We start from the raw sequence: 72,089 nt of genomic DNA, 5'->3' as shown, positions 1-72,089 counted from the left end.
GAAGGTTACGTATATAACCACGGTTATGTGAGCCATATGGATCACTCTATATATTGGTATCACTGTGGCGGAGGGATACATCCGAGGTGAGGATTTACAGATTTACTCCCGTGTACACGTGTGTCACGGCTGGGGTCCGTCCCTATATATAGACCCCATGGCCGCGACACACATTCTCAAACATCATCTTTGAGGCGCCTCTAGCGCCATATAGCTCACATAACCATGGTTACCTTCGTTACGTTTCACTATATTGGTGCCACATTTACCCGATAGTACCTAGCAAAGGTGCAAGAGGTGCAAGAGGAAGCCCAGCTGGCTGCAGCACAGATATCAGCGAGGGGCACTCCTCTCAGTAGAGCCCAGGACGCAGCCACACCTCGTGTTGAATGTGCCACCACAGATCCCAGCACTGGCCTGCCAGCCAGGCGGTATGCTGTCGTAATCATGTCCACGATCCAGTGAGAGAGCCTCTGCTTTGATAGCCCAACCCCCAGGACTCTCTCACCATAGCAGACAAAGAGCTGGTCTGTTGTTCTCACTGACCGTGTCCGCTCCACATAGGCAGCCAGTGTCCACACAGGGCACAGCATGCCGGAGGGAGACCCACAGGGCACAGCATGCTGGAGGGAGGCCCAGAGGGCACAGCATGCCGGAGGGAGGCCCAGAGGGCACAGCATGCCGGAGGGAGGCCCAGAGGGCACAGCATGCCGGAGGGAGGCCCAGAGGGCACAGCATGCCGGAGGGAGACCCACAGGGCACAGCATGCCGGAGGGAGACCCACAGGGCACAGCATGCCGGAGGGAGGCCCACAGGGCACAGCACGCCGGAGGGAGGCCCAGAGGGCACAGCACGCCGGAGGGAGACCCACAGGGCACAGCATGCCGGAGGGAGGCCCAGAGGGCACAGCATGCCGGAGGGAGGCCCAGAGGGCACAGCATGCCGGAGGGAGGCCCAGAGGGCACAGCATGCCGGAGGGAGGCCCAGAGGGCACAGCATGCCGGAGGGAGGCCCAGAGGGCACAGCATGCCGGAGGGAGGCCCAGAGGGCACAGCATGCCGGAGGGAGGCCCAGAGGGCACAGCATGCCGGAGGGAGGCCCAGAGGGCACAGCATGCCGGAGGGAGACCCACAGGGCACAGCATGCCGGAGGGAGACCCACAGGGCACAGCATGCCGGAGGGAGGCCCACAGGGCACAGCATGCCGGAGGGAGGCCCAGAGGGCACAGCATGCCGGAGGGAGACCCAGACTCCCCCGCCACTGCCGGGGGGTCGTAAGCAGACAGGATAAAAGGGACGTTCACATGCCTGTCTGACAGAACCTTCGGGAGGAACGAAGGGTTGGGGTAGAGATATACTCCTCCCACCGGGGTCCATCCGGTACCACACAGAACTTACCGAAAAAAAATGGAGCTCACCCACCCTCTTCATGGAAGTAATCACTACCAAGAAAACCACCTTCATAGAGAGGTGTTTCAGGGAGGCAGACTCCAACGGTTCAAAAGGCAGCTTTGCCAAAGCTGCCAAGACCACATCCAGATCCCAGCTCGCCATTGACCGGGTCCTAGCTGGACGCAAGCAACGAACCCCCTTCATAAACCTGGAGACCAAGGGATGGCGCCCCATTGGCCTGTCCATCCACCCCACATGGCGGCAGGTCCAGAATAGGTCGAAACCGTCTCTTTTTGGGACCACAAAATAAGCCTCAGGGTTTTCTTCTTCAGGGGGTCGGCCACCGTGGTGACACGAAGGCCCCTGAAGGACTGGGGCCGGCAATGGATTTGGAGTCGGTACCCCTCGAGCATTGTGGACAACACCCAGGGGGACTCCGCAGAGAAAATGAAAGAGAACGTGTGTCTCGGCCATGGGGTCTATATATAGGGGCGGACCCCAGCCGTGACACAGGTGTCCGCGGGAGCAAATCTGTAAATCCTCACCTCGGATGTATCCCTCCGCCGCGGAGTGATAACAATACATTGGAGTGATCCAATATAGTGAAACATAACACACCTGTATCAGCCTAATTAAGGTGTAGATTACAACACACGTTCCACTGTTCCAATTTGTAACAACGCTACATGGGATTATTACTAACGCCACTCAGTGCATCTAATGGTAATATCCACGAAAGGTATAACGACGGGAGCCGTTTGCTGACTTGACAGCTCTAACGCATTTACACCTCCGACATCACCTAAATAAAAACAATGAAACTGCTATGCAGATACTAATGCGGATCTGATTGAATCAAGCCCTTTTTCCTGTTATTCAGTGGATGTTGAACTATTAACCATCACTACCTTAGGTGTCACCTGATGATACCCATCAGTGGAGAGGCTGTAAGTCTGATCAGGGGTCAGTTCACAGTCAGAGGTTGTTTCAATGAAGGTTTCTCTCAAGCCATTCCTCCTCGCCCTCTCCTCTTGCACCTAGAGTAGAGGAGTAGATGATCTTGTTGAGAGAAAAATATCTTCACAATAACAAAAGCTAGGATTCAGAATGGTCATTTAAAATGACTGATAGGACACTAAGTAAAATGTCAGTTATGGCATTACAGTAGTCACCTTCATTAGGACAACGTTCCGAGGCAGCAGCAACACATACAGTACAGACTCCAGTTCAGGGTCATCTGATGGTCGGTGGAACAACAACACAAGTGCTTTGATAGGGAAGACAGGAGCTTCCTTATCCTTGGTGAGGCCATAAGCAGAGAATCCAGTGATGTTTATGATGATGTGTGTTTCTGTTATCTCATGAGGATCGAGAAATTCAATTATGTCATCAGTCACATGGGCTACAGACAGGAAGTCACATCCATCGCCTGGGAAAGAAAGATAAAATAGCATTGTTGGTTAGAAAGTAACAAGAGATAGATAACGCTACTCTCACTTGTCTTTTTAATTGTGTAGTTACCAGGGTAGATCTCACAGTGTGGAAGGCATAGTTGACAGATAGACCCATTAAGGCATGTAAACTTGAACAGGGGTCCTGCAGGTCTCTTGCCACTCTGGGCTAGAAGCCTCCTGTTCCAGGGGACTGTCCTATAGAGCACCTCTCCCTCTCCCTCCATCCTAAACACCAGGCCTGTTATACTGCACTGGAACAGACCTGCACTGGGGCACTGGAACCTGTAGTGTGTGACAAATGTATGACATACAGTGCATTTAAAATAGGAAAAACACATCTGAGTTTGCTTGTTGTTGGTGTGTGGGAATAATTCAATGATATCTTAAAAGCAAAATAAATACCTGCACACTGCCAGTATCACGTTGTTTATGGAAGTTGTTTCATTAGATCTTTAATAAGTGATACTGCCAAGATCAGTGTGTGGGTCTTTCTTTTAAAATGACAAATGGCATAAACTGTTCTATAAGACTTCAAATTCTTGAAGTTAAATAAGTTCCATTTAAATGTATCTACTATCCTTTCAGAAATGGAAAACTATGAATGTAAAAACAAGTAAGAGAATACCAAGTTACCGGTATGTTCCAATGTCCTCCTGATCATAGATTACTGGTGCAAAGTCCTCAGGAAACCTCTAAAATGTAAAAACAATATATACTGAACAAATATTTTGAATTATAAACTGGGTGGTTTGAGCCCTGAATGCTGATTGGCTGACAGCCATGGTATATCAGACCGTATACCACGGGTATGATAAAACATGTATTTTTACTGTTCTAATTACGTTGGTAACCAGTTTATAATAGCAACAAGGCACCTCTGGGGTTTGTGGTATATGGCCAATATACCACGGCTAAGGGTTGTATGCAGGCTGTTCACAGCCCTTAGCCATGGTATCTATTTATGGTAAATTGGCCATATACCACACCCCCTCGGGCCTTATTGCTTCAATATTCAACTGGTCTGTCGGTCTGTCTGTCTGTCTTTCCAGTGAAGGTCTTACCAGAGGAGGGTCAGTAGTACACAGGCCCTGGTCCACTATTCTACATTCTGTGATGTTTAACTTCTCCATGGCATTAGGTGCTTTATAAACTCTGTGATGTTTAACTTCCCCATGGCATTAGGTGCTTTATAAACTATGTGATGTTTAACTTCCCCATGGCATTAGGTGCTTTATAAACTCTGTGATGTTTAACTTCCCCATGGCATTAGGTGCTTTATAAACTCTGTGATGTTTAACTTCCCCCATGGCATTAGGTGCTTTATAAACTCTGTGATGTTTAACTTCCCCCATGGCATTAGGTGCTTTATAAACTCTGTGATGTTTAACTTCCCCCATGGCATTAGGTGCTTTATAAACTCTGTGATGTTTAACTTCCCCCATGGCATTAGGTGCTTTATAAACTCTGTGATGTTTATATTCTCCATGGCATTAGGTGCTTTATAAACTCTGTGATGTTTAACATCCCCATGGCATTAGGTGCTTTATAAACTCTGTGATGTTTAACTTCCCCCATGGCATTAGGTGCTTTATAAACTCTGTGATGTTTAACTTCTCCATGGCATTAGGTGCTTTATAAACTCTGTGATGTTTAACTTCCCCATGGCATTAGGTGCCTTATAAACTATGTGATGTTTAACTTCACCATGGCATTAGGTGCCTTATAAACTCTGTGATGTTTAACTTCCCCATGGCATTAGGTGCCTTATAAACTCTGTGATGTTTAACTTCCCCATGGCATTAGGTGCTTTATAAACTCTGTGATGTTTAACTTCCCCATGGCATTAGGTGCCTTATAAACTCTGTGATGTTTAACTTCCCCATGGCATTAGGTGCCTTATAAACTCTGTGATGTTTAACTTCCCCATGGCATTAGGTGCTTTATAAACTCTGTGATGTTTAACTTCTCCATGGCATTAGGTAAGCCTAATATACTCTGTGATGCTTAACTTCTCCATAGCATAAGGCAAGCTGTCAGTCAGTATTCTGACTTGTTCCTCACTCCAATTGAACCCTTGCTAGATGAAAGCCAACTAGCAGAGAATTTTACTTGGTGACAGTCTCTTTCTGTTGGTCAATGTTCGTCTGCCTGTCTCCATGTCTTTTACCAGGTATTGTTGTTGTGAACCCAAACATCCCCTCTCCTCCTCACCTCTCTCTCTAACTTCTTCGACAGATCCCAGGTCATCTTCTTCAGGATCTCCGGTGAGATCTGCACAGCTTTCTCAGGGCCGGAGGGTTCTCATTGCATGAAGGAAAGATACTCACTCAATGTAGCTATAAGCAACAAATTTAACGTTTAAAGAACAGATGAATTGGTATTGCTGTTTTACCTGTGTGATCTCTCTGTAACTTCTCTGTGAGATCATGTTCATTCATCCAACTCAGGATCCTCAGTGTGACCTTCACAGCTCTCTCAGGGCCGTATCTCTTCTCCATCTGACCCACTGTGACCTGTCTGTCAGCGTTCTCCAGCTGGCTCTCTGGGATGGGAGGAAAGCCAAGCAGCTGGCCACTAGTCAGGTAGTTTTTAAATGTCTTCAGCTCGTTTGTGTTCAGCTGCTCCAGAGTGGTCAGCAGCCAAGCTGGAACAGAGAGGATAGGAGAGAGATGTCCTACATGTCAGATATAGTTCATGTATTGTTCAGCCTCGCCTCCAGGCTTCTTTTTCTTATATCAGTTTTTCCTGTATTTCCAATAAGCTTCTAGTCCCCTACAAACGTTACACTTACTCACTCTTCAGTTGATTGGCTAGAATTTAGGAAACTCAAGAAGAGATGTACAGCCATGATTAGACAGTGAAATCTGCTTTTATCTTGCAATATCTTAGCTATGTCTACTGAGCCACTGTACTGTTGATTTTATACATAATGTGTAATGAATTATTGATTTCTGTTTAATCACAATGATATCACCTGGATACATACAATAAATAAGAGAGGGGCCTGCTGAATGTTATTATGAAGTCAGTTGAATGTTCTTTCTGGTTAGACCTACACTGAACTGTGATTGTGATTTATAGATTGATGTATATTCTTGTTATGTTACCTCTAGTGTGATCTCTCTTTAACTTCTCTATGAGATAATCTAGATTCATCCTCCTCAGGATCTCCACTGTGATCTCAACTGCTCTCTCAGGGCGAAAACTCTCCACCATCTCATCCACTGTGACCTGTCTGTCAGCGTTCTGCAGCTGTCTCTCTGGGATGGGAGGACAGTCAGGCAGCAGGCCACTAGTCAGGAACCACATAAATGTCTTCAGCTGTTCTTCAGTGAGCTCCTCCAGAGTGGTCAGCAGCAGAGCTGAAACATCCAAAATGGAGGGTCTCTAAAATAACAAGGATGACAAGATATAAATAAAAGGATAGAAATATTGGCTACTGATATAACGAACATGAACATAGCCACACACACATACAAACACACAACATGGTACAGGAATATATTCATCGCTTTTTTGGTGTGTGTGTGTGTGTACAGGTGTATTAACATACGAGGGTAGAACTGTAGAACTGACTATGACAGTGAGTACAGGTGTTTTAACATATGAGGGTAGAACTGACTATGACAGTGAGTACAGGTGTTTTAACATAGGAGGGTAGAACTGTAGAACTGACTATGACAGTGAGTACAGGTGTATTAACATACGAGGGTAGAACTGACTATGACAGTGAGTACAGGTGTTTTAACATAGGAGGGTAGAACTGTAGAACTGACTATGACAGTGAGTACAGGTGTATTAACATACGAGGGTAGAACTGTAGAACTGACTATGACAGTGTGTCACGAATTCAGCCGAGGCTGCCCCTCCTCCTTGCTCGGGCAGGTTTCGGCGTTCGTCGTCACCGGCTTACTAGCCACTACCGCTCCATTTATCATCACTCCATTTGTCTTGTCTTGTCTTGTCTTGTCAATCACACACACCTGGTACTCATTCCCTCATTAGTCTGTGTATAAGTGTTCCCTCTGCCCCCTTGTCCTTTGTGAGTGATTGTTCGTTGTGAGAGTGAGTAGCTCGGTTTACTTGTATGCAGCCAAGGTTGATTTTCCCTTGTGCTAGTTTTGTTCTGTCGCTATATGCGCTACATGATTGTACACTGAATAAACTCTGGATATCTGTGTTTTACCTTCTGCGCCTGCACCTCATCACAGAATCACTCACCAGCTATGGAGTCAGCGGGAGAAGAGCGCACACCTGGAATCGTGGCAAGGGTCCAGGAGCATTCCACGATGCTGGCCAGCTTAGGGGAAGCGATGGATCGGGTTCTTCAGATCGTCCAACGCCTGGAGAGAAGAGGAACCGATCTGTCGAGACCAGCTGGACAACCGGATCCAGCCACCTACATCACAGCACCCAGAGGGATCCAGATATCCCGACCTCGGGCGTTCGATGGGACGCCGGCTCTATGTCAGGGATTCCTTCTCCAACTGGAGCTGTACTGCTCAAGTGTCAGGCCGGCGCCATCAGATCGTGAGTAGGTGTCCGTCCTCATTTCCTGCCTCTCGGGGAAAGCCCTGGAGTGGGCCAACGCGGTTTGGAGAAAAGGAGGAGCCGCGTTGGAGGACTACAGGGAGTTCGCCCGCCTATTTCGGGTCGAGAGGCGGGTGTTCGCCCGAGGGTCGAGAGGCGGGTGAGCAGCTGGTCCACTTGAGGCAGGGGACGAGGACAGTACAGGAGTTCGTGCTGGAGTTCCGGATCCTGGCAGCAGGGTCCGGGTGGAACGAGCGGGCCCTGATCAACCAGTTCCGGTGCCATCTACAGGAGGACGTCCGACGGGAGCTAGCCTGCCATGACACCAGTTTGTCTTTTACCGAACTGGTAGACATGGCCATTCGTCTGGATAACCTGCTGGCAACCAGAGGACGTCCTGGAGGAGGTCTGCCCGTTCCCGCCCCAACCGACGCGGATCCAGAGCTCATGGAGCTGGGTGGTACTGCGCACGAGAGAGCGGAGGACGACAGTGCCAGTGCCACTCGGACGGCACAAAGGGACATTCCACCACACGTTGTCGTCAGCGCTATTTTGGGTCAGGAGGCGGCCGGCAGGGCACTCTTGCATCACCCCAGGTATTGAGCATCCACTCTGGTTCAGAGCCCTCTGCTAAGCACTGTACTATACCCATATACTTCCCTGATCACATGAGAGTTCCCCAGTGTAAGGCGCTAGTCGATTCAGGATAAGCTGGGAACTTTATGGACAAAACTTTCGCATGCCGCCAGGGCATTTCATTAGTTCCCCTAGCCATTCCACGCCCCATCAGAGCACTTGATAGTCGACCATTAGGGTCTGGGTTGATAAAGGAAGTCACGGTACCAGTCACCATGATCACACAGGAGACGCATTGTGAGCAGGTCACTTTTTCCATTATTGAGTCTCCTGCTTTCCCTGTGGTGTTAGGTATTCCATGGCTAGCACTCCATAACCCCACTTTCTCATGGCCGCAGAGGGTTCTCACGGGGTGGTCGCGAAAGTGTCAGGGTAGGTGTATGGGTGTTTCCGTTGGTGCAACCATGGTGGAAAGTCCAGACGGTGCCTCCACCGTGCACGTTCCCCCCGAATACCATGATCTGGCACAAGTCTTCTCTGAAAATAAAGCGACTAAATTACCACCTCATCGGGCGGGGGATTGCACAATAAACCTTCGGGTAGACGCTGTACCTCCCAGGAGTCATGTGTATCCCCTGTCGCAGGCGGAGACGGAGGCTATGGAGACATACGTCACCTAGTCCCTGCGCCAGGGGTACATACGTCCCTCCACTTCACCCGCCTCCTCAAGTTTATTTTTTGTGAAGAAGAAAGACGGCGGTCTGCGCCATGCATTGACTATCGACCACTGAACAAGGAGACGATTAGATTTAGTTATCCTCTCCCCCTCATTCCGTCAGTGGTTGAGTCATTGCATGGAGCACGCTTCTTCACTAAATTAGATCTCAGGAGTGCGTACAACCTGGTGCATATCAAAGAGGGAGATGAGTGGAAGACATCATTTAGCAAAACCACGGGGCATTGTGAATACCTGGTGATGCCCTATGGTTTGATGAATGCTTCCTCAGTCTTCCAGTCCTTTGTGAACGAGGTGTTTCGGGACATGCTTGGTCGCGGTGTAGTGGTCAACATCGACGACATCTTGGTGTATTCCGCTACGTGCGCCGAGCATGTGTCCCTGGTTCGCAAAGTACTGGCCCAACTGTTGGAAAATGACATTTATGCTAAGGCAGAAAAGTGTATGTTTTTCCAGCAGTCCGTCTCCTTCCTCGGATACTGCATTTCTACCACAGGTGTGGAGATGGAGGGCGACCGCATTGTAGCCGTGCGTAATTGGCCGACTCCAACCACAGTAAAGGAGGTGCAGCGCTTCCTTGGCTTCGCTAATTATTATCAAAGGTTTATCCGGGGCTTTGGCAAGGTCGCAGCTCCCATTACATCTCTGTTGAAGGGTGGGCCGTCCCGGCTCCGCTGGTCTGCTGAGGCTGACAGGGCCTTCAGTAACCTGAGGGAACTGTTCACCTCGGCCCCGGTACTGGCCAACCCCGATCCATCACTACCGTTCGTAGTGGAGGTGGATGCGTCCAAGGTTGGGATGGGAGCAGTCCTGTCTCAATGCTCGGGCACGCCACCCAAGCTCCGCCCCTGTGCATTCTTCTTAAAGAAGCTCAGCCCGGCGGAGCAGAACTACGGTATTGGTGATCGGGAGCTGTTGGCTGTTGTCCGAGCCCTGACAGTGTGGAGACATTGGCTCGAGGGGGCGAAACACCCATTCCTCGTCTGGACGGACCACCGTAACCTGGAGTACATCCGGGCAGCGAGGAGGCTGAATCCTCGCCAGGCCAGGTGGGCCCTATTCTTCACCCGGTTTGATTTCACACTGTCATACATCCCTGGTACGAAGAACGTGAAGGCAGACGCACTGTCCCGGCTATATGATACAGAGGAGAGGCCCAGAGACAATACCCCCATACTGCCAGACTCCTGCATTGTGGCGCCGGTAGTATGGGCAATGGACGCGGATATAGGGGGACGTGAGGGTGTATGTTTCCTCCTGCTCAGTGTGCGCCCAGAGTAAGGCACCCAGGCACCTCCCAGCGGGTAAGTTAAAACCTTTACCAGTTCCACAACGACCATGGTCTCATTTGAGTGTTGATTTTTTAACTGATCTGCCTCTCTCTCAAGGGAACACCACCATCCTGGTCGTTGTGGACCGCTTTTCGAAGGCCTGCCGCCTCCTTCCTCTGCCCGGGTCTCCCCACGGCTCAGCAAACTGCGGAGGCCCTGTTTACACACGAGGTCCCCAGTTCACGTCAAAAGTCTGAAAGGCGTTCATGGAACGTCTGGGAGTCTCGGTCAGCCTGACCTCTGGGTTCCACCCTGAGAGTAATCAGGTTAATCAGGATGTGGGTAGGTTCCTGAGGTCCTATTGCCAGGTCCGGCCGGGGGAGTGGTCGGTGTTCCTGCCATGGGCAGAATATGCCCAGAACTCTCTCCGCCACTCCTCTACGAACCTAATGCCATTTCAGTGTGTTTTAGGTTATCAACCGGTTCTGGCACCGTGGCACCAGGACCAGACCGAAGCTCCTGCGGTGGATGACTGGTTTCAACGCGCGGAGGAGACGTGGAACGCTGCCCATGTTCACCTCCAACGCGCCGTGTGTCGTCAGAAGGCCAACGCTGACCGTCACCGCAGTGAGGCCCCCGTCTTTGTACCGGGGGATCGGGTCTGTCTCTCGACACGGAATCTGCCCCTCCGCCTGCCCTGTCGGAAGCTGAGCCCGCGGTTTGTAGGGCCGTTCAAAGTCCTGAGGAGAGTCAACGAGGTCACATATAGGTTATTACTCCCCACTGATTACCGTATTAACCCCTCGTTTCATGTGTCTCTCCTGCGGGAGGTCCCGCCACCTCCTTTGGACATCGAGGGGGCGCCGGCGTACTCTGTCCGGTCCATCGGGTGGGGGGCCTTCAGTACCTCGTGGAGTGGGAAGGGTACGGTCCGGAGTAATGGTGCTGGGTCCCGGTGAGAGATATCCTCGATCCCTCTCTGCTGAGGGCCTTCCATCGTCGCCATCCGACTCGCCCTGCTCCGCGTCCTCCTGGCCATCCCCGAGGCCGGTGTCGGCGCGCTGCTGGAGCTGCACGTCAAGGGGGGGTACTGTCACGAATTCAGCCGAGGCTGCCCCTCCTCCTTGCTCGGGCAGGTTTCGGCGTTCGTCGTCAACGGCTTACTAGCCACTACCGCTCCATTTATCATCACTCCATTTGTCTTGTCTTGTCTTGTCTTGTCAATCACAGTGTTCCCTCTGCCCCCTTGTCCTTTGTGAGTGATTGTTCGTTGTGAGAGTGAGTAGTTCGGTTGAGCTACTCTTTACTTGTATGCAGCCAAGGTTGATTTTCCCTTGTGCTAGTTTTGTTCTGTCGCTATATGCGCTACATGATTGTACACTGAATAAACTCTGGATTTCTGTGTTTTCCCTCCTGCGCCTGACTCCGTCATTCATACCTCATCACACAGTGAGTACAGGTGTGTTAACATAATGTTATGAGGGTAGAACTGACTATGACAGTGAGTACAGGTGTTTTAACATATGAGGGTAGAACTGACTATGACAGTGAGTACAGGTGTTTTACACATGAGGGTAGAACTGTAGAACTGACTATGACAGTGAGTACAGGTGTTTTAACATATGAGGGTAGAAGTGATCCTACATTTCTCTAACCGTCCTCTTACCTGTGAGCTGAGCTGTCCTGAGCTACCAGCAGAAGTTAACGCCAACAACTCCTTGGACGAGCCAGTGAAGTAGTGGGAGTGAAGGTGGTGTATATTGGGCGTTGGCCTTCGTATTCGAAGGGTGGCTTGGTGAATGGAGGGGAAGGATGACGACAGGTGAGAGGTTGAGGCAGTACCCGAGAAAGAGGGGGAAACAGGGGAAATAGAGGGGAAGATAGGAAGGGGGATAGAGAGACAGTTAGGGTCCTTGTCTGCAATCCTACTTCTCTGATCTCTCTCCTTCTCTGCCAGATCATTCTGGTTCATCTTCCAGATTAGGCAGCTCAGGAAAAGATATACAGCCATGATTAGAAAGTCTAATCCGTTTGTGATATCTTCCCTACTGTATTGGTGATTGTATGGAATATAATGAATGTTGGATTGCTGTTTAAACATAATGGGGTCACCTGGATACATCATCAATAAAAATAACAAAAGAGAGGCCTGCTGAATGTTATTATGAAGTCAGTTGAATGTTCTTTCTGGTTAGACCTACACTGAACTGTGATTGTTATGTATAGATTGATGTACATTCTTGTTCTGTTACCTCCTCTGTGATCTCTCTCTAACTTCTCTGCCAGATCTTCCCGGTTCATCCGGCTCAGGATCCTCAGTGTGATCTCCACAGCTCTCTCAGGGCCGTATGTCTTCACCATCTGATCCACTGTGACCTGTCTGTTAGCGTTCTCCAGCTGACTCTCTGGGATGGGAGGACAGTCAGGCAGCAGGCCACTAGTCAGGGAACACTGAAATGTCTTCAGCTCTTGTGGGTTCATCTCCTCCAGAGTTGTCAGCAGCAGAGCTGGAACAGCCAACATTCTCTAAAACAACAAAGATAACAACAGTGAGGAAGGAATAGAAAAACTGACTACTGATATAAAATAAAGAACATGAATATATTAATATTGTTAAGACGTATTAGAATATTTCTACAGGTCCCTCAATATCATCATAAAATAGATTACAGTTGGAACTTTAACACACACACACACACACACACACATACACTCACACACAGTATGTGTCTGTGATCTATATGTGGTTTGTTCACAATGACATTTGACCTCTCAGACATGACCACTAGTGTTACCTTCATGAACCTCAGCTTCTCCTCCAGCCTAGAGATCTCAGCCTCCAGACGACGCTTCTTTCCAGACCGGGTCAACCTGGACACAGGAAACAGTCACACACTGCTCTGTTCCCCTACACCACCACCACATGCTGTGGTCACTTCACTGTTATACATTCATTTCACAGGTCATGAGGATGATTCAATAGAGTTATAGAAGAGATGTTAGAGGGTCAATTCACCACTTTTAAAGTTGATTTCTCTCCAGCACCATACCAGTAGACTCATATATTCAATCTTACCAGTGCCTATAGCAAATCAATCAAATTGATTTTATAAAGCCCTTTTTATATCAGCAGTTGTGACAAAGTGCTTATACAGAAACCCAGCCTAAAACACCAAACACCAAGCAATGCAGATGTAGAAGCACAGTGACTAGGAAGAAACCAGTGGAGGCTGCTGATGGGAGGACGGCTCATAGTAAAGGGTGGAATGGAATCAATGGAATGGTATCAAACATATGGAAACAACATGTTTGATACCATTCCATTGACTCCATTCCAGCCATTACTATGAGCTGTCCTCCCCTCAGCAGCCTCCACTGGAAGAAACCTAGAGAGGAACCAGGATCTGAGGGTTGGCCAGTCCCCTTCTTTACCAGTAGAGAACAGACTAGTACAGAGTATGAATTACACCCGGGGGGTCTCTATTATTATTAATGATAAAAATATGTAATTTAACGTAAAAATAAAGAACTTTTAATGTGGCATGAACACAACCAGTCATGATGCTTTCATCTGCTTGTCAAACTAATCACTTCAAAAAGTAGGCTACCTGTGCATGTTCATCCACTCCAAAATAATTCCAGCTTCCAAACAGTGCACTGCATGTATACTCACACCATTTGTTGAATGGAAATAGACATCTGTTTACAAAGCACCATAAAGAGTACATAATCACATTCAGCGATTGCCATTGATTAGACCTTCATGAATTGATGCTTCTTGCTGACAAATTGACCTTTTTTGGGACACATTTGAAATGGAGCTGAAACTGTCCCAGGAAAAACTGGATGGTCACCCTAACACACACGGTCAATTTACTAGACTAGGCTACAATGTGTATTACCATGAACTTCTAATAGGCCTACCGGTAGCCAGTGATGTAGTGGTCAAAATATTGGGGGGTAAACTCTGTTTACCGGTCACGGTGAAAAAAGTAACGCTCCCTATACTTTCAATGCATTTTTCTGAAAAAGGTGGGTCAACTTCCTTTCCTTACGTTTACCCTGCACTAGGCCTAAACCACTACCGGTAGCCTACACTCTCAGACAAGACCATTTTACACACATGAACACACTCGGAACAGGTAGTCTACATTCATTATAATACATGAGTTGAATCAAAACATGTTTACACCCTAGTTCATGAGTTGTCCATAATTCATGAAGGCTCGGAGTCTTCATAGATCATGTGACATAAAACACTACCTTTCTTTCCTTACATTAATTACATTTATTATAGTTTTATTTGTAATTACTAAGCATTTTAAAATTGAAATAGAACATTGAACTTAAACCCTGTACGAATCCTGGATCTTGGAGATCTCAGAAAATGTACTGTAAGTGTAACTATGCCTAAGTAATATTGAATTATGTTTCGCTGTGAAAATGTTCTCATGGGCACACAAATCCAAAATAATGTAGACATGCCATTGCAAAACCGAATACTTCTAACAGAAAGAGTCAATTATAGGCCTTCTGTCATTAACCTATACTTGTTGGATGGATTGGATGCTCATTGGTGTCTAGCTGTACTTATTTAGGGTGGGGATCAGCTTTAATATTGCAGATAGATTGTAGGTTCCATCAATTCAATTGTTTGAATCATTTTCCAATCTCCCTTATTCTTTTAGTTTCTCTATACTTTCCCCCCCACCCTACCATCCCTTCCCTAATTGGAGTAAACTAACAGACAACAATATCCATACTAACGCTAAGTAGAAGTCCAGTTGTCCTCCAATAACCCCACAAAACCAAGCTGTAGACTAGTTGTCTAGTGATATTGTTGACCATCATCAGCTGATCCAGGAAAGAAAACAAATATTGATAGAAAATACTAAAGCTAAATAAATTGTCTAGTACTTCTGGCCACGGATGGCACAGAGAACACCAGTAGCCTACCTTCACACCTGAAAAACAAAGCAATGAGCCTCTGAACAGCTGACTGACAAAAGCAAACAATGATAAATCAATGGATAAATCTAATGCACTGGCATAAAGGCTATTTCTATCAAGGGCGAATGGCAAACAAATGGTGAAAATGAGGAAGTATGAAGGAAAATCTATGAGTTTAAATGAGCTCAGCTGATGTCGACATTCAGCACTACTGAGTGGACAGCACCACTATAATTCTACAGTTTACCATTCGTAGACCCCCCCAAAGATTGTCTTTTGTTGCATTTAGGTAGATAATTAAGCAATAAGGCACGAAGGGGTGTGGTATATGGCCAATATACCACGGCTAAGGACTGTTCTTAGGCACAACGCATCAAACCCCCGAGGTGCCTTATTGCAGTAAAAATAACTGTTTTGTCATACCCGTGGTATACGGTCTGATATACCACGGCTGTCAGCCAATCAGCATTCAGGGCTCGAACCACCCAGTTTATAATAGATAATATACTCTATGTCCACTCATATCCACTCTGAGGGGTGGCCCTGGCTGTACCAGGTAGATAATAGATAATATACTCTATGTCCACTCATATCCACTCTGAGGGGTGGCCCTGGCTGTACCAGGTAGATAATAGATAATATACTCTATGTCCACTCATATCCACTCTGAGGGGTGGCCCTGGCTGTACCAGGTAGATAATAGATAATATACTCTATGTCCTCTCATATCCACTCTGAGGGGTGGCCCTGGCTGTACCAGGTAGATAATAGATAATATACTCTATGTCCACTCATATCCACTCTGAGGGGTGGCCCTGGCTGTACCAGGTAGATAATAGATAATATACTCTATGTTCACTCACATTCCAGAATAGGTGCTGGGGAGTTCTCCACTCTCCTCCCCTGCTGGCTTCCTTTCCATCTCAGAGGCAGCTTCCTCCTACACACACACACACACACACACACACACACACACACACACACACACACACACACACACACACACACACACACACACACACACACACACACACACACACACACACACACACACACACACACACACACACACACACACACACACACACACAGTAGATTGCAGTGTCTTCAGAGAATACTGTGATCTACTGTATGTGGTTTGCTCACATTGACTTTAGACATGGCCACTAGTCTTACCTTCAGCACCTCCAGCTTCTCCTTCAGACTAGAGATCTCAGTCTTCAGACGACGACACTCCACCTCAGACGGGGTCAACCTGGACACAGGAAACAGTCACACACTGCTCTGTTCCCCTACACCACCACCACATGCTGTGGTCACTTCTCTGTTCTACATTCATTTCACAGGTCATGAGGATGATGCAATAGAGGTATAGAAGAGATGTTAGAGGGACAATTCACCACTTTTAAAGTGTATTATCTGAAGGCAGGAACCTAGGAAGACACCTAGAGAGGAACCAGGCTCTGAGGGTTGGCCAGTCCTCTTCTTTACCAGTAGAGAATAGACTAGTACAGAGTATGAATTACACCTGGGGGATCTCTATTATTATTAATGACAAAAATATGTAATTTAATGTAAACATTTACCTTTTAATGTGGCATGAACACAAACAGTCATGATGCTTTCATCTGATTGTCAAACTAATCACTTTAAAAAAGTAGGCTACCTGTGCATGTTCATCCACTCCAAAATAATCCCAGCTTCCAAACAGTGCACTGCATGTATACTCACACCATTTGTTGAATGGAAATAGACATCTGTTTACAAAGCACCATAAAGAGTACATAATGACATTCAGAGATTGCCATTGATTAGACCTTCATTAATTGATGCTTCTTGCTGACAAATTGACCTTTTTTGGGAAATCTAAAATGGGGCTGAAACTGTCCCGGGAAAAAAATGACAAGGCCACAATGTGTATTACCATGGACTTCTAATAGGCTTAACAGTAGCCAGTGATGTAGTGGTCAAAAAATAGGTGGGTCAACTCTGAACGCTCCCTATACTTTCAATGCATTTTTCAGAAAAAGGTGAAAAAACTGCCTTTACCTTCCACTAGGCCTTCAACCACTTCAACACACACAGAACTGGTAGTCTACATTCAATATAATACATGTGTTGAATCAAAACATGTTTACACACTAGTTCATGAGTTGTCCATAATTCACGAGTTGAATGCTTGGAGTCTTCACGTTACCTTTCTTTCCTTACATTAATTACATATATGAACATTTTATTTGTCATTATTAAGCATTTAACAGTTTAATCAGAATATTGAATTTAAACCCTGTACGAATCCTGGATCTTGGAGATCTCGGGAAAATGCATTATAAGTTTAACTATGCCTAAAGGGTGGCCCTGGCTGAACCAGGTAGATAATAGATCATATACTCTATGTCCACTCATATCCACTCTGAGGGGTGGCCCTGGCTGTACCAGGTAGATAATAGATAATATACTCTATGTCCACTCATATCCACTCTGAGGGGTGGCCCTGGCTGTACCAGGTAGATAATAGATAATATACTCTATGTCCACTCATATCCACTCTGAGGGGTGGCCCTGGCTGTACCAGGTAGATAATAGATAATATACTCTATGTCCACTCATATCCACTCTGAGGGGTGGCCCTGGCTGTACCAGGTAGATAATATACTCTATGTTCACTCATATCCACTCTGAGGGGTGGCCCTGGCTGTACCAGGTAGATAATAGATAATATACTCTATGTTCACTCATATCCACTCTGAGGGGTGGCCCTGGCTGTACCAGGTAGATAATAGATAATATACTCTATGTTCACTCATATCCACTCTGAGGGGTGGCCCTGGCTGTACCAGGTAGATAATAGATAATATACTCTATGTTCACTCATATCCACTCTGAGGGGTGGCCCTGGCTGTACCAGGTAGATAATAGATAATATACTCTATGTTCACTCACATTCCAGAAGAGGTGCTGGACGCCTCTTCACTCTCCTCCCCTGCTGGCTTCCTTTCCTTCTCAGATGCAGATACCTCCTACACATTTTACATTACACACACACACACACACACACACACACACACACACACACACACACACACACACACACACCACACCACACCACACCACACCACACCACACCACACACATACACAGTCTGTGTCTTGTCTGCAGTCTATTCTATTCAGGACCACATTGGAAAGCCTACATTTTCTACCCTCCGCATATATGTGCACATCCACACACGGCACTGTAACTGATGATATCAAACTAGCTTAGGGTCTAGGCGTGTAATACAACTTTCTCTTGCCAACATCTCTTGATTGAGATGGTATGTGATTGAAATCGCAAAAGTTTACCAGCTAAAATGTAGATTATTTCAGCCTTTACTCCTTCGAATGACATGCAAAGTGGTAGATATGAAATCATTGGATATTAACATTACTGCGTTATTAATTCATAGCTAGATTATTACCTAGACATTTTAAAGTAGGCCTATGAACTATTACATCAGACGTTGTTGCATTTCATCATGTAAAGTTATTTTCCCCGTTATTCCCATTACTTTGATCGAGTCAATCTCGCACTTCCGTGTTGCTATAAATCAAATATGAAATGAATACAATGTAGCCTACTTTACTGTTTATTAACAACAAACTTTTCAGTTACTTTTCATATTTCCAGATTCCATTAAATAACAGCATACTCAGTTTTTTTTCAAACTATTTTCTTACCCTGAACCGGTCCATTTTTAGACACTACAGGTGCAGACAGCCGACAGGAAAGTAATGAAGCCTGATAGTAGAGCGCTCCAGTTTCCTGCTTTTCAGCAGCCCATCTCATCCTGTGGCACATCCTCCCTATTGGTCTCTAGTAGTGCGTCGCCCTCTAGTGGACAAACTGACACCAAACCAAAACAGGTGGGCGAGAGAAGCCATTCTTATCCAGCGATAAAGTTGAAACAACATCTCTGATATTGTCTTGTTCTTTATGTTTCCAGTTGAATCACAGGTTGTATTTGTAATGAAATAATATTCGGACTCTTTATTGCCTTTGTGGGATTTATTTAAGATATGAAGAAAACATGAAAATATACTGTATGTTAATAGTCTGCCTGCCTGTCTGTCTGTCCGGTACGGGATGTAGGAGTAGGGTTGCAACATTCCTGGAACTTTCAATAAATTCCCTTGTTTTCCAGAGGATTACGGATTTCCTGCTTATTTGTATTTATTATGGATCCCCATTAGTTCCTGTCAAGGCTGCAGCTACTCTTCCTGGGGTCCAGGAAAATTAAGACAGTTCATACAATTAAAATTTTTTTACAATACATTCACAGATTTCACAACACACTGTGTGCCCTCAGGCCCCTACTCCACCACTACCACAGATCTACAGTACAGAATCCATGTGTACGTGTGTGTATAGTGCGTATGTTATCGTGTGTGTGTGTATGCATGTGTCTGCGCCTATGTTGTGTTGCTTCACTGTCCCCGCTGTTCCATAAGGTGTTTAATCTGTTTTTTTAAAATATAATTTTACTACTTGCATCAGTTACTTGATGTGGAATAGAGATCCATGTGGTCATGGCTCTATGTAGTACTGTGCGCCTCCCATAGTCTGTTCTGGACTTGGGGACTGTGAAGAGACCTCTGGTGGCATGTCTTGTGGGGTATGCATGGGTGGCCGAGCTGTGCGCCAGCAGCTCAAACAGACAGCTCGATGCATTCAACATGTCAATACCTCTCATAAACACAAGCAGTGATGAAGTCAATCTCTCCTCCACTTTCTCTCTCTCTCTCTTTCTCACTCCTCCCTTACAGCATCACATGCTCATGGCTCCACTTCTTCCTCCTCCTCCTCCTCCTCCTCCTCCTCCTCCTCCTCCTCCTCCTCCCCCTCCTCCTCCTCCTCCTCCTCCCCCTCCTCCTCCTCCTCCTCCTCCTCCTCCTCTTCCTCCTGCGTAAACCCTCCTGATTCCTGGAAGACTCCAACAGAGATTTCCGGAAAACCAGGGAATTCATTGAAAGTTCCAGGAATGTTGCAACCCTAGGTGGGACAATTATCCTGGTCTCTAGCGCATCCTGCTGGTTCAGCAGGAAATTACACTGTAATGTGTGATGATGTGGAAGAGGTGGAGGAGGAGGAGGAGGAGGAGGAGGAGGAGGAGGAGGAGCCGGGGCCATGTGATGCTGTAAGGGAGGAATGAGAAAGAGTGAGAAAGAGAGAGAGAGAGTCAGCCTAAAACTTGTAATAAATGTTAGATGGAAATTAATACAGTAGAGTCATTAATACAGTAGAGTAAACGCATGATGCAATTCATACATGTTGTCATGTTATCATCAGACAGGTCAATTCATACATGTTGTCATATTATCATCAGACAGGTCAATTCATACATGTTGTCATGTTATCATCAGACAGGTCAATTCATACATGTTGTCATGTTATCATCAGACAGGTCAATTCATACATGTCATAAATAGTATTATCATCCGACAGATCAATTGTAGAAATGAATGATAGCCTAAATATAAATTAATCAATTACTTTTTATTTGTATAATGTGTCTTATAAATATGAAGTGAGTTGATGACTTCATGTTTGTGGGGTGGATATTAATAATTATATAAAATGTAAATATACTGAACTAAAATATAAATGTGTTGGTCCCATTATTCATGAGCTGAAATAAAAGATCCCAGAAATGTTCCATACACACAAAACATTTATATCTCTAAAATGTTGTGCACAAATTTGTTTACGTCCCTGTTAGTGAGCATTTCACATTTGCCTATATAATCCATCCACCTGAGAGGTGTGGCATATCAAGAAGCTGATTAAACAGCATGATCATTACACAGTGCATCTTGTGCTGGGGACAATAAAAGGCCACTCTTAAATGTGCCGTTTTGTCACACAACACAAGGCTACAGATGTCTGAAGTTTAGAGGGAGCGTGCAATTGGCATGCTGACTGCAGGTATGTCCACCAGAGCTGTTGCCAGAGAATTGAATGCTCATTTCTGAATGCTCAATTCTCCAACGTCGTTTAGAGAATTTGGTAGTACGTTCAACCAGCGTCACAACCACAGACCACGTGTAACCAGGCCAGCCCAGGACCTCCACACCCGGTTTCTTCACCTGCGGGATCGTCTGAGACCAGCCACCTGTACAGGTGACGAAACGGAGTATTTCTGTCTGTAATAAACCCTTTTGTGGGGAAAAACTCATTCTGATTGGCTGGGCCTGGCTCCCCAGTGGGTGGGCCTGGCTCCCAAGTGGGTGGGCCTATGCCCTCCCAAGCCTGGCTGCGCCCCTGCCCAGTCGTGAAATTCATAGATTAGGGCCTAATGAATTTATTTCAATTGACTGATTTCCTAATATGAACTGTAACTCAGTAAATTTGATTAAATTGTTGCATGTTGCGTTGATATTTTTGTTCAGTATAGATTAATGCAATTGAAAAACACTATCAGCTATTTTATACACCAGGTTTTGCTCAATTCAGAATTTTGGAATAGACTCCCATTCAACTTCAATTTGCCACACCCCACAGGATGTAGAATTTGAATTTGTGTGACAGGAAGTATAATTTAATTCAGTGTAATTCAAAGAAATTTCACTCAGTCATAGAACATAAGAGTTTCATTGAATCTGACAGGTCACACTAGAGAGAATATAGTAGATGGCATGTGTCAAAAAGTGATATTTATATATAGTTATTTCTGTGTCTTATGTTTATGTCCTTTTAAGGACATCCTGTCCGGATGTCCTCATGCTATTTGGGGTGTTCTTATGTGACTTGATAGTGCAGCTGTTTCTTTGACGTAAAGCACATGTTCGCAATAAAAAGTAATGGCCTGATGATTGATGTGTCGTGTCGTGACCTTGTTGAACTTAAAGAAAATGTGTTTGAAAAATGTGAAACAGTTGGGAATTTTTGTAGTGAACTTATGTAGCTGCTGGGTAGTGAGCTTGTGAAACCCTTGTAGAATGAAAAAGTAATTTCCGGGGGTAGGTCTGCCTGAGTATAAATAAGTGTTAGACTTGTCCTGTGAACACTACGAGCGACAGGAAACGTCAAGAGAGACAAACCACAGACAACCACAGTAAACATGTCTCCTGCACCGATTCTAGATGGATTGTGTCCTTCATGTCTGGGCCACAATGACAAAACCATCGATGCCATTCTGTTTTGAAGTCGCAGGCTTTGCTACCTCGTCACCAGAATGTGAGCCGGCTACATAAGGGTCAGACTGGGGTCACACAGGGGGGTGACAGGGGTCACTGTCTGAGGTCAGGGTAGGATGTATTACTACTGTTGTATTATTACTATTGTTAATATTATTACTACTGTTGTTATTATTGCTCATGTTTACTTTGATAATATAAATTACTAATTTTCCATGTCAATTAAGTAAATTAAATGAAATTACATCTCAGACCACCAAAGTGCACTACTTTTGACCATAGCCATGTTAGGCGTACTGTATCAGGAATAGGTTGTTATCTGAGTTTCCCCATAGGGTGAGAAGAATAGAATGTGATACATTTCTCATTTAGAAAGGTTCCTGTCCAGAAACATGCCCTAGCACCTGCATGCATTTGTTAGACTAGCTATCACTTGATTCAGATTAGTAGATTATTTTCATTTTTCCTCGTACTGAGCAACATACTGAGTTCTCTCTCTCTCTCTCTCTCTCTCTCTCTCTCTCTCTCTCTCTCTCTCTCTCTCTCTCTCTCTCTCTCTCTCTCTCTCTCTCTCTCTCTCTCTCTCTCTCTCTCTCTCTCTCTCTCTCTCTCTCTCTCTCTCTCTCTCTCTCTCTCTCTCTCTCTCTCTCTCTCTCTCTCTCTCTCTCTCTCTCTCTCTCTCAGGTGTCTAACTGGTTTGGTAACAAGAGGATCAGGTACAAGAAGAACATAGGGAAGTTCCAGGAGGAAGCTAACCTGTACGCTGTGAAAACAGCTGTAGACGCAGCCAGCGTCTCCTCACAGGCCAGCCAGGCCAACTCCCCCGCCACGCCTAACTCAGGTACACACACTGGACATCACACACACACACAAACTCGGTCATCACACACGTTTGGACATCTCAGACACTCACACATCAAACACAGTCGTAGATCACGAGCACACACACACACACACACACACACACACAAACTCGGTCATCACACACGTTTGGACATCTCAGACACTCACACATCACACACACACAGTCGTAGATCACGTGCACGCTCGCATACACACACACACAGAGACACACACACACACACACCAGCACCTCCAGCTTAGAGCAGGGCTCTCCAACCCTGTTCCTGGAGATTTACCCTCCTGTAGGTTTTAACTCCAACCCTGTTCCTGGAGATTTACCCTCCTGTAGGTTTTAACTCCAACCCTGTTCCTGGAGATTTACCCTCCTGTAGGTTTTAACTCCAACCCTGTTCCTGGAGAGAAACCCTCCTGTAGGTTTTAACTCCAACCCTGTTCCTGGAGAGAAACCCTCCTGTAGGTTTTAACTCCAACCCTGTTCCTGGAGAGATACCCTCCTGTAGGTTTTAACTCCAACCCTGTTCCTGGAGAGAAACCCTCCTGTAGGTTTTCACTCCAACCCTGTTCCTGGAGATTTACCCTCCTGTAGGTTTTAACTCCAACCCTGTTCCTGGAGAGATACCCTCCTGTAGGTTTTAACTCCAACCCTGTTCCTGGAGAGAAACCCTCCTGTAGGTTTTCACTCCAACCCTGTTCCTGGAGAAACCCTCCTGTAGGTTTTAACTCCAACCCTGTTCCTGGAGAGCTACCCTCCTGTAGGTTTTCACTCCAACCCTGTTCCTGGAGAGCGACCCTCCTGTAGGTTTTCACTCCAACCCCAGTTGTAACTAAACTGATTGATCTTATCAACCAGCTAATTATTAGAATCCGGTGTGCTAGATTAGGGTTGGAGTGAAACCCCTATAGGACAGAAGCTCTCCAGGAACATGGGTTGGAGTTAACCTACAGGAGGGTAGTTCTGTGTGTATATGCAGAGTGTGTGTATGCAGAATTAGTGTGTGTGTGTGCAGTGTTAGTGTGTGTAACAGTGTGTGTTAGTGTATTAGTGTTAGTTTGGGTATGCAGTGTCAGTGTGTTAGTTAGTGTGCTTGTAACAGTGTGCAACTGTGTGTGTACCAGTGTGTATAAATGTAGTATTAGTGTGTGTACCAGTGTGTGTATAAATGTAGTATTAGTTTGTGTACCAGTGTGTGTATAAATGTAGTATTAGTGTGTGTACCAGTGTGTGTATAAATGTAGTATTAGTTTGTGTACCAGTGTGTGTATAAATGTAGTATTAGCGTGTGTACCAGTGTGTATAAATGTAGTATTAGTGTATGTATAAATGTAGTATTAGCGTGTGTACCAGTGTGTATAAATGTAGTATTAGTGTATGTATAAATGTAGTATTAGTGTGTGTACCAGTGTGTGTATAAATGTAGTATTAGCGTGTGTACCAGTGTGTATAAATGTAGTATTAGTTTGTATAAATGTAGTATTCGTGTGTGTATAAATGTAGTATTAGTGTGTGTACCAGTGTGTGTATAAATGTAGTATTAGTGTTAGTACCAGTGTGTAAAAGCGCCCCCTGCTGGTCTGTTCCTCCAGGTGGATATCCAGCACCGTGCTACACTCCTGACAGGATGTTATGAGGAGCTGCCTGGAGGAACTCTGTTTCCCTCCACTGTCTCCATGTGAGTATCTATGGTACCAGTCTGTTTCCTCCCCACTGTCTCCATGTGAGTATCTATGGTACCAGTCTGTTTCCCTCCACTGTCTCCATGTGAGTATCTATGGTACCAGTCTGTTTCCCTCCACTGTCTCCATGTGAGTATCTATGGTACCAGTCTGTTTCCCTCCACTGTCTCCATGTGAGTATCTATGGTACCAGTCTGTTTCCCTCCACTGTCTCCATGTGAGTATCTATGGTACCAGTCTGTTTCCCTCCACTGTCTCCATGTGAGTATCTATGGTAACAGTCTGTTTCCCTCCACTGTCTCCATGTGAGTATCTATGGTACCAGTCTGTTTCCCTCCACTGTCTCCATGTGAGTATCTATGGTAACAGTCTGTTTCCCTCCACTGTCTCCATGTGAGTATCTATGGTACCAGTCTGTTTCCCTCCACTGTCTCCATGTGAGTATCTATGGTAACAGTATGTTTCCCTCCACTGTCTCCATGTGAGTATCTATGGTACCAGTCTGTTTCCCTCCACTGTCTCCATGTGAGTATCTATGGTAACAGTCTGTTTCCCTCCACTGTCTCCATGTGAGTATCTATGGTAACAGTCTGTTTTCTCCCTACTGTCTCCATGTGAGTATCTATGGTACCAGTCTGTTTCCCTCCACTGTCTCCATGTGAGTATCTATGGTAACAGTCTGTTTCCCTCCATGTCAGTTTTTTAAACTGAGATCTTGTAGGTGGGAGACCAACTCATGTGAAAACCTTCAATTGATGTCTGTCTTTTATCACATCTATTTCCCTCCTTTCTCTCTCCTCTCTCCTCTCCTCTCTCCTCCCTCCCTCCTCTCTTCCCTTTCTCTCCTCCCTCCTCTCCCTCCTCTCTCCTCCCTCTCTTCTCTCCTCCCTCCCTCCTCTCTTCCCTTTATCTCTCTCCAGGTTGATAGTGGATGGCAGGACAGCACTGACCACCCCTCTCTCACCCCCCCTCACGGGACACCGGGCAGCGTGCACTCGGACACCTCAAACTGAGACACCAACTCACCCCAAACACCCCCCCCCCCCCCTTCCAAACACCCCTCTACCCTTCAAATTCCCCTTCCTCCACCCTCACACAGCCTCCCCTCTACCCACTCAATCCCTCAACTGTGTCTCAAACTAACCCAAGTCCCCCCCCTCACACACACGTTCAGTCGTACCTCAAGCTGAGACAACTCCCCCTCCCTTACCTGTAGCTGAGCATCACTCTCACCCTCCACTCCCTCCACACCATAACCCCCTAGCCCTTGCCACCCTCCTCCTCTCCTCCCTCCCTCCCTCCCTCCCTCCCTCCCTCCCTCCCTCCCTCCCTCCCTCCCTCCCTCCCTCCCTCCCTCCACTCCTGATGCTCCATAACTCCCTAGCCCTTACCACCACCCTCCTCCTCTCCCTCCCTCCCTCCCTCCACCCCTCCCTCCCTCCACACCATAACCCCCTAGCCCTTACCACCCTCCTCCTCTCCCTCCCTCCCTCCTTCCCTCCCACCCTCCTCCTCCTCTCCCTCCCTCCCCCTCCCCCTCCCTCCCTCCCGATGCACCATAACCCCCTAGCCCTTACCACCCTCCTCCACTCCCTCCCTCCCTCCCTCCACTCCCGATGCACCATAACCCCCTAGCCCTTACCACCCTCCCCTCCCTCCCTCCCTCCCTCTCCCTCCCTCCACACCATAACCCCCTAGCCCTTACCACCCTCCCCTCCCTCCCTCCCTCCCTCCCTCTCCCTCCCTCCCTCCCTCTCCCTCCCTCCACACCATAACCCCCTAGCCCTTACCACCCTCCCCTCCCTCCCTCCCTCCCTCTCCCTCCCTCCCTCCACACCATAACCCCCTAGCCCTTACCACCCTCCTCCTCTCCCTCCCTCCCTCCCTCCCTCCCCCTCCCTCCCGATGCACCATAACCCCCTAGCCCTTACCACCCTCCTCCTCTCCCTCCCTCCCTCCCTCCCTCCCTCCACTCCCTCCCTCCCTCCCTCCCTCCCTCCCGATGCACCATAACCCCCTAGCCCTTACCACCCTCCTCCTCTCCCTCCCTCCCTCCCTCCACTCCCTCCCTCCCTCCCTCCACTCCCGATGCACCATAACCCCCTAGCCCTTACCACCCTCCCCTCCCTCCCTCCCTCCCTCCCTCTCCCTCCCTCCCTCCACACCATAACCCCCTAGCCCTTACCACCCTCCTCCTCCTCTCCCTCCCTCCACACGTTGTCTGACATCACTCTTTTATTCTTTCTTTTTATAACCACTTTATTTTTCTCTCGTTTAAAAAAAGAAGATAATTTAGTCACATAGTTTTTTTCTAATACTGTTTCACAAAGAGGCACCAGCCGCGTGTGTTGGAGCCCGACGTGGACGCATCATGTTACTCAAAACGACTACGGAAAAAATAACAATAAGAAAAAAAAAATCATAATGTTACTCGTCTTCCATGCATGTAGTCCTTTTTAGGTGTTTAGCAATGATTGTATTTTTTCTTTTAGTTTTTTGACTTTTTAAAAAAACAGTTGCTACAGAGAAAAATGTACACAACGAAAAGTTCTAAATGGCAGAAAATAACCAAAAATGAATAAATACATTGTATGTCAATTATTAAGCTCTGTCTCCTGTCTCATTTTATTATGGAGTGTTGGACGATCAATAAACATTAAATACAAAAGTATGTGGACACCCCTTCAAATGAGTGGATTCGGCTATTTCAGCCACAGCCGTTGCTGACAGGTGTATAAAATCGAACACACAGCCATGCATTCTCCATAGACAAACATTTGCAGTAGAATGGCCTTACTGAAGAGCTCAATTACTTTCAACGTGGCACCGTCATAGGATGCCACCTTTTCAACAAATCAGTTAGTCAAATTTCTGCCCTGCTAGAGCTGCCCCTGTCAACTGTAAGTGCTGTTATTGTCAAGTGGAAACGTCTAGGAGCAACAACGACTCACCCACAAAGTGGTAGGCCACACAATCTCACAGAACGGGACTGCCGAGTGTTGAAGCGCGTAAAAATCGTCTGTCCTCGGTTGCAACATTCACTACCGAGTTCCAAACTGCCTCTGGAAGCAACATCAGCACAAAAACTGTTTGTCGGGAGCTTTGTGAAATGGGTTTCCATGGCTGAGCAGCCACACACAAGCCTAAGATCACCATGCGCAATGCGTCAGCTGGAGTGGTGTAAAGCTTGCCGTCATTGGACTCTGGAGCAGTGGAAACGCGTTCTCTGGAGTGATTTATCACGCTTCCCCATCTGGCAGTCCAGATGCCAGGAGAACGCTACCTGCCCCAATGCATAGTGCCAACTGTAAAGTTTGGAGGAGGAATAATGGTCTGGGGCTGTTTTTCATGGTTCGGGCTAGGCCTCTTAGTTCCAGTGAAGGGAAAACGCTACAGCATACAATTACATTCTAGACGATTCTGTGCTTCCAACTTTGTGGCAACAGTTTGGGGAAGGCCCGTTCCTATTTCAGCATGACAATACCCCCGTTCTCAAAGCGAGGCCAATACAGAAATGGTTTGTCCAGATCGGTGTGGAAGAACTTGACTGGCCTGCACAGAGCCCTGACCTCAACCCCATCGAACACCTTTGGGATGAATTGGAACGCCGACTGCAAGCCAGGCCTAATGGCCCAACATCAGTGCCCAGCCGATCTCACTAATGCTCTTGTGGCTGAATGGAAGCAAGTCCCTGCAGCAATGTTCCAACATCTAGTGGAAAGCCTTCCCAGAAGAGTGGAGGCTGTTATAGCAGCAAAGGGGGACCAACTCCATATTAATGCCCATGATTTTGGAATGAGATGTTCGACAAGCATGGGTCCACATATTTTTGGTCTTGTAGTGTAATTAATTACTAACTACCAATATATTAACAATACAAACGCTATCCTATGCTGTATGTCACAGTAGAAGACCATTCAAATATCAGTCGTTGATCTTGTAATCTGCAGACATAAATTCATGGGTATCATTGACAAATAGATCAACAGTATGATACATCAGATCAATGTTTTTATGTAAGAAAATAATAACATTTACATTTAAAAAAGCATAGAAATACCATTATATAAACTTCTGCACTATGTACAGATATAAAAATGTTTGTGTCACAACATTAAAACAGTCCCTGATCTTGTAGTCAGCTGCCAGTGCACCAGAGTAGCACAGTCAAGTTGTTGATAGATTATATTCTCAGTGATGTCACCTTGCCTGAGACCTGACCAAGATGATTAAACACAATGTTCCTGATAATTCTTCCATGTACAGATATATAAAAATATTCCTCCTTTATATTGGGAGACTATAAAGAATATAGTCCCTGATCTTGTAGTCTGCAGCCAGTGCACCAGAGTAACACAGGTAGGTTGTCTGGTAGACATTAGCCTCACAGTGATGTCACCTTGCCTGAGACCTGGGGCTCATTCAAGACCGTTAAACTTTCACAATGTTGCAGATAGCCTTTCTTGTTAGATAAGACATCCTTAACTTTTCATGTGGTGTGAAAATGTTTGATGTCCTTTGTAAACATTACATGATCTGCATTTGAAAAACTCGTAATGTTTCACACTATGGCACAGAACCCCCGAAGTTAACTGTGACCCCCTTCCTCTCCCCTCCTTGGGAATGTAATACATTGTTCACTCATGTTGTGTTGAGGCTGCACATTCAGACATTAATTTGTCAACTTCTCCTTTAACTCAATAGCCAGTTTGTTCTGGCCCATCTTCCTCAGGATCTCCAGTGTGATCTTCACAGTGCCGTCGTCAAGGTATCGCTGCACCATCATATCCACTGTGGCCTGTCTGGTAGCGTTCTCCAACTGGCTCTTTGGGATTGAAGGAAAATCCTCCACTCCCTGACTCAGGTGCCACTGGAATGTCTCCAGCTGTTCTGAAACCAGCTCTGCCAGAGTGCCCAGCAGCAGATAAGAAACATTTGTTGTTGTCCCTAGATACAGAAACATAAAACAATGAGAACTATAACATGTGACATCATAATAACTAAAATAAACAGTCCTGACGGATCTGAATTCTCCTTGTATGTTTAAGTAGGTAAACAAGTTCCCTGTTGTGTGTGATGATGCCATCTTGCTGAGTCTACCTTTAATAATTGCAATTGAAGACATTCAACATGTTTATGGTTTTGAAGATTGTGAGATATTTACCTGCTGTAGCGCCACCATGTGGTGTAACTGTAGATACAAAATATCTCTATAATAACTTGTTAAAGGTCGCGAACAGTCATTCTGAGTCAGTAAAATAGCCTTTTGAGTAACCATTTCATGCGGATGAATTACCTGACGCATGAAAAAAGTCACGATAAACAGGAAATGCTGGTACACTTTTATAAATGCCGACAGACAATTAGTTCATTTGACATGGTGGGATCTTTTTGTATCGGTAAAATGTATTATGCTAGAAATGGGAGTGGAAAACGCCTTTATACGCAAATATTTATATAATAAACAACATATCGAAGTAAATTTGGAGTCACGCGATATGTTGTGTGGTCCTCCCATTAAGACTTGGGAAAGCATGCAGTTCAGGCTTCAGATGAAATAAGTTATGATAAACTTCACAGGGTGGTGAATATGCAAGGTGATGAGCTTTATGCTCCTTTCCAATTAATATCGAGGGTCTTATTCTGGTGACATTTTGAACTATGCTTTGCTGCCGTTTGACTAATACAAATAATATCGCTCTTATCCATAATAATCTCATAATGTAGGTAGCCGACCTGCACTGTATCTAGCTGTTGGCTAGAGCGCACGTGCCAAGACCAGAGTGGGCACATTTGTTATAACGTAACAGTTTTTGTGACAAAACCATCAGTAGAGTTGAAAATGCGTTGGAAACCCATTTAACTTCTATTTTTCATTCAGTACATGGGAATTTATTTTTATGTGCACAACGCCAAGTTATTTATATGTGCAGTACGTCACCACGCACAGCATTTTATCCGCAATAGAGCTCGCTAGCTTGTAGTCCTAAAACCCGGAAATGAGTTACCTCTGGTTCGTTCAGCCATCCCTATGGAAAGAATACAGTATAAATGTCCAAAATAAGTCCGAGGTTAACACAGCCTTAGGAGATCTTATACGTTTTGTTTTATGAGATAATATCAGTCAGTCAACAGGACCTTTATGAATTATTAAGCCTTTATGCTTTGTTTTTTATTACTACATAAACGTTAAAAGAATTCACAAAAAGTTTAGCTGATAAAGATTATCTCATAGAACAAAACGTATAAGCTCTCCTAAGCCTGTGTTTACCACAGACCTTACTTTCGGCAATTATCGAAAAACCTTACAAAAACGCCATTCATTTTCCCATAGGCCTTTCCCAAGGAACCATGGCGGAGTTAGTGCCTACAAAAAGACGCCATCACTATTGCTCTCTATAAATCAGTTTGATGGAAACACATCTCTGGTGGGAAAATGTGCATACTGTTTTGTGCAGATTTTAGAATATTCACATGAAAATCTGTCGCAAACTGGATGGTAACCTAGCTACAGACTAAAACATCACCAACAATATTTTTCCCCGATAAAAAGTTTATCTCATGTGAAACTACCAGGAAGTCTGAAAAGACAGACTGAGTGGGCGGGGAGCTAATAGGCTGGGGAGCTCACCTTGACTGACAGTTCTTTGAAACCGCCTATGTCAAGCAACATGGACGCAGTGATGCAATGAGATTATCTGAAGATAATTTGCTGATACACAAAGCAACTCATATCATGGTTTCACAAATTATTTGTTTATCCTGTTTGGTTACAGCGTCAATATAGAAATAATGGTTGCTATATAATTTAGCTAGCTAGACCAAATTGAATTTTCAGCACCGTTTATCAAGCTAGCTAGCTAGATCATCTTGGAAAATGTTTGTTGAAACTTTACTGGTTGTGGTCTGGGTATGGACTACAAGGTGTCGAAAAGCGTTCCACAGGGATGCTGGCCCATGTTGACTCCAATGCTTCCCACAGTTGTGTCAAGTTGGCTGGATGTCCTTTGGGTGGTGGACCATTCTTGATACACACAGGAAACTGTTGAGCGTGAAAAACCCAGCAGCGTTGCAGTTCTTGACACAAACCGGTGCGCCTGGCACCTACTAATATATCTCGTTCAAAGGCATTTAAATCTCTTGTCTTGCCCATTCACCCTCTGAATGGCACACATACATAATCCATGTCTCAATTGTCTCAAGCCTTAAAAATCCTTCTTTAATCTGTCTCCTCCCCTTCATCTACACTGACTGAAGTGGATTTAACAAGTGACATCAATAAGGGATCATAGCTTTCACCTGGATTCACCTGGTCAGTCTATGTCAGGGAAGAGCAGGTGTTCATAATGTTTTGTACACTCAGTCAGACAATGTTCATATATCATGACTATCAATGATGTCAAGAAGTTTGTATGAATCTCATGTTTGGCATGTCTCTTGATGTAATGACATGACAATTGTGTCTGAGTTTTGGGCTAACCTTCCCCCACTTTTGTTCCATGCTGATGAAAGACCTAGCTAGCCAGTAACTAGCTAACACCAAACACAGATGAAAGCGGAAAGTATATTTGCCTTAGAAAATATAATTACAGGTTTCCCCTATTCATCGAACACGCTGCTATGTAAACCACACCCCTCTGCGAATACGCCTTCTGCGATGTTGGTTACAAGGCGGTACTTATTTTAATTAGGTAAGAAAATAATGTCACAATAATCCTTTAATATTCCCAGCTCCTGAATCCAAGTGGTTGACATGGGGGAGAGGATGAGTAACTTTATGATAACTTTATCAATGCAGAAGCAACAGTCATTTTTCATACTTTGGTCATCCTACTTTGATCTGATTTAATCCGAATATCATCACATTTCATGAAAAACATGATTTTGACTGTGCAGGACCTTTAACAAAATAAGTGACAGACCATAAAGAATATAGTCGTTTAAGTTTATGGTGCAGTTTATGAGGTTAAACCGCAGGTCACATCAAATGGCGCACACACAATCTATTTTACAACACAAAACCATTAGGAGAATATTAGTTGTTCACAATTGAATTGTGAATTGATGAGACTAAGACAAGTATAAGGTTTGATGAGACCAGTTACCTGTAGACTTCACTTCTGTTGGTGAGGCTGTGGATTAAAAGAGAAGGTGATGTACTACATTTATATGGTGAAATACTCAATTGTATCATAATTAGATTAAATCAACAACAGCACTACTACCATACTATTATGATGATTGCTACTAATGTAAAATGTAAATGTAAAATGCTACTATTACTACTAGTTCGATAGTAACTCCTACTCTCTCTGAATTTCAGTTACCTGGTAGTGAAACAAGGCGGTTCCATACACGTTCATTTTCAGGACCGTCATGTTCTTTCAGAAGAAGATTCACTTCTTCAACAACAGTTTTTAAACGCAACTGAAATGTTGGCGTGTAGTTTGTATAGGAATCATAATCCACAAACTCTGCTTCCTGAAAAAAAAGCATAAGTATCAAGTCAAACAGAATTGTACGTGATTTCTATTTCTTATCAAGGTAGCATCACAAAAGTAATTTACATGTGTTAACAGATTTCCCCTCTCTCTCTAGCTCATGTCATATATATATTAGCCTACCTTTGGATCTATGTGATGTTCATCTGTAAGATCGGTGGAGAGGGTGTATTCTTGGTCCGGGGTTAGTCTACAGTTAGGATTTATTTCAATGTAGATTTCTCTGTCTCCATTCCTTCTCCTCCTTGTCTCACACACCTTGACAGGATTGAAAATGGATTGGAACACACTGTCATGGTGAGGTAGCTGTGGCGTGTGATTTGGACGGAGTCAGGCGCAGGAGGGTAAATCACAGAATAAAGGTTTATTCTGTATATATGTCGATACAAGGTACAAGGCGCTCCACCGAGCTCATATAACCTCCACAATAAACAATCACACACAAAGACAAGGGGGCAGAGGAAACACTTATACAGGTACTGATGAGGGGAATTGAAACCAGGTGTGTGTAATAAACAAGACAAAACAAATGGAATGATGAGATGAGGAGTGGCAGTGGCTAGAAGGCCGGTGACGACGAACGCCGAAGCCTGCCCGAACAAGGAGAGGAGGCAGCTTCGGAGGAAGTCGTGACAGTAGCCCTGCCTGAAACATGGAAGCCCAAATGTCGCCCTCGGACCTTGAGGGTATCGTCTTGATGTAATGGTTAAGATGTTGGGTTGACGAGCGAGAGACCCCCCTGGTTTGGATTCACCATTTAGTGTTACATTATACACCCAAAAATAACGTGCTGTGGCAAAAGGTGAGTTCAACAGTACGAGTCAACCTTCTTCTACGCCATCAAAAGGAGCAGAACATTTGACATCCTAATTAGGATCTGGCAAAAAAAACTTGAATCAGTTATAAAACCCAGTGCCAATTACGGTTGTGAGGTCTGGGGTCCATTCACCAACCAAGAATTCACAAAATGGGACAAACACCAAATTGAGACTGAATGCAGAATTCTGCAAAAATATCCTCTGTGTACAACGTAAAACACTAAATAATTCATGCAGAGCAGAATTAGGACGATAACCGCTAATTATCAAAAACCAGAAAAGAGACGTTAAATTCTACAACCACCCATAGGAAGCGATTCCCAAACCTTCCATAACAAAGCCATCACCTACAGGGAGATGAACCTGGAGAAGAGTCCCCTAAGCAAGCTGTTCACAAACAGATGCCACAGAGGTCCAGGAAAGCAACACAATTAGACCCAACCAAATCATGAAAAAAAAAAAAAAAGATAATTACTTGACACATTGGAAAGAACTAAACAACAAAGCAAACTTGAATGCTATTTGGCCCCAAACAGAGAGTACACAGTGGCAGAATACCTAAACACTGTGACTGACCCAAAATTAAGGAAAGCTTTGACTATGTACAGACTCAGTGAGCATAGCCTTGATATTGAGAAAGGCCGCCATAGGCAGACCTGGCTCTCAAGAGAAGACAGGCTATGTGCACACTGCCCACAAAATGAGGTGGAAACTGAGCTGCACTTCCTAACCTCCTGCCAAATGTATGACCATATTAGAGACACATATTTCCCTCAGATTACACAGACCCACAAAGAAAACAAATCCAATTTTGATCAACTCCCTTATCTACTGGGTGAAATACCACAGTGTGCCATCACAGCAGCAATATTTGTGTCCTGTTGCCACAAGAAAAGGGCAACCAGTGAAGAACAAACACCATTGTAAATACAACCTATATTTATGTTGATTCATTTTCCCTTTTATACTTTAACTATTTGCACATCATTACAACACTGTATATAGACATAATATGACATTTGAAATGTAATTTTTATTTTGGAACATTTGTGAGTGTAATGTTTACTGTTAATTTCTGATTGTTTATTTCACTTTTGTTAATCTATTTCACTTGTTTTGGCAATGTAAACATGTTTCCCATGCCAATAAAGCCCATTAAATTTAAATTGAATTAAGAGAGAGAGAATTAAAGAGAGAAAATGACAGAGAAAGAAAGGGGGGGGGCAAGCCCCAACCTTTTGGCTGGGACAGAGAATGAGAGAGAAAGAGACAGACAGAGACTGTGAGAGAGAGTGAAAGAGATATTTGCTAAAAATAGAGGTCCCTTTCGTACTTCAACTGTTTGCATATCGTTACAACACTGTACATAGCCAGTAACATGACATTTGAAGTATCTCTATTATTTTGAAACTTTTGTGAGCGTAATGTTTACTGTTAATTTCTGATTGCTAAAGCAAGCTAAATAAACAATGTAAACATGTTTCCATGCCAATAAAGCCCTTTAAGAGAGAGACCACAAATATAAATGTAATCTAGACACTGTGAATGTAGTAGAGTAAACTCACAATGCAATTCATACATGTTGTCATGTTATAATCAGACAGGTCAATTCATACATGTTGTCATGTTATAATCAGACAGGTCAATTCATACATGTTGTCATGTTATAATCAGACAGGTCAATTCATACATGTTGTCATGTTATAATCAGACAGGTCAATTCATACATGGTGTCATGTTATAATCAGACAGGTCAATTCATACATGTTGTCATGTTATAATCAGACAGGTCAATTCATACATGTTGTCATATTATCATCAGACAGGTCAATTCATACATGTTGTCATGTTATAATCAGACAGGTCAATTCATACATGGTGTCATGTTATAATCAGACAGGTCAATTCATACATGGTGTCATGTTATAATCAGACAGGTCAATTCATACATGTTGTCATATAAATTTTCAAACAGGTCAATTGTAGAATTGAATGGTGACATTTTTACTCCTAAACTTATTTAGGTATGCCATAACAAATGGGGTGAACACTTACACTGAGTGTACAAAATATTTAGAACATGTGGTGTCCAAGTCAACGTTGCTAATTATGCCGTGATGATAAGAAGTCCGCTTACACTGTTCTTTGATTATAAAGATTTATTGTATCAAAGTTCACAGTATTAATTTACAGATATCTGCAGTTATATCTGGAGAGAAACGGCCAATCTGTTGATCCCATATGTTGTCTCTCTCTCAGTCCTTTGTTTAAGACAGGGTATTTATATCCTATGTGACATAGTATGGCGTGATTTTAATACACCAATCCCTGGCTTTTCACATATCTTCCCATTTCCTCTTTTCCAGGAATTTAGTAATGCTTTCCAGATGTTTCCGAAAGCAGAGCCAAGTTTCCTCTAACACACTTTTGCAAACGTCAGCACAATCATAGACCCTAAGACACTACATATTTCCCCCCTTCGAGACTAATTAAGTCTCGAAAACAAAAATAATAGGATTATGACAAATAACAATTTTTGTTCTTGAGTAACTTTAGCAATAAATCAAAATTTATGGAGAGTAAACACATGTTTATATGGACACATTTTTGTATGTAGTGTAAATACATTGTTATGGAGTGTAAATAAATTGTTATGGAGTGTAAGAGCGAAAAACCTGTCTGGCAGCTTTCATTCCAAATATCCATCAGTCAATCAAGGCAGGAAAATTCTCTCACGGCCCCTCTGCCCTAGGCGACCACCTAAGTACTCCAGATCAATGTATAAATCTTTATCAATGCATTTTAAGCTATGATGCAATTGAATACACATGAAAACCCCAGCAAACAAAATACAATCAAAAATGTCCACATTCAGGCTGGTCGACACATCGGACCCTCCTGTGGATTCTCTCTGTCCCTGCCTAGACCCAATATCCCTAAACTTCAACGAAATAAACAAAAACATCTGAGGTCCCCACATGTACCCAACAACAGAAAACATAATTCTTCAAAAAATTTATACAGAAAGAATATAACACTGGAATGTAGTCCACTACACTTCATCTCCTCCACAGTGTCGACTTTCAATGCATCGTTGATGATGGAATCGGAACATTTCTGTCACGGTTCAGACAGACGACCAGAGGACCACAATTGCGTCACACCAGAAAGTTTATTAAACTTAAGGGAAGAGGGAAGTAGGGAGTGAATGAAGGCTCCAGGGGTAACAGGGGTCCCGTCCAATGCGCTGGGTCTGTGCCCCCCCCAGTGGCAGCGATGCGTCCTATGAAGCCGGTGGTGGGTGGTCCAGAAGTCCTGGGGGGGGGAGACACAGACACAACAGGGCGGAATGAAACCAGGCAGCAGTACAGTTCAAGGGAAATCCAAAATACGTAGTAGCAAGGCAGAAGGCTGGTCAGAGTTACCGGGATTGAAGAGTAGTCAGGAGTCGTAATGGCAGAAGCAGGTCTGGATCTCCTGAGGCAGAAGAGTATCCAAAAAAACAGGCAGGTCCGGGGTCACAAAACCAGGGTGAGCCAGAAGCGCGAGCAAACAGGTTCCGGGTGTGAGCTTTGCAGACGATCTGACACCGGAGAGCTGAAAGACAGGGCCTTAAATACTGGGAGAGGTAGTGGGTAATGCAGCGCAGCTGGCAGAGTAATTAGAGCAGAGCAGAGCAGGGACAGGTGGAGCTAGTTAGGCTGAGTAGAGAGAGTGGTGAGCAGAGTGGAAGAAAATTAAGGTGGTAACCCGGTGGAGTGAGAGGCCCATGACAGAACCCCCCCCCCAAGGGACGGCCCCAGAAGTCCCAAGAGCAACACCACGCCGGGCGGGAGGAGGGGAGCCGGAGGAGGGCTAGAACTCCTCCGAACGGTCCGAGTGAACGTCCTCATCCTCGGAGGAAGCCGGAGGGCCGTGGTCGGGAGATGGGACAGGTCCCGAGACAGGATCAGGCACAGGACAGGAAGCCGAGCGGGCCGGACGGTTAGGGACCCCTCTGGGGCGGCCCCTACGGATTGCAGGTTGATCAGGATGCCGTTGGTGGAAAGCGGTGATGAGAGTCCTATCCACAATCCGACTAGCTGGCACCCAGGTCCTCTCCTCAGGTCCATAGCCCTCCCAGTCAATGAGGTACTGGAGACCCCTACCCCTCCGTCTGGACCGAAGCAGGCGGCGGACGGTGTAAACCAGACCACCATCGACGAGCCGTGGAGGAGGAGGACCAGGCGCAGCAGGGACCAGCGGACTCTCATGGATGGGCTTAATCTTAGACACATGGAAAGTGGGGTGCACCCTCAGGGAATTAGGCAGTTGGAGCCGGACAGCAGTTGGGCTAATCACTCTTATGATAGGGAATGGGCCAATGAACCGAGGTGCCAGCTTCTGCGACTCCACCCTGAGTGGCAGGTTCTTCGATGACAACCACACCCTTTGACCAACATGGTAGGTGGGAGCAGGAATTCTCCGACGGTTGGCCCCGGTAGTGTAGCTGGCAACGGACCTGAGGAGTGTGGCTCGGGCTTGTGACCAGGTGCGGCGACATCGACGGGCAAAAGCAAGTGCAGATGGGCAAGTAACCTCCTCTTCCTGGCTGGCAAATAGAGGAGGCTGGTATCCATAAACACATTGGAAAGGGGACATACCGATGGCAGAGCAGGTCAGAGAATTGTGTGCGTACTCCACCCATGTCAATTGCTGCGACCAGGAGTGGGGGTTGCGTGAAGTCATGCATCGCAGTGCCTTCTCGAGCTCCTGATTAGCCCGCTCTGACTGCCCATTGGATTGGGGATGGAATCCGGAAGTCAGACTGACTGTGGCTCCCAGCAGGTGACAGAACTCCTTCCAAAAAGCGGAGGAGAATTGTGGACCACGGTCAGAAACTACATCCTTTGGCAGTCCGTGGATCCGGAAGACGTGTTCCAGGACCACCTGGGCGGTCTCCTTGGCGGTTGGGAGCTTGGGGAGGGGAATGAAGTGTGCCATCTTGCTGAAACGGTCAACGATGGTGAGAATGACGGTCATGCCACTTGAAGGGGGCAGCCCCGTGACAAAGTCAAGGGCGATGTGAGACCAGGGACGTCTGGGCACAGGCAGGGGCTGCAGCAATCCGGCTGGGGGCTGGCAGGACGACTTGTGTTGGTTGCAGATGGGGCAGGCTTGGACGAATTCCCGTACATCCTTCCTCAGAGAGGGCCACCAGAACCTCTGGGCGAGCAGGTTGTAAGTGCGGGTGGAGCCAGGGTGACAAGCTAGGCGGGAGTCATGTCCCCACTGAACGACCTGGGACCTCAGGTCTTCGGGGACAAAAAGGCGGTCAGCTGGGCAAGTGCTGGGACCTGGCTGGTTACGGAGAGCCTCCAGCACCTGTTCCTCAACAGCCCAGGTCAGAGCTGCAACGATGCAGGGACTTGGCAGAATCGACACAGGGTCCTTGGAGGGGGTGTCATCCTTCTGGAATTGACGGGAGAGGGCGTCTGGCTTGGTGTTGCGTGATCCAGGCCGGTATGACAGAGTGAAATTAAACCTGGTGAAGAACAGGGCCCAGCGGGACTGCCTGGAGTTCAACCGTTTGGCCGTGCGGATGTACTCCAAGTTCTTATGATCGGTCCAAACGAGAAATGGAATGGTGGACCCCTCCAGCCAGTGACGCCACTCCTCCAAGGCAAGCTTCACAGCCAGCAGCTCACGGTTCCCTATGTCGTAATTGCACTCAGAGGGGGACAACCGACGTGAGAAAAAGGCACAGGGATGGAGCTTCCTATCCTCCGCAGCCCACTGAGAAATCACAGCACCAACTCCCACATCCGAGGCGTCCACCTCCACAATGAATTGCCGGTCCACATCAGGCATCTGGAGGATGGGAGCGGAGGTGAACCTCACCTTGAGGGTACTGAAGGCTTTGTCGGCTGCTGGGGTCCAGGTGAAGGGTTGCTTGGTGCTGGTTAGAGCAGTGAGAGGGGCAGCAACGGTACTGTAGTTCCGGATAAACTTCCTATAGAAGTTAGCAAACCCCAGAAACTGTTGCAGCTTCTTTCTGTTCTCCGGAACAGGCCATGAAGTGACTGCTGATACTTTGGCAGGATCCATTTGGATACTTCCCTCTGCCACTATGTACCCCAGGAAGGCCACTGTCTTGACGTGAAACTCACATTTCTCTGCCTTGGCGTAGAGGGAATTCTCCAGAAGACGATGAAGGACTTGCTGGACATGGCGGGTGTGTTCAGACAGGTTTCTGGAGTAGATTAAGATGTCATCCAGGTAAACGAAGACAAACTTGTTTAACATGTCCCGCAGTACATCATTCACTAGAGCCTGGAACACAGCAGGAGCATTGGTGAGGCCAAAAGGCATAACCAGATACTCGTAGTGGCCTGTTGGTGTATTGAATGCGGTTTTCCATTCATCTCCCTCCCGGATCCGCACTAGGTGGTAAGCGTTTCTGAGATCCAACTTGGTAAAAACAGTGGCTCCCTGGAGCAACTCAAAAGCAGAGGTGAGCAGAGGCAGAGGGTAACGGTTTTTCACTGTGATGTCGTTGAGTCCCCTGTAGTCGATGCAGGGGCGAAGAGATCCGTCCTTCTTCCCCACAAAGAAGAAGCCAGCACCAGCAGGAGATGAAGATGAACGGATTAATCCTGCGGACAGAGAGCCATTGATGTAGTCCTCCATGGACTTTCTTTCAGGAGCAGACAACGAATAAAGACGACCCTTTGGAGGAGCTGTTCCAGGGAGGAGGTCGATGGCACAGTCGTACGGACGGTGAGGGGGCAGAGATGTGGCTCTTGCTTTGTTAAACACCTCTCTGAGACCATGGTAGCATTCTGGGACATTGGAGAGGTCAGGAGCGGAGTTAGTAGGTACTGGCCGAGGGGGTAGTGCGGCAGCAAGCAGGCAGGTTCGGTGGCAGTCCTCTCCCCACTCCCTGATCACCCCGGTCACCCAGTCGAGCTGAGGGTTGTGCCGGCGGAGCCATGGGTAACCCAGGATGAGGGGTTGGCCTGGAGAGGGGAGCAGGTGAAACTGGATAGTTTCTTGATGGTTTCCGGACAGACCCATCGAGACCGGGGCCGTGACATGAGTGACCGATCCGAGTAAGTGTCCGTCCAGTGCCCGGGCAGGAATAGGAGGTGTCAAACGGAGGTTCTCCAGTCCCAGTTGGCGTGCCAGCTTGATGTCCATTATGTTGGCTTCGGCGCCAGAATCCACCAGAGCAGCCAGGGTGTGAGTTGAGTCAGAGAGGCGGAGGTGAACTTGCAGCAGGGGTTTGCGGTCGGAGGACTGGATGGTCATTGAACTCAACCGGACTCCCCCTATGCCCGGTGAGCTTCGGCCCTTTAAAGGGCAGGTTACCACACGATGTCCCTCACCTCCACAATAGAGGCAGAGGTTTGAGGTGAAGCGGCGCTGGCGCTCTGCAGGAGTGAGGGAGGCTCGCCCAATCTCCATAGGCTCAGACTGATCAAGCTGACCTGGGTGAGTGGCAGTAGATGACAGGAACCCAGTCGGATCTCTCCGAATGCCGGTAGTAGGTGGACCTTGGCGCCCCCTCTCACGACGACGGGTCTGTATCCTTCTGTCGATCCTGACAGTCAGTGCGATGGCTTCATCAAGAGTGGAAGGCAGTTCATGGGAGACCAACTCGTCCTTGATATAGTCAGCCAAACTATGGAAGAACGCGTCCACCAACGATGGTGTGTTCCAAGAACTTCGTCTAGCCAGGGTTCGGAAGTCGATGGAATGGTCTGCGACTGTACGTCTGCCTTGTCGAATACTGAACAGTTCACGAGACGCCTCTGCGGTGGGTGAATCCAGGTCAAACACCTTCAGCATCTCCTCAGCAAACAGGTCGAAGGTTGCACATGCGGGGGTTTGACGTTCGAACTCTGCTGTTCCCCAGAGTCGAGCTCGGCCCGTCAGGTGAGTGATGGCATACCCAACTTTAGCCCCCTCCGTGGCGAAGGTCCTTGGCTGCAAGGAGAACTGAAGTCGGCAGCTAGTCAGGAATGGCCGGACCTGGGTTGAATCGCCGTTGAACCGCTCAGGGTTTCCAATCTTGGGTTCCGGAGCAGCGGCTGCAATGACCGGGGCAGGTAACTCGGGGGCTGGGCTGGTGGGCAGACTGGCTGGGGGAAGGTTGGTGAGGAGTTGAATGATCATGGCGAGTTGTTGTTGCTGCTGCTGGAACTGCTGCTCATGCTCATCGGTTTCCATGTCGGGGAAAGTGTGCGCTGAGTCCATAATGGTCAGATCGTACTGTCACGGTTCAGACAGACGACCAGAGGACCACAATTGCGTCACACCAGAAAGTTTATTAAACTTAAGGGAAGAGGGAAGTAGGGAGTGAATGAAGGCTCCAGGGGTAACAGGGGTCCCGTCCAATGCGCTGGGTCTGTGCCCCCCCCAGTGGCAGCGATGCGTCCTATGAAGCCGGTGGTGGGTGGTCCAGAAGTCCTGGGGGGGGGAGACACAGACACAACAGGGCGGAATGAAACCAGGCAGCAGTACAGTTCAAGGGAAATCCAAAATACGTAGTAGCAAGGCAGAAGGCTGGTCAGAGTTACCGGGATTGAAGAGTAGTCAGGAGTCGTAATGGCAGAAGCAGGTCTGGATCTCCTGAGGCAGAAGAGTATCCAAAAAAACAGGCAGGTCCGGGGTCACAAAACCAGGGTGAGCCAGAAGCGCGAGCAAACAGGTTCCGGGTGTGAGCTTTGCAGACGATCTGACACCGGAGAGCTGAAAGACAGGGCCTTAAATACTGGGAGAGGTAGTGGGTAATGCAGCGCAGCTGGCAGAGTAATTAGAGCAGAGCAGAGCAGGGACAGGTGGAGCTAGTTAGGCTGAGTAGAGAGAGTGGTGAGCAGAGTGGAAGAAAATTAAGGTGGTAACCCGGTGGAGTGAGAGGCCCATGACAATTTCCACACCTTCCTTGTTCCACTTCCTCCAGTCCATTCATATTGTCCATGTTTGAGTATTTGAGTCCCTCTACATATTCCCCCATATACTTCTGGAAGAAAAGAAAAGACCAAACAGTATCTTTTGCAAAACAACACATTCAAATTAAAACATCAATATCAACTAAAAATATAAGAATTCCAAAAATGATATGAATTCCATTTCCCCCCTTTGATTCATAAGAAAAGACTAAATATCACAATAATATAATTATCCCACAATCAGATATTCCAAATTTCCTAGAGTTATTTCAACCCTAGTTTTCATAACATTTTAGTCTGACTTTTTCAAATTTTTCTTTTTCTCTAATTTTACTTTTTTTCAAAAACCATTTCACTGATTTATTCACAAAACTCTTTCCCATTTTCTGAGTATATTAAGTCAGGAAATTCCCACCTGCTTATGACTTCTTTACACAACAACTTTGCAACCGACTGAGCATATTTTAGCTTAGTTGGACATCTTATGCACCTCTTGGTATATGAATGTAACCAATAATAACAGTCAAACATTATTTTTCAGACAGATTATGCACCTACCTATGACATAGTCAACCTATTCAAGAAAATATGATTCCAAAAACCATACTCCTTTTTGATCTTTCTCCTAAACTCCCCTTTTGCAACATAAGCTAACCCATAGCTTCCTAAATCATCATGGTTTCTCCAAAACAATAATTGATTGCTACTCTAAGGATTTTTTTTTTTCTTCATTGTCTTCAAAACACTTGCTTTCGAAAGTCCTTCAATTTCTGGTTCAATCCCTTGGATTGCTTCATCTTTCAATGGATACTGATTCTTCCAAGGAGGTCTGGCTCCTCGTCGAAGTTCAACTTTCACCTCAATTGGGCTGATTTCACAAATCCAATATCAGTACTACTTTGATATCACAAACATTCTTGAACTTTTTGCAACATCTTCTCTTTAATAGGGTCTGAATCCATCTTCACACTGCAAATAGATTCATCTGTCATCCATACAGCTTGTGGCTCTCCTTGTCCTTGAGCCAAAATCATCATTTTCAGAAATCGCTGATCTTCACTCCTCCAAATCCTTCTCCTAATTTGTTGATTTGACATAGTGAGATGTGTAACCTCTTCAGGCTGAACACAGATAAAAGCCTTTCTGCTATCCATCATCACTTCCCATAGTCCATTGTTTATTTTCACTTCAATTGTTGGATCTTTTTCCCTAACTGGTGCTACCAGCTGAAACTCCCCTTTCGGATCTTCTGGGCACCTCTAGAATCCTTGCTCCTTTCCCCTAAAGGGTTCACCTGTCCTCCAGATGATCTTCACTTGCTCCTGTATCTTCCTCTGAAATTCTTTCTTTCCAGAAACTATCTATGGATATGAAACAACTTGTACCACTAGTTGTGGCTGGTACAGTTGCATTTTACCTTGTTCAGTTGAAGCTGTAGCCGTGACTGTTGATTTGGTTTACACTGATTCTGCATAACCAAAGCTTTTCTTCTCCTTCTTCTTCTCCACCAGTTGTATTTGATTGAGTTTTCTGAGAGTTTATTGGTCCTGTTCTTTCTGGTTGTGTTCCTTTTTCCTGTACAGATCCACTTGATGGGCTATATGATCTGTATAGACACCTTTTGTCATGCTCCCAAGTCCAACCACCTCTGCCAGTTTGCTCCTTACTGGTGAGGGCAGTCCCATCTGTAGTTTAGCTCTCAAGATTGACTGCTCAATTTGACTCACATCTGGATCATTTCCGGTAATATTTCTCCACACTTGATGAACTCTTGACACGTAGGCTCTCGGATTTTCTTGTTGTCCTAGTGGATCAATCAGAATGTTATCAGGATGCACATTTGTTGGAAATGTATCTTTCAATGCTCTCTCTCCACAGCCGATTTCTACTTGCAGCCAACAATTCAGGGTCGTTCACTGCAGTCCCCACATATCTATGAAGTCCAGCTCTCTGAAAAATTTCTTCCATACCTGGAATCCCAAGGAGATTAGCCAAAAGTCTCTTAATGTCTCCTATGGCAGACTGTGTTCCCACCGTAATGTCTTCCAACTTTGAAATCCAAGGATATGCTCCATCTTGAAGAGTAGGCAGCTTCTCAAGTATATCTGACATATCGGTATTCTGCAAAGGCTTATATTCTAGGTTTTGTCCTCGAATGATCACTGGCATCATCTTCTTACTTGTGCTCCCTTGTCTTGGCCTCAATGTATACTTCTTCTCCAATTCTTGGGATCCTTTTTTCAGCAGTTTTTTCTTCTGTATCTTCAGCTTCTTGAGTTGTTCTTCCAGCTCTCTTACTTCTTCTAAATTATTGGCCTTATCCAGGTATGATACGCATCGGTCTATATCTCTTTCAATTTCTTCTGTGCTAGTCATTGTAGGATAAAATCCTCTTGAATATGAAGCACCTTTAATCTCCAAATCTTCATCGTTGTCTCCATCTTCATTTTCATCAGAACTCGAATCACTTGTATTCTTCTTCTTCCAACTTCCATCACCCCTTCTTTCCGCTCTGGCCAACCTCTGTCTGATGACAGGGTCATATCCACCCATGATCTCTTCTGAATCACTCTGATCATCATCATCATCATCATCATCATCATCATCATCATCATCATCAAGTTCCATCCTCCTGAACCTCACTCTACCCTTAGTTTCCAGACATCTCGTTTTCTTCCTACTTTTGGAGTTTGGATTCATCTTTATGGTCGTTTCTGCTTGTCCTCTCTCTATTATTCGTTCATCTTCATCTCTGATGCAATAATCACCCTCCTGAATGATCACTGGAAGCTGAGGATAGACGTCCTTAAACTTGACTTTTTCTCATAAGGTGGGGGTGTTTTTGCTGAATCCATATGTGAGAAAGGTGTATTGACTTCTGCCATTAGTTTTTCTGTCACCTTCACCTCTTTTGCCATTTTCTCTGTACCTCTGTCTCTCTTATCTTTTGTATCTTTTATCAGTTTTTGTCCTTCATTTTCAAACAGCTTAAGAACACCCAGCTCTCTTTGTCTCTTTTCTTTACGTTGTTGTCCTTTTTTCCCCTTCTTTTGATCTGCCTTATACGTGGATACAAGCACTTGCATTATCTTGATGACGTCTGGGTTAAGAGTCCCTTCCACTGGCCATGGTTGTTCAATGTCAGGCCAACGTTTATTCCATTTTTCAGATAACCTTGCAATACCATTAACTAGAGGATTACTATTCTGTACTACATCAAGAGGAGTAATTGCTTTTGTAGTTTTGATGTCCTTTTTCCCCATTGTAACGACTCTGTTATCTGTTTCCCTCTTTTTTTTAAATTTTTATTAAAAATAATTAATGAATCAATCAATTAATCAATTAATTAATTAATCAATATATCAATTTATTTTATGAATTTTATTTTACCAAATTATTGATTAGTGCCAATCTTACCACATCCGATCAGGAAAAGTAAAGGAAAGTAGTCAACTTCAGAGCAATCCAAAAAGAAAGACCTCTAATCCAGCAACACTACAGCACTCACAAACCAATTGCTTAATAATCACCCAATTATCTTAATTTTACAGAATAATGTCAATGCTGGATTTCCAACACAACTCTAATCAAAACAAGTCATTCACAAAAACTCTAATGTGCAATTATCAATTACATCAATTCATCAGTCTGTTGCCAAGTTCCTGCGAAATGGTCACAGCATGAAATATTCTATGTATACACAATGTATGTATTATATCCTGTAAGGGAAAGTAGGTTTTGTGGATAAGAACAGTACTGGCCTTTAATTGGACTTGATTGTTGTCGCTTGATGTACTGGTCAGCACCTCCTCTCTCTCTCTCTCTCTCTCTGTCTCCTCCTTCTCGTCTCTCATATGACAGAAGAACAAAGGAACAGACAACAATTTAGTATTTTATGCATACTTATATTCACATTCACGCTAAGAAATAAGCAAACAGCTTAACTCAGGAATATTATAAATAGCTCAATAACATTTTATTTTATTTATTTATTTTATTATTATTATTTTTAATCCATCAATATATCTCTCATTCACCAACTCAACCGATATCAACCAAACAGTTTCACAGTCAAGCAACAGTTAATTCAACAAGCAGAACATTCCACTTGTGTGCAAGTCTCCCTCCCTCTTGGTCTGCTCTAAGACTGCATCTCCCAGCAGTTCAGTGGAGGCAGGAGAGTGGCACATCTGTTCTACGTAACTCTAAACTCATAAAATCCCACGCGTGCGCAGTTCAGTCACCAATGCGATTTCAGAGTGAACAGAACTCTCCTAAACAGCTCTCTCCCAGCTAAACAACAGAGTAGACAAACCAGCTGTCGCTCCGTTCTCTCCCCCTTTTGACAAACAATAACACTTAACAGAGCTCACAAACGAACACGGAACACAGAACATAGAACACAAATCCTACTTCGAAGTTTCTTATCTTCACTTAACCTAATCTGCAGATTTATAGTTATGTTGTTATCAATTACAAAACATCTCTATACACTCTTAAAAAAGTCCTCCCTGTAGGCTCATGATTAGTTAGTAAACGTTCTCTTTTTATAGAGACTCATAAGATTTTTTAACTTAATGTCCTTCCAGGGGGCTCATACATAGTTAACAATTATTAACGTTCTCACAAACGGAGACTCATAAGATTTTTTAACCTTAACTTCCTTCTAGGGGGCTTATATTTCCTTATGAAAACAAAAATCCCTGTTCTCAACCAAAACGTACATATATATGTATATATCTCTAACATAGATCTTATCCTAACATGAGTCGACACACAGCTGGCACACATCAGATGTACAGACATGCAGTGGCTCTTTCTGTCTCACACACACACACGCAGGCTCCGTTCCTCTCATACACACATGAAAAGAATGCATCCGTTCATACAAAGCATGCTACCGCCGTTCCTATTTTCCTTTATATTCCTTAGCTAAATTTCTGCTACCTCAGGTTGTAGACATTCAATGAGAGGATTACTTCAGACAAATACTTCGTCAAATAGATTCTGAGAGGTAACATACAATTGAATATATCTTCTACAATCTGCAGTTCCCAGAACTGACTTGAGAGTTAATCTAATAACTATCAAGATTCATGGCCCATCATATTGATCGCCTTGTTTCAAGGGCTTCCTTAAATTAACGGCGTCCTAAAAGTATACTTTTTCCTTATTCCTGGCCTTATACCTTCATGCTTTTCCTGGACACTCCTTTTACTTTTATTCAAGCCAAATATCGGTGTGCCCTATCGGTGTGCCCTATAGACACTCCCCCCTTTTTGCGTTGTTCCCAACGCAAACGAATTTAGAAAATTTAGAACGGAATTCTCATCACACAGCAAATACCAGCAAAGCGCACACACAAGTACTTTGACGGTACATCTGAACGCACACACCCTGGACTCACAAAACGATAAGAAGTCCGCTTACACTGTTCTTTGATTATAAAGATTTATTGTATCAAAGTTCACAGTATTAATTTACAGATATCTGCAGTTATATCTGGAGAGAAACGGCCAATCTGTTGATCCCATATGTTGTCTCTCTCTCAGTCCTTTGTTTAAGACAGGGTATTTATATCCTATGTGACATAGTATGGCGTGATTTTAATACACCAATCCCTGGCTTTTCACATATCTTCCCATTTCCTCTTTTCCAGGAATTTAGTAATGCTTTCCAGATGTTTCCGAAAGCAGAGCCAAGTTTCCTCTAACACACTTTTGCAAACGTCAGCACAATCATAGACCCTAAGACACTACAAACATCTTCCTAATATTGAGTTGCACCTGGATTCACCTGGTCAGTCTGTATCATTGAAAGAACAGGTGTTCTTAATGTTTTGTACACTCAGTGTATATAACAGACATTTTTGATATTTTGAAAAAATTAAAAAACATTTATACAATTTTGTTTTTACTTTGACATTATGGAGTATTTTGCGTAGATCCGTGACCCCCCCCCCAAAAAAAATCACTACATCAATTTCTATTCCACTTTGTAACGCAACAAAATCCCTGTTAGATGTTGTCTCACACCTGAGACCTGACCAAGATGATTAAACATTCACCATGTTCCAGATATAAATTATATGTGTATATAAAAATATATAATCTACTATACAAAATATATATAATATATTACAAATATATTGGAAGACTATTAAAAACATCAGAGTCCCTGATCTTGTAGTCTGCAGCCAGTGTACCAGAGTAACACAGGTAGGTTGTCTGGTAGACAGTAGCCTCACAGTGATGTCACCTTGCCTGAGACCTGGGGCTCATTCAAGACCGTTAAACTTTCACAATGTTGCAGATAGCCTATCTTGTTAGATAAGACATCCTTAACTTTTCATGTGGTGTGAAAATGTTTGATGTCCTTTGTAAACATTACATGACCTGCATTTGAAAAACTCGTAATGTTTCACACTATGGCACAGAACCCCCGAAGTTAACTGTGACCCCCTTCCTCTCCCCTCCTTGGGAATGTAATACATTGTTCACTCATGTGGCAACAGTTTGGGGAAGGCCCGTTCCTATTTCAGCATGACAATACCCCCGTGCTCAAAGCGAGGCCCATACAGAAATGGTTTGTCCAGATCGGTGTGGAAGAACTTGACTGGCCTGCACAGAGCCCTGACCTCAACCCCATCGAACACCTTTGGGATGAATTGGAACGCCGACTGCAAGCCAGGCCTAATGGCCCAACATCAGTGCCCAGCCGATCTCACTAATGCTCTTGTGGCTGAATGGAAGCAAGACCCTGCAGCAATGTTCCAACATCTAGTGGAAAGCCTTCCCAGAAGAGTGGAGGCTGTTATAGCAGCAAAGGGGACCAACTCCATATTAATGCCCATGATTTTGGAATGAGATGTTCGACAAGCATGGGTCCACATATTTTTGGTCTTGTAGTGTAATTAATTACTAACTACCAATATATTAACAATACAAACGCTATCCTATGCTGTATGTCACAGTAGAAGACCACTCAGTCGTTGATATTGTAATCTGCAGACATAAATTCATGGGTATCATTGACAAATAGATCAACAGTATGATACATCAGATCAATGTTTTTATGTAAGAAAATAATTATATTTACATTTAAAAAAGCATAGAAATACCATTATATAAACTTCTGCACTATGTACAGATATAAAAATGTTTGTGTCACAACATTAAAACAGTCCCTGATCTTGTAGTCAGCTGCCAGTGCACCAGAGTAGCACAGTCAAGTTGTTGATAGATTATATTCTCAGTGATGTCACCTTGCCTGAGACCTGACCAAGATTATTAAACATTCACAATGTTCCTGATAATTCTTCAATGTACAGATATATAAAAATATGATTTTTTTTATATTGGGAGACTATAAAGAATAGAGTCCCTGATCTTGTAGTCTGCAGCCAGTGTAACAGAGTAACACAGGTAGGTTGTCTGGTAGACAGTAGCCTCACAGTGATGTCACCTTGCCTGAGACCTGGGGCTTGTATAGTAAACTACAGACTGATGGGAGTGCTGGTGAGAATGGGGTCCAATCACGTTACACACCAACCACCTCTGGTCAGGATGGCTCCTCCTCAAAGTACTGCTCTCTGTCGCTGATAAATGTTTTGATATCTTCTAAAGGTTGTGAGGTGGTATCCATGGCACCTGTCTCAGACTGTCTGCTCTTCCAGGTCTTCGACCAGGTAGGGATCTACTTCCTTCAGGACCTGGTAGAAGTGTTCCTGGGCGCGAGCCCCCTTCCTCACCACCATGTCCAGCAGGGCTTGGTTCTGTAGGGTCTTGCTGGATTTGCTGACCACCTCCTCCCTCTCCTCATCAATCAGAACACCACGATCCTGGAGACGATGGAATAAGGGCTGCAAGAGTCCCAGGCGAGTCTCTAGAGCCATCCTGTGATTTCTGATGAAGCCTCTACCAGGGAGGGTAGAGGGGTTGGCAGGAGGGGCTGCTGGGGAAACAGCTGACACTGGGAGGGGGAAATTATGTATTAAAATCCTATCTAGGATGATAAGATACTGTTTAAGATACATTTTCTTTAGTTTGTTATTGAGAGGTTTATAATGGTGATGAATCTCGTTTGTTATTGAGAGGTTTATAATAGTGATGAATCTGTAGTTTGTTATTGAGAGGTTTCTAATGGTGATTAATCATTATAACCAACCATAATCATATGATACAATATATATTTTAATTCAGGGCTCGTCTGTAAAAGAGACCTTGGTCTCAGTATGACTCCCTGATAAAATAAAGGTACAAAAGTAAAATAATCATTTCATAGTTCAATAACAACAATTCAAAAACTACTACTACTACTACTACTACTACTACTACTACTACTACTAATACTACTACTGCTACTACTACTAATACTACTACTACTACTACTAATACTACTACTACGTCTTACCTGGAAGCCAGACAAGTCTGTCCCAGACAGACACTACACCACCATTTTCTTTCAGAAGAAGATTAACTTGTTCAACAACAGTTTGTATGAACAACTGAAATGTTGGGATGTAGTTTTCATAGGATTCAAAATCCACAAATTCTGCATCCTGGTAGAAAGATAGTGTTAGTCTATCAAATGATATAATAATTAAATATATAAAGGTAACATCATAAGATCATTTGCATGTGCAAACAATGATTATTCTCTCTCTAACTCAGATATCACCTTTGGTTTTATTAGATATTCATCTGTAAGATCTGTGGAGAGGTTGTATTCTTGATTCGGAGTTAGTTGGCAGTGAGAATTTGTTTCAATATAGATGTTTCTGTCTTCATTCCTTCTTATCCACTCCTCCTGCACCTTGTTTTCATAAAAGCACATTTTGTTAGTATGTTTCAATCAGAAAACATTGTACAAGCAATAACATTAACAAAACATGAATTTGTGGTTTAATGTCCTGTGCATTTACCACAATGTGTGCTTAATTGAATTCAGCCAAAGTAGAGTTTGACATTTCAGATATTCTTACCTCCCTGATCACAACATTTCTGGGAAGCAACAGCACATTCAGGATGGATCTCTTTTTAGGAACAACTGGGGGTTTGTAGAACAACAAGACAAGTGCTCTTATAGGAACGGTGGGTGAGTCTTCATCCTTGACGTCACCATAAGCAGAGAATCCACTGATCTTTATTATGACGTGCGTTTCTGTTATCTTATGTGGACGGATAAACTCCATGTTTTCATCAGTCACATGGGCTACAGACAGGAAGTCACATGGTAAACCACCTGGTAAAGAAATATAACATTTAGAGATTTCTCTGACCAACAAGACAAACATAACAATGCTGAGACTATAGCAGAAAATAAAATGCATAATAATGAGTAAATAAATAAGCAAATAATGAGAATATGTTCTTTCAGAAAACATGAAAAGTGAAATTAATTCTTCACAATATTATTACTCACTATTGTAGATCTCACAGTGTGGGAGGTGTAGTTGACAGACAGACCCCTTAAGGCATGTCAACTTGAACAGGGGTCCTGCAGGTCTCTTGCCACTCTGGGCTAGAAGCCTCCTGTCCCAGGGGACTGTCCTATAGAGCACCTCTCCCTCTCCCTCCATCCTAAACACCAGGCCTGTTATACTGCACTGGAACAGACCTGAACGGAGGCACTGGAACCTGTAGAACAAACAATGAAGGATTTCATTTTAATGAGATTTCCTGGATTTAAGGTATTGTCCTTCTTTTATAGAAACTACCAATAAGAAACATTAAATATATTAAGTTACTGGTATTCTCTCCTGTTGTCCTGATCGTGGATTTCAGGTGTAAATTCATCTGGAGAACTCTAAAATGTAGAAACAATAGATACTGTAATTCAACCAATAGTGTGAAGAATAGTTTTTAAATTAAAATGTTCTCTCTTTCAGTCTTTCTCTCTTCATGATGAGGGTCTTACCATGTGATGGTGTTCCAGGAAGAGAGGAGAATCTAAGAGAACCAAATATAGATCAATCATCATGTTTTTCTATACAACTTCAACTTCATCATTGATCCAGATTAATATATTAGCTGTTACCCCTTTCTCTTCCCAACTCCTCGTCCATCCTCTGGGTGTTCTCCTGGGTATTCACAGCTACCTCTGTGTTGACACTGTTAGCCATCTCCAGTGGGATGTCTAGGATGGGAGGACAGTCCATCTCCAGCTTTGGGGTTTCCTAGATTCAAATCAACAGAATAGAAACATACTTCTATAATAGAAAAATGTTCTATGTAAATTTGACCTGTTTTCTGTTCTATTGTGAACATGTTGCCCACCATGGCAGCAGTGAGAAGGGCAGGGACAATCGGGCACCTTATGTTTGATGATGGGCGGAGCTCCGTCAGTCAGTGGGACACAATCCTCCTCACTCTTTTTATCCCTGGAAACGAGAACAGGCCAGGATGGTGGCTCATTTGTCCTTTTCTTTCCTGTAGGGGTGAGTGAGAGTGAGTGAGTGAGTGAGTGAGTGAGTGAGTGAGTGAGAGAGAGAGAGAGAGAGAGAGAGAGAGAGAGAGAGAGAGAGAGAGAGAGAGAGAGAGAGAGAGAGAGAGAGAGAGAGAGAGAGAGAGAGAGAGAGAGAGAGAGAGAGAGAGAGAGAGAGAGTTTAAAGTGTTGTTGGCTGGTTAACATACCCACAGGTTAGTGTAATAGTCAGTTCAGAATCAGTCAACAGGCTGTGCGGGATCTTTGTATGAATACAATCTCTATCACTCAATATCCCAGAACTGAGTGTGCGATGATAGATATATCATCTTGCTGTGTTACCTCTACTGTGATATCTGTCGAACGTCTCTGTGATCCCCATAGCTCTCAAAGAGTCGTATCTCTCCATCTGATCCACTGTGACCTGTATGTCAGCGTTCTCCAGCTGACTCTCTGGGATGGAAAGAACGCTAAGCAGCTCGTCATTAGTCAGCTGTTCTTCAGTGAGCTCCTCTGGAGTGGTCAGCAGCAGAGCTGAACCAGACAATATTTGGGGTCTCTAAAAAGGTGACAAGATATAAGGAAGGAATATAAATACTGGATACTGATATAAAGAACATGAACACAGCCACATACACACAACATGGTACAGGAATATATTCACATATTTTATGTCTAATGGTGTGTGTGTGTGTAGGGATGCAGTCTGACCCCCACCACTCATAGTGTACATGAGAGATTAGTTAATTATCTAGACTGTATGTGTGGACTGTATCATTTCATACTGTAGAACTGACTATGACAGTGAGTACAGGTGTTTTAACATATGAGGGTAGAAGTGATCCTACACTTCTCTAACCGTCCTCTTACCTGTGAGATGAAGTTTCCTGAGCTACCAGCAGAAGTTAACGACAACACCTCCTCGGACGAGCCAGGGTAGAGGAAGGGGGGACGTGGAGGGTAACCGCACAGGGGAGAGGTTGAGGCAGTACCTGAGAAAGAGGGGGAAACAGGGGAAATAGAGGGGAAGATAGGAGGGGGGATAGAGAGACAGTTAGGGTCCTTGTCTACAATCCTACTTCTCTGATCTCTCTCTAACTTCTCTGCCAGATCATTCTGGTTCATCTTCCAGATTAGGAAGCTCAGGAAGAGATATACAGCCATGATTAGAAAGTCTAATCTGTTTGTAAAATCTTCCCTACTGTATTGGTAATTGTATGTATGTAATATAATGAATGTTGGATTGCTGTTTAAACATAATGGGGTCACCTGGATACAGCATGAATAAAAATGATAAAAGAGGGGCCTGCTGAATGTTATTATGGAGTCAGTTGAATGTTCTTTCTGGTTAGACCTACACTGAACTGTGATTGTGATGTATAGATTGATGTACATTCTTGTTCTGTTACCTCCTCTGTGATCTGTCTCTAATTTCTCTGCTAGGTCTACCCGCTTCATCCCCCTCAGGATCCTCAGTGTGATCTCCACAGCTCTCTCAGGGCCGTATGTCTTCACCATCTGATCCACTGTGACCTGTCTGTCAGCGTTCTCCAGCTGACTCTCTGGGATGGGAGGACAGTCAGGCAGCAGGCCACTAGTCAGGAAAGACTGAAATGTCTTCAGCTCATGTGGGTTCATCTCCTCCAGAGTTGTCAGCAGCAGAGCTGGAACAGCCAACATTCTCTAAAACAACAAAGGTGACAACAGTGAGGAAGGAATAGAAAAACTGACTACTGATATAAAATAAAGAACATGAATATATTAATATTGTTAAGACGTACTAGAATATTTCTACTGGTCTCTCAATATCTCATTCTCATATCATCATATAATAGATTACAGTTGGAAATTTAACACACACACACACAGGCACACACAGTACAGTGGGGGGGAAAAGTATTTAGTCAGCCACCAATTGTGCAAGTTCTCCCACTTAAAAAGATGAGAGAGGCCTGTAATTTTCATCATAGGTACACGTCAACTATGACAGACAAAATGAGAATTTTTTTTCCAGAAAATCACATTGTAGGATTTTTTATGAATTTATTTGCAAATTATGGTGGAAAATAAGTATTTGGTTAATAACAAAAGTTTCTCAATACTTTGTTATATACCCTTTGTTGGCAATGACACAGGTCAAACATTTTCTGTAGGTCTTCACAAGGTTTTCACACACTGTTGCTGGTATTTTGGCCCAATCCTCCATGCAGATCTCCTCTAGAGCAGTGATGTTTTGGGGCTGTCGCTGGGCAACACAGACTTTCAACTCCCTCCAAAGATTTTCTATGGGGTTGAGATCTGTAGACTGGCTAGGCCACTCCAGGCCCTTGAAATGCTTCTTACGAAGCCACTCCTTCGTTGCCCGGGCGGTGTGTTTGGGATCATTGTCATGCTGAAAGACCCAGCCACGTTTCATCTTCAATGCCCTTGCTGATGGAAGGAGGTTTTCACTCAAAATCTCACGATACATGGCCCCATTCATTCTTTCCTTTACACGGATCAGTCGTCCTGGTCCCTTTGCAGAAAAACAGCCCCAAAGCATGATGTTTCCACCCCCATGCTTCACAGTAGGTATGGTGTTCTTTGGATGCAACTCAGCATTCTTTGTCCTCCAAACACGACGAGTTGAGGTTTTACCAAAAAGTTATATTTTTGTTTCATCTGACCATATGACATTCTCACAATCCTCTTCTGGATCATCCAAACGCACTCTAGCAAACTTCAGACGGGCCTGGACATGTACTGGCTTAAGCAGGGGGACATGTCTGGCACTGCAGGATTTGAGTCCCTGGCGGCGTAGTGTGTTACTGATGGTAGGCTTTGTTACTTTGGTCCCAGCTCTCTGCAGGTCATTCACTAGGTCCCCCCGTGTGGTTCTGGGATTTTTGCTCACCGTTCTTGTGATCATTTTGACCCCACGGGGTGAGATCTTGCGTGGAGCCCCAGATCGAGGGAGATTATCAGTGGTCTTGTATGTCTTCCATTTCCTAATAATTGCTCCCACAGTTGATTTCTTCAAACCAAGCTGCTTACCTATTGCAGATTCAGTCTTCCCAGCCTGGTGCAGGTCTACAATTTTGTTTCTGGTGTCCTTTGACAGCTCTTTGGTCTTGGCCATAGTGGAGTTTGGAGTGTGACTGTTTGAGGTTGTGGACAGGTGTCTTTTATACTGATAACAAGTTCAAACAGGTGCCATTAATACAGGTAACGAGTGGAGGACAGAGGAGCCTATTAAAAATAAGTTACAGGTCTGTGAGAGCCAGAAATCTTGCTTGTTTGTAGGTGACCAAATACTTATTTTCCACCATAATTTGCAAATAAATTCATAAAAAATCCTACAATGTGATTTTCTGGAAAAAAAATTATCAATTTGTCTGTCATAGTTGACGTGTACCTATGATGAAAATTACAGGCCTCTCTCATATTTTTAAGTGGGAGAACTTGCACAATTGGTGGCTGACTAAATACTTTTTTTTCCCCCACTGTATGTGGCTGTGATCTATATGGGGTTTGTTCACAATGACATTTGACCTCTCAGACATGACCACTAGTGTTACCTTCATGAACCTCAGTTTCTCCTTCAGACTAGAGATCTCAGCCTCCAGACGACGACACTCATCCTCAGACATGGTCAACCTGGACACAGGAAACAGTCACACACTGCTCTGTTCCCCTACACCACCACCACATGCTGTGGTCACTTCACTGTTCTACATTCATTTCACAGTTCATGAGGATGATGTAATAAAATATGTTATGGTAGAGTTGTTAATATTAGACTCATTTCATCGTATTATGTCCACTCACCTTCCAGAAGAGGTGCTGGGGAGTTTGGCAGACTGCTCATCCCTGTTGGCCTCTGACTGCCGCCCTCTCCTCTACAAACACACACAGACAAACATACACACACAGTAGATTGCAGTGTCTTCAGAGAATATTGTGATCTACTGTACATGGTTTGCTCACATTGACTATAGACATGGCCACTAGTCTTACATTCAGCACCAGCTTCACCTTCAGCCAAGAGATCTCAGCCTCCAGATCACGACACTCCCCCTCAGACAGGATCAACCTGGACACAGGAAACAGTCACACACTGCTCTGTTCCCCTACACCACCACCACATGCTGTGGTCACCTCACTGTTCTACATTCATTTCACAGGTCATGAGGATGATGTAATAGAGGTATAGAAGAGATGTTAGAGCAGTGAAGAGATTCACTGCTTTTAAAGTTGATTTCTCTCCAGCACCATACCAGTAGACTCATATATTCAATCTTACCAGTGCCTATAGCAAATCAATCAAATTTATTTTATAAAGCCCTTTTTACATCAGCAGTTGTGACAAAGTGCTTATACAGAAACCCAGCCTAAAACCCCAAACACCAAGCAATGCAGATGTAGAAGCACAGTGACTAGGAAGAAACCAGTGGAGGCTGCTGATGGGAGGACGGCTCATAGTAAAGGGTGGAATGGAATCAAGGAATGGTATCAAACATATGGAAACAACATGTTTGATACCATTCCATTGACTCCATTCCAGCCATTACTATGAGCTGTCCTCCACTGGAAGAAACCTCGAGAGGAACCAGGATCTGAGGGTTGGCCAGTCCCCTTCTTTACCAGTAGAGAACAGACTAGTACAGAGTATGAATTACACCCGGGGGATCTCTGTTAGTAGATAATAGATAATATACTCTATGTCCACTCATATCCACTCTGAGGGGTGGCCCTGGCTGTACCAGGTAGATAATAGATAATATACTCTATGTCCACTCACATTCCAGAAGAGGTGCTGGGGAGTTCTCCACTCTCCTCCCCTGCTGGCTTCCTTTCCATCTCAGAGGCAGCTTCCTCCTACACACACACACACACACACACACACACACACACACACACACACACACACACACACACACACACACACACACACACACACACACACACACACACACACACACACACACACACACACACACACACACACACACACACACACACACACACACACACACACACACACACACACACACACACACACACACACACGGCTATACATAAATATATTCACAGCTTTTTTGTCTAATGGTGAGTGTGTATGTGTGTAGGGATGCAGTCTGACCCCCACCACTCATAGTGTACATGAGAGATTAGTTAATTATCTAGACTGTATGTGTGGACTGTATCATTTCATACTGTAGAACTGACTATGACAGTGAGTACAGGTGTTTTAACATATGAGGGTAGAAGTGATCCTAAAATTCTCTAACCGTCCTCTTACCTGTGAGATGAGCTGTCCTAAGCTACTACCAGAACCTAGATGAGACAGAAAGGAAGGAGGAGGAGGACCTGGAGGGTAACCACACTGGGAAGAAGATAGAGCTGGAGAGAAGGGGGGAAATGGGGGGTAACCACACAGGGGAGAGGACGGATCGGGGCCTGGTGGGACTAAGGGCAGGTGAGAGGTTGAGGCAGTACCTGAGAAAGAGGGGGAAACAGGGGAAATAGAGGGGAAGATAGGAGGGGGGATAGAGAGACAGTTAGGGTCCTTATCTACAATCCTACTTCTCTGATCTCTCTCTAACTTCTCTGCCAGATCATTCTGGTTCATCTTCCAAATTCGGAAGCTCAGGAAGAGATATACAGCCATGATTAGAAAGTCTAATCCGTTTGTGATATCTTCCCTACTGCATTGGTAATTGTATGTATGGAATATAATGAATGTTGGATTGCTGTTTAAACATAATGGGGTAACCTGGATACATCATGAATAAAAATGATAAAAGAGAGGCCTGCTGAATGTTTTATGAAGTCAGTTGAATGTTCTTTCTGGTTAGACCTCCACTGAACTGTGATTGTGATGTATAGATTGATGTACATTCTTGTTCTGTTACCTCCTCTGTGATCTGTCTCTAACTTCTCTGCTAGGTCTACCCGCTTCATCCCCCTCAGGATCCTCAGTGTGATCTCCACAGCTCTCTCAGGGCCGTATGTCTTCACCATCTGATCCACTGTGACCTGTCTGTCAGCGTTCTCCAGCTGACTCTCTGGGATGGGAGGACAGTCAGGCAGCAGGCCACTAGTCAGGAAAGACTGAAATGTCTTCAGCTCATGTGGGTTCATCTCCTCCAGAGTTGTCAGCAGCAGAGCTGGAAAAACCAACGTTCTCTAAAACAACAAAGGTGACAACAGTGAGGAAGGAATAGAAAAACTGACTACTGATATAAAATAAAGAACATGAATATATTAATATTGTTAAGACGTATTAGAATATTTCTACTGGTCCCTCAATATCATCATAAAATAGATTACAGTTGGAACTTTAACACACACACACACACACAGTATGTGGCTGTGATCTATATGTGGTTTGATCTCAATGACATTTGACCTCTCAGATATGACTACTAGTGTTACCTTCGTGAACCTCAGCTTCTTCTTCAGACTAGAGATCTCAGCCTCCAGAGGGCGACACTTCTTTCTAGACAGGGTCAACCTGGACACAGGAAACAGTCACACCCTGCTCTGTTCCCCTACACCAACACCACATGCTGTGGTCACTTCACTGTTCTACATTCATTTCACAGTTCATGAGGATGATGTAATAAAATATGTTATGGTAGAGTTGTTAATATTAGACTCATTTCATCTTTGTATGTCCACTCACCTTCCAGAAGAGGTGCTGGGGAGTTTGGCAGACTGCTCATCCCTGTTGAACTCTGCCAGCAGCCCTCTCCTCTACACACACACACACACAGACAAACATACACACACAGTAGATTGCAGTGTCTTCAGAGAATATTGTGATCTACTGTATGTGGTTTGCTCACATTGACTATAGACATGGCCACTAGTCTTACATTCAGCACCTCCAGCTTCTTCTTCAGAAAATAGATCTCAGTCTCCAGACAATGCCACTTATCCTCAGACGGGGTCAACCTGGACAACCAATGACATTTGACCTCTCAGATATGAACACTAGTGTTACCTTCATGAACCTCAGCTCCTCCGGCCTAGAGATCTCAGTCTCCAGACGACGCTTCTCTCCAGACGGGGTCCACCTGGACACAGCAAACAGTCACACACTGCTCTGTTCCCCTACACCACCACCACATGCTGTGGTCACTTCACTGTTCTACATTCATTTCACAGTTCATGAGGATGATGTAATAAAATATGTTATGGTAGAGTTGTTAATATTAGACTCATTTCATCTTTGTATGTCCACTCACCTTCCAGAAGAGGTGCTGGGGAGTTTGGCAGACTGCTCATCCCTGTTGGCCTCTGCCAGCCGCCCTCTCCACTACATACACACACACACAGACAAACATACACACACAGTAGATTGCAGTGTCTTCAGAGAATATTGTGATCTACTGTATGTGGTTTGCTCACATTGACTATAGACATGGCCACTAGTCTTACATTCAGCACCTTCAGGTTCTTCTTCAGAAAATAGATCTCAGTCTCCAGACAATGCCACTTATCCTCAGACGGGGTCAACCTGGACAACCAATGACATTTGACCTCTCAGATATGAACACTAGTGTTACCTTCATGAACCTCAGCTCCTCCTCCGGCCTAGAGATCTCAGTCTCCAGATCACGACACTCCTCCTCAGACATGGTCGACCTGGACACAGGAAACAGTCACACACTGCTCTGTTCCCCTACACCACCACCACATGCTGTGGTCACTTCACTGTTCTACATTCATTTCACAGGTCATGAGGATGATGTAATAAAATATGTTATGGTAGAGTTGTTAATATTAGACTCATTTCATCTTTGTATGTCCACTCACCTTCCAGAAGAGGTGCTGGGGAGTTTGGCAGACTGCTCATCCCTGTTGAACTCTGCCAGCAGCCCTCTCCTCTACACACACACACACACACAGAGACAAACATACACACACAGTAGATTGCAGTGTCTTCAGAGAATATTGTGATCTACTGTATGTGGTTTGCTCACATTGACTATAGACATGGCCACTAGTCTTACATTCAGCACCTCCAGCTTCTTCTTCAGAAAATAGATCTCAGTCTCCAGACAATGCCACTTATCCTCAGACGGGGTCAACCTGGACAACCAATGACATTTGACCTCTCAGATATGAACACTAGTGTTACCTTCATGAACCTCAGCTCCTCCTCCGGCCTAGAGATCTCAGTCTCCAGATCACGACACTCCTCCTCAGACATGGTCGACCTGGACACAGGAAACAGTCACACACTGCTCTGTTCCCCTACACCACCACCACATGCTGTGGTCACTTCACTGTTCTACATTCATTTCACAGTTCATGAGGATGATGTAATAAAATATGTTATGGTAGAGTTGTTAATATTAGACTAATTTCATCTTTGTATGTCCACTCACCTTCCAGAAGAGGTGCTGGGGAGTTTGGCAGACTGCTCATCCCTGTTGAACTCTGCCAGCCGCCCTCTCCACTACATACACACACACACAGACAAACATACACACACAGTAGATTGCAGTGTCTTCAGAGAATATTGTGATCTACTGTATGTGGTTTGCTCACATTGACTATAGACATGGCCACTAGTCTTACATTCAGCACCTCCAGGTTCTTCTTCAGAAAATAGATCTCAGTCTCCAGACAATGCCACTTATCCTCAGACGGGGTCAACCTGGACAACCAATGACATTTGACCTCTCAGATATGAACACTAGTGTTACCTTCATGAACCTCAGCTCCTCCTCCGGCCTAGAGATCTCAGTCTCCAGATCACGACACTCCTCCTCAGACATGGTCGACCTGGACACAGGAAACAGTCACACACTGCTCTGTTCCCCTACACCACCACCACATGCTGTGGTCACTTCACTGTTCTACATTCATTTCACAGGTCATGAGGATGATGTAATAAAATATGTTATGGTAGAGTTGTTAATATTAGACTCATTTCATCTTTGTATGTCCACTCACCTTCCAGAAGAGGTGCTGGGGAGTTTGGCAGACTGCTCATCCCTGTTGAACTCTGCCAGCAGCCCTCTCCTCTACACACACACACACACACACAGACAAACATACACACACAGTAGATTGCAGTGTCTTCAGAGAATATTGTGATCTACTGTATGTGGTTTGCTCACATTGACTATAGACATGGCCACTAGTCTTACATTCAGCACCTCCAGCTTCTTCTTCAGAAAATAGATCTCAGTCTCCAGACAATGCCACTTATCCTCAGACGGGGTCAACCTGGACAACCAATGACATTTGACCTCTCAGATATGAACACTAGTGTTACCTTCATGAACCTCAGCTCCTCCTCCGGCCTAGAGATCTCAGTCTCCAGATCACGACACTCCTCCTCAGACATGGTCGACCTGGACACAGGAAACAGTCACACACTGCTCTGTTCCCCTACACCACCACCACATGCTGTGGTCACTTCACTGTTCTACATTCATTTCACAGTTCATGAGGATGATGTAATAAAATATGTTATGGTAGAGTTGTTAATATTAGACTCATTTCATCTTTGTATGTCCACTCACCTTCCAGAAGAGGTGCTGGGGAGTTTGGCAGACTGCTCATCCCTGTTGGCCTCTGACTGCCGCCCTCTCCTCTACACACACACACACACAGACAAACATACACACACAGTAGATTGCAGTGTCTTCAGAGAATATTGTGATCTACTGTATGTGGTTTGCTCACATTGACTATAGACATGGCCACTAGTCTTACATTCAGCACCTCCAGCTTCTTCTTCAGAAAATAGATCTCAGTCTCCAGACAATGCCACTTATCCTCAGACGGGGTCAACCTGGACAACCAATGACATTTGACCTCTCAGATATGAACACTAGTGTTACCTTCATGAACCTCAGCTCCTCCGGCCTAGAGATCTCAGTCTCCAGACGACGCTTCTCTCCAGACGGGGTCCACCTGGACACAGGAAACAGTCACACACTGCTCTGTTCCCCTACACCACCACCACATGCTGTGGTCACTTCACTGTTCTACATTCATTTCACAGTTCATGAGGATGATGTAATAAAATATGTTATGGTAGAGTTGTTAATATTAGACTCATTTCATCTTTGTATGTCCACTCACCTTCCAGAAGAGGTGCTGGGGAGTTTGGCAGACTGCTCATCCCTGTTGGCCTCTGCCAGCCGCCCTCTCCACTACATACACACACACACAGACAAACATACACACACAGTAGATTGCAGTGTCTTCAGAGAATATTGTGATCTACTGTATGTGGTTTGCTCACATTGACTATAGACATGGCCACTAGTCTTACATTCAGCACCTCCAGCTTCTTCTTCAGAAAATAGATCTCAGTCTCCAGACAATGCCACTTATCCTCAGACGGGGTCAACCTGGACAACCAATGACATTTGACCTCTCAGATATGAACACTAGTGTTACCTTCATGAACCTCAGCTCCTCCTCCGGCCTAGAGATCTCAGTCTCCAGATCACGACACTCCTCCTCAGACATGGTCGACCTGGACACAGGAAACAGTCACACACTGCTCTGTTCCCCTACACCACCACCACATGCTGTGGTCACTTCACTGTTCTACATTCATTTCACAGTTCATGAGGATGATGTAATAAAATATGTTATGGTAGAGTTGTTAATATTAGACTCATTTCATCTTTGTATGTCCACTCACCTTCCAGAAGAGGTGCTGGGGAGTTTGGCAGACTGCTCATCCCTGTTGAACTCTGCCAGCAGCCCTCTCCTCTACACACACACACACACACACAGACAAACATACACACACAGTAGATTGCAGTGTCTTCAGAGAATATTGTGATCTACTGTATGTGGTTTGCTCACATTGACTATAGACATGGCCACTAGTCTTACATTCAGCACCTCCAGCTTCTTCTTCAGAAAATAGATCTCAGTCTCCAGACAATGCCACTTATCCTCAGACGGGGTCAACCTGGACAACCAATGACATTTGACCTCTCAGATATGAACACTAGTGTTACCTTCATGAACCTCAGCTCCTCCTCCGGCCTAGAGATCTCAGTCTCCAGATCACGACACTCCTCCTCAGACATGGTCGACCTGGACACAGGAAACAGTCACACACTGCTCTGTTCCCCTACACCACCACCACATGCTGTGGTCACTTCACTGTTCTACATTCATTTCACAGTTCATGAGGATGATGTAATAAAATATGTTATGGTAGAGTTGTTAATATTAGACTCATTTCATCTTTGTATGTCCACTCACCTTCCAGAAGAGGTGCTGGGGAGTTTGGCAGACTGCTCATCCCTGTTGAACTCTGCCAGCCGCCCTCTCCACTACATACACACACACACAGACAAACATACACACACAGTAGATTGCAGTGTCTTCAGAGAATATTGTGATCTACTGTATGTGGTTTGCTCACATTGACTATAGACATGGCCACTAGTCTTACATTCAGCACCTCCAGGTTCTTCTTCAGAAAATAGATCTCAGTCTCCAGACAATGCCACTTATCCTCAGACGGGGTCAACCTGGACAACCAATGACATTTGACCTCTCAGATATGAACACTAGTGTTACCTTCATGAACCTCAGCTCCTCCTCCGGCCTAGAGATCTCAGTCTCCAGATCACGACACTCCTCCTCAGACATGGTCGACCTGGACACAGGAAACAGTCACACACTGCTCTGTTCCCCTACACCACCACCACATGCTGTGGTCACTTCACTGTTCTACATTCATTTCACAGGTCATGAGGATGATGTAATAAAATATGTTATGGTAGAGTTGTTAATATTAGACTCATTTCATCTTTGTATGTCCACTCACCTTCCAGAAGAGGTGCTGGGGAGTTTGGCAGACTGCTCATCCCTGTTGAACTCTGCCAGCAGCCCTCTCCTCTACACACACACACACACACACAGACAAACATACACACACAGTAGATTGCAGTGTCTTCAGAGAATATTGTGATCTACTGTATGTGGTTTGCTCACATTGACTATAGACATGGCCACTAGTCTTACATTCAGCACCTCCAGCTTCTTCTTCAGAAAATAGATCTCAGTCTCCAGACAATGCCACTTATCCTCAGACGGGGTCAACCTGGACAACCAATGACATTTGACCTCTCAGATATGAACACTAGTGTTACCTTCATGAACCTCAGCTCCTCCTCCGGCCTAGAGATCTCAGTCTCCAGATCACGACACTCCTCCTCAGACATGGTCGACCTGGACACAGGAAACAGTCACACACTGCTCTGTTCCCCTACACCACCACCACATGCTGTGGTCACTTCACTGTTCTACATTCATTTCACAGTTCATGAGGATGATGTAATAAAATATGTTATGGTAGAGTTGTTAATATTAGACTCATTTCATCTTTGTATGTCCACTCACCTTCCAGAAGAGGTGCTGGGGAGTTTGGCAGACTGCTCATCCCTGTTGGCCTCTGACTGCCGCCCTCTCCTCTACACACACACACACACAGACAAACATACACACACAGTAGATTGCAGTGTCTTCAGAGAATATTGTGATCTACTGTATGTGGTTTGCTCACATTGACTATAGACATGGCCACTAGTCTTACATTCAGCACCTCCAGCTTCTTCTTCAGAAAATAGATCTCAGTCTCCAGACAATGCCACTTATCCTCAGACGGGGTCAACCTGGACAACCAATGACATTTGACCTCTCAGATATGAACACTAGTGTTACCTTCATGAACCTCAGCTCCTCCGGCCTAGAGATCTCAGTCTCCAGACGACGCTTCTCTCCAGACGGGGTCCACCTGGACACAGGAAACAGTCACACACTGCTCTGTTCCCCTACACCACCACCACATGCTGTGGTCACTTCACTGTTCTACATTCATTTCACAGTTCATGAGGATGATGTAATAAAAGATGTTATGGTAGAGTTGTTAATATTAGACTCATTTCATCTTTGTATGTCCACTCACCTTCCAGAAGAGGTGCTGGGGAGTTTGGCAGACTGCTCATCCCTGTTGGCCTCTGCCAGCCGCCCTCTCCACTACATACACACACACACAGACAAACATACACACACAGTAGATTGCAGTGTCTTCAGAGAATATTGTGATCTACTGTATGTGGTTTGCTCACATTGACTATAGACATGGCCACTAGTCTTACATTCAGCACCTCCAGCTTCTTCTTCAGAAAATAGATCTCAGTCTCCAGACAATGCCACTTATCCTCAGACGGGGTCAACCTGGACAACCAATGACATTTGACCTCTCAGATATGAACACTAGTGTTACCTTCATGAACCTCAGCTCCTCCTCCGGCCTAGAGATCTCAGTCTCCAGATCACGACACTCCTCCTCAGACATGGTCGACCTGGACACAGGAAACAGTCACACACTGCTCTGTTCCCCTACACCACCACCACATGCTGTGGTCACTTCACTGTTCTACATTCATTTCACAGTTCATGAGGATGATGTAATAAAATATGTTATGGTAGAGTTGTTAATATTAGACTCATTTCATCTTTGTATGTCCACTCACCTTCCAGAAGAGGTGCTGGGGAGTTTGGCAGACTGCTCATCCCTGTTGGCCTCTGACTGCCGCCCTCTCCTCTACACACACACACACACAGACAAACATACACACACAGTAGATTGCAGTGTCTTCAGAGAATATTGTGATCTACTGTATGTGGTTTGCTCACATTGACTATAGACATGGCCACTAGTCTTACATTCAGCACCTCCAGCTTCTTCTTCAGAAAATAGATCTCAGTCTCCAGACAATGCCACTTATCCTCAGACGGGGTCAACCTGGACAACCAATGACATTTGACCTCTCAGATATGAACACTAGTGTTACCTTCATGAACCTCAGCTCCTCCGGCCTAGAGATCTCAGTCTCCAGACGACGCTTCTCTCCAGACGGGGTCCACCTGGACACAGGAAACAGTCACACACTGCTCTGTTCCCCTACACCACCACCACATGCTGTGGTCACTTCACTGTTCTACATTCATTTCACAGTTCATGAGGATGATGTAATAAAAGATGTTATGGTAGAGTTGTTAATATTAGACTCATTTCATCTTTGTATGTCCACTCACCTTCCAGAAGAGGTGCTGGGGAGTTTGGCAGACTGCTCATCCCTGTTGGCCTCTGCCAGCCGCCCTCTCCACTACATACACACACACACAGACAAACATACACACACAGTAGATTGCAGTGTCTTCAGAGAATATTGTGATCTACTGTATGTGGTTTGCTCACATTGACTATAGACATGGCCACTAGTCTTACATTCAGCACCTCCAGCTTCTTCTTCAGAAAATAGATCTCAGTCTCCAGACAATGCCACTTATCCTCAGACGGGGTCAACCTGGACAACCAATGACATTTGACCTCTCAGATATGAACACTAGTGTTACCTTCATGAACCTCAGCTCCTCCTCCGGCCTAGAGATCTCAGTCTCCAGATCACGACACTCCTCCTCAGACATGGTCGACCTGGACACAGGAAACAGTCACACACTGCTCTGTTCCCCTACACCACCACCACATGCTGTGGTCACTTCACTGTTCTACATTCATTTCACAGTTCATGAGGATGATGTAATAAAATATGTTATGGTAGAGTTGTTAATATTAGACTCATTTCATCTTTGTATGTCCACTCACCTTCCAGAAGAGGTGCTGGGGAGTTTGGCAGACTGCTCATCCCTGTTGGCCTCTGACTGCCGCCCTCTCCTCTACACACACACACACACAGACAAACATACACACACAGTAGATTGCAGTGTCTTCAGAGAATATTGTGATCTACTGTATGTGGTTTGCTCACATTGACTATAGACATGGCCACTAGTCTTACATTCAGCACCTCCAGCTTCTTCTTCAGAAAATAGATCTCAGTCTCCAGACAATGCCACTTATCCTCAGACGGGGTCAACCTGGACAACCAATGACATTTGACCTCTCAGATATGAACACTAGTGTTACCTTCATGAACCTCAGCTCCTCCGGCCTAGAGATCTCAGTCTCCAGACGACGCTTCTCTCCAGACGGGGTCCACCTGGACACAGGAAACAGTCACACACTGCTCTGTTCCCCTACACCACCACCACATGCTGTGGTCACTTCACTGTTCTACATTCATTTCACAGTTCATGAGGATGATGTAATAAAAGATGTTATGGTAGAGTTGTTAATATTAGACTCATTTCATCTTTGTATGTCCACTCACCTTCCAGAAGAGGTGCTGGGGAGTTTGGCAGACTGCTCATCCCTGTTGGCCTCTGCCAGCCGCCCTCTCCACTACATACACACACACACAGACAAACATACACACACAGTAGATTGCAGTGTCTTCAGAGAATATTGTGATCTACTGTATGTGGTTTGCTCACATTGACTATAGACATGGCCACTAGTCTTACATTCAGCACCTCCAGCTTCTTCTTCAGAAAATAGATCTCAGTCTCCAGACAATGCCACTTATCCTCAGACGGGGTCAACCTGGACAACCAATGACATTTGACCTCTCAGATATGAACACTAGTGTTACCTTCATGAACCTCAGCTCCTCCTCCGGCCTAGAGATCTCAGTCTCCAGATCACGACACTCCTCCTCAGACATGGTCGACCTGGACACAGGAAACAGTCACACACTGCTCTGTTCCCCTACACCACCACCACATGCTGTGGTCACTTCACTGTTCTACATTCATTTCACAGTTCATGAGGATGATGTAATAAAATATGTTATGGTAGAGTTGTTAATATTAGACTCATTTCATCTTTGTATGTCCACTCACCTTCCAGAAGAGGTGCTGGGGAGTTTGGCAGACTGCTCATCCCTGTTGAACTCTGCCAGCAGCCCTCTACTCTACACACACACACACACACACAGACAAACATACACACACAGTAGATTGCAGTGTCTTCAGAGAATATTGTGATCTACTGTATGTGGTTTGCTCACATTGACTATAGACATGGCCACTAGTCTTACATTCAGCACCTCCAGCTTCTTCTTCAGAAAATAGATCTCAGTCTCCAGACAATGCCACTTATCCTCAGACGGGGTCAACCTGGACAACCAATGACATTTGACCTCTCAGATATGAACACTAGTGTTACCTTCATGAACCTCAGCTCCTCCTCCGGCCTAGAGATCTCAGTCTCCAGATCACGACACTCCTCCTCAGACATGGTCGACCTGGACACAGGAAACAGTCACACACTGCTCTGTTCCCCTACACCACCACCACATGCTGTGGTCACTTCACTGTTCTACATTCATTTCACAGTTCATGAGGATGATGTAATAAAATATGTTATGGTAGAGTTGTTAATATTAGACTCATTTCATCTTTGTATGTCCACTCACCTTCCAGAAGAGGTGCTGGGGAGTTTGGCAGACTGCTCATCCCTGTTGGCCTCTGACTGCCGCCCTCTCCTCTACACACACACACACACAGACAAACATACACACACAGTAGATTGCAGTGTCTTCAGAGAATATTGTGATCTACTGTATGTGGTTTGCTCACATTGACTATAGACATGGCCACTAGTCTTACATTCAGCACCTCCAGCTTCTTCTTCAGAAAATAGATCTCAGTCTCCAGACAATGCCACTTATCCTCAGACGGGGTCAACCTGGACAACCAATGACATTTGACCTCTCAGATATGAACACTAGTGTTACCTTCATGAACCTCAGCTCCTCCGGCCTAGAGATCTCAGTCTCCAGACGACGCTTCTCTCCAGACAGGGTCGACCTGGACACAGGAAACAGTCACACACTGCTCTGTTCCCCTACACCACCACCACATGCTGTGGTCACTTCACTGTTCTACATTCATTTCACAGTTCATGAGGATGATGTAATAAAAGATGTTATGGTAGAGTTGTTAATATTAGACTCATTTCATCTTTGTATGTCCACTCACCTTCCAGAAGAGGTGCTGGGGAGTTTGGCAGACTGCTCATCCCTGTTGGCCTCTGCCAGCCGCCCTCTCCACTACATACACACACACACAGACAAACATACACACACAGTAGATTGCAGTGTCTTCAGAGAATATTGTGATCTACTGTATGTGGTTTGCTCACATTGACTATAGACATGGCCACTAGTCTTACATTCAGCACCTCCAGCTTCTTCTTCAGAAAATAGATCTCAGTCTCCAGACAATGCCACTTATCCTCAGACGGGGTCAACCTGGACAACCAATGACATTTGACCTCTCAGATATGAACACTAGTGTTACCTTCATGAACCTCAGCTCCTCCTCCGGCCTAGAGATCTCAGTCTCCAGATCACGACACTCCTCCTCAGACATGGTCGACCTGGACACAGGAAACAGTCACACACTGCTCTGTTCCCCTACACCACCACCACATGCTGTGGTCACTTCACTGTTCTACATTCATTTCACAGTTCATGAGGATGATGTAATAAAATATGTTATGGTAGAGTTGTTAATATTAGACTCATTTCATCTTTGTATGTCCACTCACCTTCCATAGGAGGAAGTTCTGGGGAGTTTGGCAGACTGCTCATCCCTGTTGAACTCTGCCAGCAGCCCTCTCCTCTACACACACACACACACACACAGACAAACATACACACACAGTAGATTGCAGTGTCTTCAGAGAATATTGTGATCTACTGTATGTGGTTTGCTCACATTGACTATAGACATGGCCACTAGTCTTACATTCAGCACCTCCAGCTTCTTCTTCAGAAAATAGATCTCAGTCTCCAGACAATGCCACTTATCCTCAGACGGGGTCAACCTGGACAACCAATGACATTTGACCTCTCAGATATGAACACTAGTGTTACCTTCATGAACCTCAGCTCCTCCGGCCTAGAGATCTCAGTCTCCAGACGACGCTTCTCTCCAGACAGGGTCGACCTGGACACAGGAAACAGTCACACACTGCTCTGTTCCCCTACACCACCACCACATGCTGTGGTCACTTCACTGTTCTACATTCATTTCACAGGTCATGAGGATGATGTAATAAAAGATGTTATGGTAGAGTTGTTAATATTAGACTCATTTCATCTTTGTATGTCCACTCACCTTCCAGAAGAGGTGCTGGGGAGTGTGGCAGACTGCTCATCCCTGTTGGCCTCTGACTGCAACACATACACCCATATGTACACAAACACACACACACAGTAGATTGCAGTGTCTTCAGAGAATATTGTGATCTACTGTATGGAGTTTGCTCACATTGACTTTAGACATGGCCACTAGTCTTACCTTCAGCACCTCCAGCTTCTTCTTCAGACTAGAGCTCTCAGCCTCCAGAGGGCGACACTTCTCATACAGGGTCGACCTGGACACAGGAAACAGTCACACACTGCTCTGTTCCCCTACACCACCACCACATGCTGTGGTCACTTCACTGTTCTACATTCATTTCACAGTTCATGAGGATGATGTAATAAAATATGTTATGGTAGAGTTGTTAATATTAGACTCATTTCATCTTTGTATGTCCACTCACCTTCTATAGGAGGAGGTGCTGGGGAGTTTGGCAGACTGCTCATCCCTGTTGAACTCTGCCAGCAGCCCTCTCCTCTACATACACACACACACAGACAAACATACACACACAGTAGATTGCAGTGTCTTCAGAGAATATTGTGATCTACTGTATGTGGTTTGCTCACATTGACTATAGACATGGCCACTAGTCTTACATTCAGCACCTCCAGCTTCTTCTTCAGAAAATAGATCTCAGTCTCCAGACAATGCCACTTATCCTCAGACGGGGTCAACCTGGACAACCAATG

General features: G+C 44.9%; 1 protein-coding gene and 2 long non-coding RNA genes across 3 annotated transcripts in view; all 3 read right to left on the bottom strand.

The window, feature by feature from the left end:
- Nucleotides 1-2,649, bottom strand: part of LOC311121004 — a 2,925-nt gene extending 276 nt beyond the window's left edge. The window contains exons 1-2 of the long non-coding RNA XR_014612220.1: nt 2,564-2,649; nt 2,300-2,428 (exon numbers count right to left, since the gene is read on the bottom strand). This is a non-coding gene — a long non-coding RNA (uncharacterized lncRNA). The remainder of the gene's footprint in view (nt 1-2,299; nt 2,429-2,563) is intronic.
- Nucleotides 2,650-28,884: 26,235 nt separating this feature from the next.
- LOC311121002 (uncharacterized protein) lies at nt 28,885-33,537 on the bottom strand (the record flags this gene model as incomplete). Its single annotated transcript, XM_084195549.1, has 6 exons — nt 28,885-29,568; nt 29,786-29,812; nt 32,727-32,753; nt 32,949-33,102; nt 33,246-33,428; nt 33,517-33,537. 6 exons carry the CDS (start codon nt 33,535-33,537, stop codon nt 29,294-29,296), a joined length of 687 nt encoding a protein of 228 aa, XP_084051675.1. The 3' UTR covers nt 28,885-29,293.
- Nucleotides 33,538-50,297: 16,760 nt separating this feature from the next.
- LOC311121003 lies at nt 50,298-51,904 on the bottom strand. The gene is made up of 4 exons (XR_014612219.1): nt 51,857-51,904; nt 51,553-51,687; nt 51,286-51,433; nt 50,298-50,844 (listed from the first exon to the last, which is right to left on the bottom strand). It is a non-coding gene; the product is annotated as an uncharacterized lncRNA (long non-coding RNA).
- Nucleotides 51,905-72,089: the final 20,185 nt, after the last annotated feature.

The sequence above is a fragment of the Coregonus lavaretus genome (genome assembly GCF_964263955.1).
Source record: "Coregonus lavaretus genome assembly, contig: HAP1_SCAFFOLD_410, whole genome shotgun sequence".
In the NCBI taxonomy this organism is placed as follows: domain Eukaryota; kingdom Metazoa; phylum Chordata; class Actinopteri; order Salmoniformes; family Salmonidae; genus Coregonus; species Coregonus lavaretus.
The sequence above is the reverse complement of the archived record's forward strand: the minus strand, read 5'-3'. Positions and strand labels throughout refer to the sequence as shown.